Source organism: Cibotium barometz, chromosome 57 (assembly GCF_041138505.1).
Source record: "Cibotium barometz isolate CiBa-2024 chromosome 57, ASM4113850v1, whole genome shotgun sequence".
Classification (NCBI taxonomy): domain Eukaryota; kingdom Viridiplantae; phylum Streptophyta; class Polypodiopsida; order Cyatheales; family Cibotiaceae; genus Cibotium; species Cibotium barometz.
This window is the reverse complement of record NC_141102.1, coordinates 15,766,614-15,837,500: the sequence shown is the minus strand read 5'-3', so window position 1 is coordinate 15,837,500 and position 70,887 is coordinate 15,766,614. Positions and strand designations below refer to the sequence as shown.

The 70,887-nt window shown below is 42.4% G+C and overlaps 3 long non-coding RNA genes across 3 annotated transcripts in view; all 3 read left to right on the top strand.

Moving 5' to 3' along the window:
* Positions 1-8,990, top strand: part of LOC147606484 (uncharacterized) — a 19,138-nt gene extending 10,148 nt beyond the window's left edge. Inside the window, exon 3 of the long non-coding RNA XR_015264982.1 lies at positions 8,560-8,990. This is a non-coding gene — a long non-coding RNA (uncharacterized LOC147606484). The remainder of the gene's footprint in view (positions 1-8,559) is intronic.
* Positions 8,991-12,038: 3,048 nt separating this feature from the next.
* On the top strand, positions 12,039-34,095 carry LOC147606483 (uncharacterized). The gene is made up of 3 exons (XR_015264993.1): positions 12,039-12,160; positions 12,268-12,519; positions 33,204-34,095. It is a non-coding gene; the product is annotated as an uncharacterized LOC147606483 (long non-coding RNA).
* A 183-nt stretch (positions 34,096-34,278) lies between these two features.
* On the top strand, positions 34,279-38,837 carry LOC147606482 (uncharacterized). Its single transcript, XR_015264983.1, has 3 exons — positions 34,279-34,825; positions 38,067-38,270; positions 38,709-38,837. It is a non-coding gene; the product is annotated as an uncharacterized LOC147606482 (long non-coding RNA).
* Positions 38,838-70,887: the final 32,050 nt, after the last annotated feature.

Sequence of the window (70,887 nt, the reverse complement as noted above, 5' to 3'; positions counted from 1 at the left end):
ATTAGTACATACTTACATATTTGAGGAGTGCCACATTGTATTTTGCAAAATTATACAATATTTAGGCCCCCTCTTATAACCATCAAAAACATCTAACTACATAGGAAAATTTCCTTTGTAGATGATTCGTGTAGCTCTACATTATCAAAAAGTATACTTATATGCTTTCAAAACATGGTGTCATCATAACTTTGTAGATGATTCGTCTAGCTCTACATTATCAAAAAGTATATTTATAAGCTTTCAAAACGCGGTGTCATCATAACTTCCAAATTTGATGTCTGACCTTACTTTTTCTTTGAGAATTTCCCATCAAAATAGAGCACACCATATGCTTGGTAGTACGTAGCTCATATTACATTATATTTAATTCACACCATTAGCCATGATGGATACTGCCTCCAAAAAGAAAATGTATGCAAGTGCATTATTCCAATGCACGTATACGCTGTTGGTTGGCACGTAAGACCCTAAGCTGCCTATCTTAATTTTAGCCTTCCTGGAGGAGGTCTCACCTTATAATGTTGAGTGGATATTTTGATCCCAATCAGTCATGTTTTGGGTTACTATTTTCTTCAAGCTATACTACAGCACTTAGTTTGTGGATTCTGCTTAGACTTGGTCTAATAAATTGGTGATAGCTAATACTACACATGCTAGTTGAGGACCTCTATGTGTGTGCCTTGCTAGTGATAATGCTGAACTGTTGAGGAAGCCCGTCTACTAAACCATGGTCATTACCTCATTTAATCTATGAAACCTATGAAGCCTAATGGACGTCAACGTCCATCCACTTGGAAGAATTAGTGTCAATGACGTCAATAATTAGTGTCAACAACCCACAGTAGGTTTGATGGGGTGGCATCCATCTTGTCTCAGGTTGCCCATGCTAGTGCAAGCAATATCAAGGAAACCCTCCATGGTGTTTCTTTGCTAAACTTTAATGCTTTACGTAGCCCAATATAACCCGCTCAGTATGCATCCACCAGCATATAGTAGACCATCTACACCTCTTTAGACACAATAATCTCATGCACAAAGTGGTACTAAATCTCAATGTTCTTGGTGTGAGCATGGAACACTATATTCTTTACAAAAGCCATGTAACTCTACCTATCATAATGTAATACTATTGGTGGTTGTTTTTGCACTACTCCTATGTGCTTGGAGTGAGCATGGAACACTAGATTCCTTGTAATAGCCATGTAAGTTTGGGTATCGCAATGCAACACTATTGGTGGTTGCTTTTGCACTACTCCCATGTCCTTGAGCCATAGTGCCTCACAAGAGGATACGTCTATAGCCTTGTACTCAACCGAAGAGAGGGCCATAATAGGCTACTTCTTGCTTATCCAAGAAATACATCATAAATCAAGCATGAAGTAATATCATGTCATTGAGCATCTCACTAATCTGCATCACTAGACTAGTTAGAGTCACAAAACCCACAAAGTTCCTATAGTGTAGGTGATGTCATAAGCTAGTTGTGCACTCAATCAAGCACTGTCGTTTGCCTTGACCCATGGCATTGAGTTGCGGAAGCCCATTGTTATTATTATGAGGAGGTGAAGACAGCCTAAGAGGGTGTCAATCCCTTAGTTGTAGCTAGTCTCAATATCAACTCACTCATGGATCTCCTCTATCACCAAGAATCACGGAGAAGCTAGAGAGTTTCACTTCCTTCTCCTTAGTCCACTCTCACTCACACTCTCTTGCCACCAATCACTCTAACATGCCCAAGCTCACATCATGCCCAAGCACATCAAGCTCCCTTCTCCTTAGTCCATTCTCACACTCACAGTCTCTTGCCACCAATCACTCTAACATGCCCAAGCTCACATCAAGCACACAAGCATGCAAGCAAAAACGTAGAAGCCAACATACAAGCATTGAGAAAAAAAACAAGAAGAAGGAAAGTGAAACTTGGAAATGACAATGGTGGATCGTTTTCATATTCTCCAAAATGACTTATATACATATGGGCTTTGCCTGGTGGTGTAAGGCCGCAAGTCCTTAATTGCAATAATACCGCAAGTCGTAATAATACCGCACTAGGATATCGCATTGCGGTATGAGATCCGAACAGTCGTATCTATCAGGAATAATCGGGTCGGAAGGGTTGCAAGTCGATTGCCGAAGCGGCATTCTTGTATCTATTTGTATTTCATGTATCTCTGAAATTTGTAATCTGAATTGTATCTAAAATCCGAGTTCAATCTTGTAGCGATGCTCTGTCTATTCTCTTTTCTATTCTGTATACATAATTGTGTATCTGCGATGATGTTAAATATTATTAATAGTGAAGTGCTAAGTAGGTAATCAGTCCGTATGCGCAAGTAAATATGTGTTACTTGTTGTTAAGCATACACTTTGGCGACCCCACGATTTCTAGCAGTGGTTATGCAGGCGTAATGCATGCGCACGTGTTCTCAAGGACCTCCAGAGGTGATCGTACCTTCTACGGGTAGATCTCGATGGCAGCAAACATGGAGGGTAGCTCCACCTGCGGGCGGAGGGCGATGTTTGTACGCCGGAGATTCAAGGAGATGGTTTACGAGTCCAGTATCCGGGAGTATGCCACTGCTGCAGCTCCTCTTTGGCGTACACACTCCGTTTCACCGATCCGGCAAGTTTCGTCCTCCAGGCGGGTGTTGATTGCACCTTCGTCTCACCAAGTGTGGGCAGAATCCCCGGTCTTGTTTGGCAATTGTTTCCATTTGTTGCGGGGATGGCAGCCGCACAAGTTAAGTATGCCAAGTTTAGTGGTAGGTCCAAGGATGATCCAGATGCCCATGTTAGGTAGTTTGACAATATTTATGGCCTTAATGTTCCGGGTGTGATCAATCCTGTACGTAAGGAAGCTATTTTTGAGTCAACATTGGATGGCAAAGCAGCTAGGTGGCTGGCGGAGTATGCGACGGACCATTTTTCGGATTATGATTCGATCCGGGTGGCATTTTTGCGATAGTTTTGTCAGGAGAAAACCATCCTGCAGATCCTTGAGGGATTGCGGCTATTGAAACAAGGCAGGCAAGATGTGGAAGACTATGCGGCCAGTTTCAGGGTTCTGCTCCAACGAGTTCCAGGGAACCAGCAACCTGTTGTCGAGGTGCTTAATAATTATTTTATTGCAAGCCTGTCTCGAGATCTGAGGACAGCGTTGGCGACCATCGACCGAGTGGGCACTGCGCTTGGCGTTGTGATGGAGCAGGCCATCCGAGCAAGGGAAGCTTTATAGCACAATTCTGGGCATAAGCATAAGTCATAAGCATAAGCATAAGTCATCCAAGCATAAGTCCAAGAAGAATGCGTCAAAGAGCGCATCTATGAGTAAGCGGCATAGCAGCACTAATGTCGATTCTGATGAAGATAGCTCCAATGCTGAGTCCGCCAGTGGAAGTAGTGAAGAGTCTGGAGAGGAGGATGAGAAGACGACCAAGAAATCCCATAAGAGTGGGAAGGTGAACTCATTCGGCCTTGGAGAGACGTCTACTGCTCCGCTATACGGAAGGACATTTGGTGTTCGACTTGCTGGATTCCGGGACATCTTGCAGCCGAATGTGCAATGAATGAAAAGTGGTGTGCGATTTGTAATACGACGACACATAACACCCTCCAGTGTCATTACAATGGGCACGGCACAAGAGCAAGGGGACCGCCTATTTGGCCATCTCCAGAGAAACAAGATCCTTCAGCATCTTATATGCAGTCCTAAGAGAAAGCGGAATCGCACAGGGATAAGATTTTTTCCATGGTGGTGGCTATGGTTGAAGTCGTGGACGTGGTGGCCGAGGAGCTGGCCGACCCCAGACTTGTCATTTCTATTTACAGGAGGGCCATTGGCGATCAGAATGTCCTGATGTGCAGGAGTTTGACAAATAGAAGGTCAAGGCATATGGGAAAGCACCTAGTGTTTCCATGGTGCAGATTGCGGAAGATGATGGCAATAGTTTCCTTCCTGATGTGAAAGTGGCCACGCGATCCAGAAAGCAGGTTTGTTCGACCCCACTCCAACCAATGACCACTATTGAATGGCGAGAGTAGGAGCAGGTCCGGAAGCAGGTGAAGACATGGGCCGAGATCGCATCTTCTTCAAAGGCGGTACCCATTCTAAGCCCTGGAGCAGTTTCGTATCGAGCCATGAGTTCTCGATAGGCCAAAGAACATGTTCCAGTCCCAGAGCTCAAGATCGCACCTTGCAGTGCACGATCTCCCGAAAAGGCATCAGATCCAATCGACATCGTGGGTGAGGCTAAGTCAGCTGTAGTAGGGGAGGATGATGCGTGGTCTTGGGACGCATTCTTGGAGGCACCCATTCAAATTCCCTTGGGAAAAGTGCTGCAGTTGGTTCCAGCATTTCATCAGAAGTTGGTGACTGGAGTATCTTCAGATCAGGTCTTGCCACCGGCAATGGGAGCGGTTCAGCCAACGGGGGAACCTGTTGCCGCGGTACCATTGGCGGATACCCGAGTTCCAGTCATTAAGCTCACTATAAAGGATTAGTTATTGATCATGTGCTGATTGATGGAGGCTCGGGGGTGAATATTACGATGCTTCAGATGTGCCGAACTCTTGGATGGCTTGACTGGGAACCCGCACCATTTCTAATTTGCATGGCTGATCAGTGGAGCATGCGACCTCTGGGAATTTTGAAGGCAGTGATCATTGAAGTTGCGGGAATTTCTTTTGTGGTGTCTTTTGTGGTGATGAATACTGAAGACCATAATGCAGATTTTAATCTGTTACTGGGAAGACCATGGTTGCGACAAGCCAAAGTCAAAGTCAAACAGAACTGGGAGTGCAATCGGCTCACATTGTGCAGAGGCTGAAAGAAGGTGTCCTTTCAGATGGGTGGTTTTTGTCACCTACAGCATGGAGTGCGGCCAGTGATTTAATGAGACTGTGAATATGGTGGAAGGCTTGGATGATGACAAGGAAGAGGAATTCCTTAAGGCCAATGCTGATTTGCTACCTCTTTGCTCGGTGGATATGGAACCTCTGTACCAACAGTATGCGATGCAATCTTATTCGGCTACGGTTAAGGAACTGTCCCTTGATGAAGGCATTCCAAATGATTTTCCACCTGCAGTTGATGAGGACGTGGACATGATGGCATTATTAGCGCAAGAGCGGGATTTTGAGGAGCAGATGAATCAGATTACCTGAGTACGGGAGGATGTTTTGGACACTGTGTTCTTGGATTCTGCTCAATCGGCAAAACCAGTAAAGATCAGTGCACTTCTGGAGAGTGATTTCCGGACAGAATTGATACAGTTATTAATAGAGTTCCGAGATGTGTTTGCTTGGGATTATTCGGAGATAAAAGGTCTCAACCCTAAATTTTATCAGCATTGGATCAATCTGAAGAAGGATGCTGTACCTTCGAAGATGCATCGGTACCGCATGAATCCACATATGGCTAAGCAGGTAAAGGAAGAGCTCGATCGCTTATTGCATGTCGGATTTATAGTTCCAATAGAGAATCCGGAGTGGATCTCTCCAATTGTCATTGTGCCCAAGAAAAATAAGAAGCTCCGCATTTGCGTGTATTACCGCAAGCTCAATGTAGCAACTATTCCGGACCCGTTTCCATTGCCTTACATGGATTCCATTCTGTATGATGTGGCCAGACATGAGATGTATTCTTTCCTTGATGGGTTTAGTGGCTGCAATCAGATCCGCATGGCGATTGAAGATGAGGCGAAGACCACGTTCATTACTACCTGGGGTGTATTTGTCTGTACAGTAATGTGGTTTGGCGCAATGCACCCTCGACATTTCAACGCACTGTCTAGGAGATTTTTAGTCCTTATCTAACAGAGTTCATGCGGATATTTCTGGATGAGCTAAGTGTTTTTGGAAGGATGATCCAGCATTTGGAGCAGTTGCGGCTCTGTTTTCAACGATGCAAGGATGTTTCCTTCAGTTTAAACCTAATGAAATGCGCTTTTACGGTCAGGAGCGGCAGATTACTTGGTCATGTTATTTCCCAGGAGGGCATTGTGGTGGATCCGGATAAAGTGGCCGCAGTCATGCAGGCACTCGTACCAGCCAATCCAAAAGCCTGCATGAGATTCCTTAGCCAGATTAGATGGCATAGCAGGCATTTGCGATTTTTAGCTCACTTAGCAATTCCATTGAATGCAGTTGCCCATGCCGATTCCAAAGCAGAAAGGGAGGCGGCCCGAGCCTCACATGAGTTGTATGTGCAGGCGACTACAGAGGAGCTTCTTCGTCGCCAAACATCAGACTCTTTGTCCACTTACCTACAGGCTTTTCTTGGTGCGGTGACAATAGACTTAAATCAGCTTGAAGATCTAGTGGGAGCCTTGCAACAGGAAGTGCGTCAAGAGTGGGAGGCTCAAATGCAACAATGGCGTGGCGTTGTCACTCCAACCTGCCGCCCTATTTTGCGACCGGCCAGCCGAGATGAGCCAAACCCTGATGCGGGCAATCCTCATACTGTGCTGAGTTTCCTGCAGAGCCCTCTTGTGCCTGTGGCAAGTGTGGGTCTTCCGTCATAAGTTTCTATGGTGCGACCTTCTACTTGGGATAAGGGAAAGACTGTGGTTTCTAAAGACACAGTAGTTTTGCAGGAAGCAAAGGTTTCTCAATTGAAAGTAGAGTGTTCTCATCTGCAAACTGAGCTGAAGGATACTCTTCATATTAAAAAGGCTGTACTTCAAGGTGCCAAAGTTACTAAGGCTAGGATGCAAAAATTATGCTTTTGGTTTGAATTATGTGCGCATTTCTATGCCTTGCACCTTCTGCCTTGACCTCCATGGTGGGCGAGAGGCAGATACTTTTATGCAGCGTCATTATCCTTTTCACACTCCTTTTGCTCCTATGCCAGATCCCCCTGCTCTTTTTCCACAAACTGTCTTAATGGATCCAGATGAACAACAGGTGCAGCAGGGAGCCAATCCTAACCAGCAGATTCCACAGCAGTTGTTGCCGTGAGAGCCATGGCCAAACCCTGAACCGGTGGATCCGCAGCAGCCTCGTCCTTTGCAATGGTTAATTGAGTAGGAGGCTGATCGAGAGGCTCGTGCTTAGCATCGTGCGCGGATTCATGACACTTTACATATTAGCAGTGATTCTGACACTAGTGCATAATAAGTTTAGAATTATTTTTTGGGATTTTATAGATACACTTTGTGCGGTGGTTGCTTGAATCTTGGTACTGCACCAAGCTCTTCATTCAATTTATTGCCTTAGTCTCGGCTTGCTGTGGTGCATCATGTTGAGGGTCTATCGAATTCCATGAATCTGTACCTACTTCCAACATGTTTTAGGTCGCAAAGTATCTAGTTACCACACACACAGACACTTGAAAGAAGTAATGTGACTCTAGGATTTTTTTTCTCACTCTTTTTATAAATTAAAACATTAGAGGTTACAAATTTTATCTTCATTACTACATCTAAAGACCATCTTCATTACTACATCTAAAAGGAGACCTTACAAATTTTATCTTCATTACTACATCTAAAAGGAGACCTTACAAATTTTACCTTCATTACTACAAAGACCTTCATTACTACATCTAAAGACCATCATGTTTTTTAGAGGTAATAGTCTTTACCTTTATTACTACATCTAAAAACCATCACGTTTTTTTTAGAGGTAATAGGTTTTACCTTCATTACTACATCTAAAAGGAGACCTTGATTCAAAGGTGTGCACTTAAGTGTTATTGGAAACACATATGCTACGTGATGGTAATAATGATGATGAAAAAAAATACATCAACCTTCCAAACTTGTTGGGTTTAGATTGAGTAATGCATTACCTTGACTTTGTTATCCTTTAACTCCCCTTACAAGTTAGCACCTGAAGATGTCGATCCCCACATAAATACAACTCAAGATCAACTCTCAAATTCTATGTTGAACCCCACACAAGATTAACTCTCAAATTCAGTTGATGCTTGTTATTGTAGGGATGTTCTATATTTAATGATATGTTTTGAAGGGTGATGCTATAAAAGGAAAATTTAAACATCCCAATTCTAATTATGTGTATATAGGTTACCTAGAAAATGAAGATCCTAAGGGTGAGTAATAAATTGTACTATTAGTGCAGCTTGAAAATTGTCCATTTGTAGCTTTTAATGGCATATATAGGGGACAAGCAAGCTTTCCCATCAATTAAGAAGCACGATTTTCAAGTTTTATAGTCAAGTTGTACTAGCAGCACAACTTGAAAATTGTCCATTTGTAGCTTTTATTGGCATATATAGAGGACAAGCAATCTTTCCTACCAATTAAGAAGGACAATTTTTAAGTTTTATGATCAATTTATCATGCACTTTGGTAAGTTTGATGCACTAGTATATTCATATTCTTTGTGCTTGCTCTCCCCTTACCCTTATCCTTGAATAAGACCTCTTAAAAACACACAAGATTGTATAGCTTTGGGCGTTAGCACTTTTATGAAGGATATCATCACTCTAGTACTTTAAAATGACTACGTGAAAGTGTAGTTGGGCGAGAAGTTCTCATTGGACAATGATCTTACCAATGACCCCCTTAGTTGGGTCCTCCTTGTATTGCACAGGCGTATTGTGGCCTTCTGATGTTAATAGAGGTGCCTTTGCCCAAGGAAGACATTGCAGTGAATGCATCTCGACACCGGCGGAGACTACAACAGAGGATCAGGACCATACTAGCACGGCATGGGAGACGTCCAGTCAGAGTACTCACCATGGAGGACATTGAGGATATCCGCCATCGACCGATGAGAGACATCTTTGGATAGTGATGTGTATGATGCTTACCTTTGTTGTTGGAGTTTTCCTCCCAGATGTTATCCATTAGGAGCTCCTGTTACTGTACTTTTCCTCATAGTTGTTTCAGTTTCAGTTAGTTGTTTAGTTGTTTTTAGCTTTCCTTACACAGACATTGTATCAGATCCACCAATTGTTGTAAACTTTTTGGTCTCATAGGTCATTTTGGCCTTTTGAAGACGTTAATATATCATTTCATTTCATTTCATTTCTCTCTCTCTCTCTCTCTCTCTCTCTCTATATATATATATATATATATATACACATATATATATATATGTATATATATACATATATATGTATATATATACATATATATACACATATATGTATATGTATATATATACATATATATGTATATATATGTATATATATATATATATATATATATATACATATATATGTATATATATACATATACATATATGTGTATATATATACATATACATATATGTGTATATATATACACATATATGTATATATATGTATGTTCCACACATATATCATATATATATATATATGTATATATATACATGTATATATATATGTGTGGAACATACATATATATGTATATATATACATGTATATGTATATGTGTGGAACATACATATATATGTATATATATATACATGTATATGTATATGTGTGGAACATACATATATATGTATATATATACATATATATATATAAAATTATATCAAACTCATTCAAAAATGTATATCAAAATACATTGTACATCAAAATATGATTGTAGTCGTTGAATTCAATATTGTAAATCAAAATATGATTCTCATTGTTGAATTCCAAATGTTACATCAAAATATCATTGCTAGTTATCTAAATTCTCCTGAGTTATAATAGGGTTCTCTTAAGTACCTATAGGCTCTTCTACATCAGCTGTACCACTAGGACCAGTAATGTCATTAGACAAAAAAGCTTCTAAATTTTCTAAGTCAAATTATTCCATTACTTGTTGTCGCTTAAGGTTCTGGACCTCTGCTTTGAGCTAATCTTTGTCAGCTTCAAGCTCTGTAATTGTTGCTCGAAGACTCACAATCTCTTCCAGCATGTCTTCTGTAGTTCTGCCCAACATTCAATAACATTGCACCTTGTGCTACTAATTGAACCATTGTTTGATGTGCTTCATTTGTTAATGTAATGGGTATGGTACGTTCTCAACAAATCTGTTCTCTCTTCTTGCTTATGCACAAATAGTTGGTCTACCTCTTTTTGTACCTGCATTACTTGGTTTATCATTCCAATTATCAACTTTACGTCCAACAATATCATGGACATAAGGTAGTTTGATACTTGCTTATTATTTGTAACTATCTTCTCTACTTTGATAAATCTCTTTAAAAGCACGTGAGCAAGGCCGACATGTTGGCAATGAAGAACTTCAGTGGTGCTTTGTCTTTTGCATTTTTGGTCTTGCAAAAGAGTGTTTCACAAACAAACTTCTTTGTGCATAGTTCATGAACCTGTCTTAAAGACATATGAGGTTCATCTCTACACATAGAATCATTTGGGCCATCAAATAACTCAAAGTTTATCTGATGACCCAACTCTAAAAAGTTCTCTTCCATGATGTGCTTTGCTTTTGGTTGATTAACATTTGGATATACTTATTAACATTGGCATGTTCTTGTTTAGCTATAATTTTGCAAATCAATTTAATGTCTCAGTAATTTGATCTTTCAAAATATAAATTTGTAAAAAGATCTAAAAATATACCATATATTAAAGACATCATAGACATTAGATACTTTCAATTTCAGAGACATAAAAGGTACGAGATATTTTTTCAAATTCAAAGACATAAAAGCTATTATATATTTAAAGACATCAATTAAAGACATTTTATAAATTTAATTTTACTCATGAAAATTTAAAAGACATTAAATATTAAAGAGACTTCTAAAGAAAGAGAGAACGAGGCCACTTCATGATTGGGTGATAGCATGAATAGGGGGTACAAAAATTAGTGTCTTTGACACTACTTTAATAACACTCTAGAAACACTCTAGGGCACCTTTTTTGCGAGCCGAATGCAAAATTACCTATCATGCTATATGTCACTAGATAGATCTGGAGAAGGACTAGAATTTAAAAATGAAAAGTCCAATTTTTTTTGAGTTTACTTACAAAAATTTTACCAGATGCCCATTTTGTAATGCTAGTACTTTAAAAGTGAAAAGGTTATACCACCTATTCATGCCACCTATTCATGCTATCACCCGATTGCATTCACTCAATTGCATTACAAAAAGATTTTACAAAGTTGAGTTTCAATTTACTCATGATTTGGGCCCGTATCATCATAAATGTTAATATCATACTTCTAAGCTTGTGAAAAAAATTGAATAAAGTTTGCAGGATTACATATCTTGTATGGGCCTTTATCCATAGCTTTGATGGCACATTTTTCTAACTTATCAGCAAAATATCGATGCCTCAGATTCTCGGATGTCATCATTTGCCATAGCATACACTTCACTTGATAACCGATGGAGTAAAATTCATGTGCAACATGCCAAGGAGGGGGATTTGTGCCAAAGCACTCAGGAGTAACACTCATAGTTGATGATAGTTTGCCTAGAGTAGTGTTTCCATAGCTTGTTGCTATCACTCATAGTGTAGCTTTTCTCAATATATACTCTATTCCCTATGTAAATGTGATGGATTTCAATGGAATTATAGTATTATGAATTATAGTGTAGCTTTTCTCTTTATATACTCTATTCCCTATGTAAATGTGATGGATTTCAATGGAATTATAGTATTATGAAGATATTTCTTGTGATATGTTGTCTTATAATTCCATTGAAATGTGATGGATTTCAATGGAATCATAGTATTATGAAGATATTTCTTGTGATATGTTGTCTTATGAGTCCTAATTAGCTCTTGATGTGATTATTGTATATGGTATGAGTAGAATCCTCTCTCTTTCTCTTTAATGTCTCTCTCATGAATCCCTTCTAGCATGCAATTAATTAAGTACTTTCCCTCCCTTCTCCTTGCACTTCAATATTTGTGCACCCAACAAGGTCACAATTGAGAAACCCTAGCAATTAGAATGTTCATGTGGTGCATTTTTGGTTCCGTTGCTGGGACCTTACTTTTCATGGAGGAGGAGGGCAAAAAGTCTCAAAAATACGACTTTTTGGGCATTTAATTGGGCACCATCAAAGGCGCATCTTCTCCAATTGAAGAATTATAAGTTATGATTGGGTAATTGAATGACCATAATTGAGGTGAGGGCTTTCCCAAGTTGTTGTTTTGAGCACAGTAACCTGTCCTGAAGATTGGCTCCGAGGTCCAGTTGGTGTTCTATTGAAGTCCTCAGGGCTGGAATTGTAAACTCAAAAGGTACAATTGCTTCCTGCCCAAAAGCCAATCTGAATGGTGTTTGCTTGGTGGTTACTTTGAAGGCCGTCTTGTACGCCCAGAGCGCTGATTGCAGTTGCATGTTCCAGGACCCTTTAGCAGTCTGAGCGATTTTGGTCAGTATCCTCTTCAAAGTTTTGTTCGTGCTTTCTGCCTGACCGTTGCACCTGGGGTAATATGTGGTGGCTTTTCGATGCTTGGTCTGAAACACCTCAGTGAGAGCTTCCATGGTTTCATTCAGGAAATGAGTGCCTTGATCACTGACCAATTCCAGAGGACAGCCGTACCTGGTGATAATGTGTTCATAGAGAAACTCAGCGGTCTTCTTCGCAGTGTTATCTGTGAGTGCTTTTGCTTCCACCCATTTTGTCACATAATCTGTTTTGCTGCCACAATGTACTTGTGCTTTCCAGTCGTCCTCCTGAAGGGTCCCATGAAGTCAATTCCCCATTTCATGAACGGTGCCAGAGGCTGAACACTATGTAGTGGCCCCATGTGGCTTGCCAATGGTTTGCCTGTTCTTTGACACACATCACACCCCTTCACCCATTCCTGGGAGTCTTTGAACATAGTCTCCCACCAGTATCCGGCCTGCAACATTTTCCTGGCTGTTATTTCTCCGGCCATGTGACCTCCTGCTTCTCCTTCATGTGCTTCCTTTATCAGCTCCTCCCTTTCCTTCAGAGGGACACATCTTCTCAAGACCCCATCCCTTCCCATCCTGTAAAGCGCGTTTGCTGCCCAGGTGTAATTCCTGGCCCTGAGAATCAACGCTTTCTTCCTTTTCATATCCCAGCCCATTGGTAGCTCACCCGTGTGCGCGCAAGTACTGGGCAATTTCTGATCCATCTGTATCTAGTTCTATTCTGAACAGCATAGCATCCGGTAAATCAGCCTGAAGGCTGGTTGTTTGTTCCTCTGGTGATGCTCTTTGGACAGGAAATCTGCCCCAAAATGGCATTTTCCTGGCTTGTGGATTACCTTGAAGTCAAATTCTTGGAGCAATAGCATCCATCTAGCCAGTCTCCCTTGAATAACCACCTTGTTAATTAAGTAAAGCAAGGCCTGGTGATCTACATAAAACACGAAGAAATTACCCATCAAATAATGGCGAAATTTCTGAACTGAGAATACCATGCCCAATGCTTCCCGCTCAGTTTTGGTGTATGCTTGTTCAGCCTCTGAGAACCTTCTGCTAGCAAAATACACTGGGAAGTCAACATCCCCCTCTGGCTGGGCCAGAATTGCTCCTAGTGCTTTTCCTGATGCATCGACATGCACATGGAACACCAGGTCCGAGTTGGGCTGCCTTAGAATGGGTTTGCTTGACACCAGCTGTTTTATAGCCTGGAACCCCTTCTGGCATTCTTCATCCCAGCTGAATGTTACCTCCTTCTTGGTCAGCGCATACATCGGAGTGGCCAGTTCCGCCAGCTTGTCCACAAATCTTCTGTAAAAATTCACGTAGCCCAAGAAGCTTGCTACCTCACTGGCATTTTTGGGTGGTACTGCTTCTAAGATGGCCTTTACCTTGTCTTCTGTCATTTCAATTCCTTTGCTGGACACCACATGTCCCAGCACCGTCCCTTTGTATGCTCCCAACAGGAACTTGAAAGGGTTTAAACAAACCCTTTTCTCCCGGCACCTAGTGAGCATCTTCCTTAGGCATTCCAGGTGTGCAGCCTTGCTGGAATACACCGTGAAGTCATCTACAAAGATAGCCATGAATTTCTGCAGATATTCAGAGAAGATCATCATTATGGCCCTCTGGAATGTGGCTGGAGCATTGCACAATCCGAATGGCATCACTAGGAACATAAACGCCCCCCATTCAGTACGAAAGACGTTTTCTCTCTATCCTCCGGTGCCAAACTGACCTGGTTGTACCCACTGTATCCGTCAGCAAAGCTATACATTTCATAGCCAGCAATCTGGTCCAACATGGTGTCCGTGAATGGCAACAGGAATGGATCTTTGATTGTCTGATCATTCAATTTTCTGAAATCTACACACACCCTTATCTTGCCATTCTTCTTGGGGACCACCACAATTGGAAACAACCAATCGCTGCTTTCCACCTCAGTGATGAACCCAGCTTTCAGCAGAGCATTCAACTCCTCCCTGACTTTCTTTGCATAATTTGGGTTCATTCTGTATCTTTGTAACCTCACTGGCCTGGCATCAGCTTTTAGAGGGATCTGGTGTTGGCACACCCGAGGGTCGATCCCTTTCAGTTCAGTGTGATCCCAGGCAAACACATCTTCAAATTCTTCAAACAGTTCCAAGAGCTCCCTTTTGAATTCATCTGGCAGTTGCTTATTCACTCTAACTGTTCTATCCACATTTCCTCTCATCCTTAGTCCCTCCACCTCATCTCCAGCTACTTCCTGGTTGGCCTGAATGTTCACTTGTCTGAGTCCCTCCTCCTGACCCTGGAAGTATGCTGGGAATCTATCCTGCTGAGCTGCCAGCTTCAGTTTAGCAGTCACCAGTTTAAATCAAGTGTTGCCACTGGAACAATGTCACTGGCCTTTAGCTTCTCCCAGAGGTCATTTGTTTCTGCGAGATAAAGACCTCTTCTGGTCTATCAGCTTTGGGGACCCGTGTTTTTGAAGTGGTGATGGTTACCTTTTTACTGCCATCTTTTATGGTCAGTTCATCGGTTCCCCAATCATGTACCGCCTCCGCTGCTCTCAGCCATGGTCTCCCTAGCAGCATATCATAGGAATCTCCCACTTCCAGGATTAGAAATGAGGTTTCGAACTTGATTCCCCCAATCCTGATTGGGACTGCCTCTACCATTCCCAAGGGGTCTGTCACTCACAATCTGGTTTGCCATTCTTAACTTGAATGGTGCTGGTCTGATTTTCAATTCGAGCCGTGCTCTCACCTGTTCTGACATTATGTTTACTCCAGCCCCTCCATCCAAGGTGGCCTTTTCCACCGGCTTCCAGTGTTTTCTGATTTTACATTCCACTCCAATCACTGGCTCGGTCATCCCTCAAGCCTGTTCGACTGACCTCATAGGCTGCCCTGAATCCTTCTTTCTCTAGCATGTTATCCAGCACTGGCATGACCTGTATTAGTTTGGACAGCTCTAAGGATAGCCTCGTTATCCTTTCTGACATTTCCTTCCGTAGTCCATACTGGGGCTCTTCATGCTTTTTTCCTTTTTCTGAATTTTTAGGTTGCACTGTCTTCACTGAGGTTTCAGGATGCACTGCATTGTCTCCCTGGTGTAAGTCTGACTTCTTGACCCACACCTGGGTTGCCGCTAGTGGTTCCTTGAGCTCCAGGATTGGCTTTCCTTTCTTCAAATTTTTGGTGACCAGTGCTGCCTCCTGCTTCAGCTTCTGCCATTTTTCTTCTGTTCCTGCTGTTTCTGCTCTTGGTGAGCTGGGTAGCTCTCTGATTTGTGCTCTGGTGACCACCGCCACCTCTGCACATTTGGATGTGGCTGATGAGTCAGCCGCTCAGGGCAGTCTTTGGCAAGATGGCCCTCTTTCAGGCTGTCCCAGCAGCAAATTAGTGTTCTGGGTGGGGGTCTGGTATACTGTCCGTACTGCGGCCGCTGATTCCTTATCGGTGGCCCCTGCATTGCCTCAACAGCAGACCCTAGTGACCCTGGATTGACTGCTGCTGCCAATCTGACCTCTGGTACCGACAATCTGACTGGGCACTCTCAGGTTTCTGACCTTCTCAGTCTCTTCTTCCTCTGAACTGCTATCTGATCCTGAACTCGATGAACTGGAGCTTTCCGTTTGGTTTTTGTGCTTTTTACTCCCCTTGCGTTCCATCTTGACTGCTCTTTCCACCAGCTCTTCAAACGTCTTGGTCGGATTGGTGATTTCCGATTTAGCCAGACCTTTTAATGCTGTACCATTCAAAAACCAAGCTCTCAGACTTTTCTTGCTTGGTGGCGACGATAGTTGCCTGGCCAAATCCTTAATTTCTTCGACGAGCTGTCTGACACTGGATTTCTTTTGCTTTATTTTTCCCAATTGTCCCAGCAGTTCTTCGTCCGATTTTTCATCTTTGAACCTTTCAACCAAGGCTTTGGACATTTTCTTGTAAGTGGGCAGGTTCTCTGGTGGGTAGTTGAAATACCATTTCTGAGTAGAGTTTGAGGGAAACACACCCTCCATTCTCCTCTGGGCAGTCCCCTGCCTTCCGCCCAATTCTCAAAGGCCTGGACATGAACTTGGGGGTCCCTGCCTTTCTTCCCTTCGAATTCTGGCAGATCGCTGCTTCTTCTTTTCCGCGGTTGATCTTGGTGTCCCTGATCTTGCGGCTGGTAGTCGTCAGTATCTCCATTGGACTCTGACTTTTCTGAACTTGCTGTCTGCTGATTCTGCTCCTCAGCTGGTTCTCTGAAAAGGCGCTGGTTGCTGATTCTGCTCCTCAGCTGGTCTGACCTCTTTGATATTGTCGACAGCTCTTTTTCTAGTAGTCCTGGTGTATCGTTTTAGTACCGTGGTGCTGGTTCCCGCGTGATTGTCTGCATGGTCCTCCATAGTTGAAGCTTCCAGCCAGCAGGATCGCCATTGTTACACTGAGCACCTTACTCGAGACTTCCAGGTAAGACAACTGTGATGACAGTCCTGGACTGTACCACGGGGACCAATTAGACAATTGCACCAGGGACGACCCGCACCAAAGAGAGAGGAAGGGAGAGAGACTTAATGCAAGGGACAATTGATGTATTCCAGACCAATTGCTTGATTACAAGAGGAGTGAGCCACAACTGGCTAATCCAGTCTTTAAGCTAGAAATATTGCCAGTGAAATGATGCTCCATGCTGGTTACAAGGCTAAGGGCCTGGTCGCATTATGTTCTTGTCCGCACTCATTAACATGAGTGCGGACAAGAACATGATGTCCCATGAAACTTAGTCCTTAGTCGAACATGGATGGCAAAGCGAAACTGTACGATAGGGTGGACGCATCGTCATGTGTCATTTGTTAATGTAGATCAAGAAGTGGTGGTTGTAAAACTAGTCCAAGGTGTACGGGCAATGTCACATGAGATTTTGGAGTGCATAAAATATCTACCAAAAAAGCCTACAACCATTACTAGCGCATGCATGGATAAAGGGAAATCCAAGGTGGAATCGACCTCACCACCATTAGCAAGCTCACCAACAATCTCTATAGATATCCACAACTGTCTCACTAATCAACTCACAAAGGAGCAAAAAGCATCATCATCAACAATAAGAAATTCAAATGGGACACAATAGAAAAGCCACCAACGCAGTAAAGTCTATCAACCCAAATATCCATCACCAAGAGCACGCACACAACAACCATGATAAGTGTTGGTTCGAAAACCAACGGTGGAAGCACGCTGACTATGTGATGGGGACAGACACAGTTGGGTGGAACGTCAAGAAACGAACAAAATCAAGTCAAGTGGATGGCTTTCTACTCACAAGTCATTGGAAGCACAAGGATACAAGGAAATAGAGAGCCATGGCTACCAAAACCAGCGTGATAACAGTTCCAACAAAAGGACATCAACGAAAATGAACAACCACTCAAAAGATAAAGCGGAAGCACACGCAACCAAAGATGACAACAGCCAAATAATGCTTTGATTATTGGCCAGGCCAAGACGAATGGCACTTCTATGAAAGCATGGATCCCTAAGGAAAGACTAGCTCAAATGTCAGCCAAAGAAAGCAACAACTTAGTTTGGATCCAAGCAAGCAACACAACCTCTACGGCCTACAAGGAGTGGATTGTTGCACAAGCTCTCATCAGTACACATGGTTATTAAGAAGGCAAGTCACAAATTTGGCTACCGCAAGCTCTAAGGCAAAGTCAAGAAAGTAAGAAATACTCAACAAAAGAAAAGCCTCAACAATCCAGTAACATCAATCAATTGAGGCCAAATAAAGATGCTACAAACAACCTCCCAAGCTTTAAGGCCACTACATCACAAATCTTGCCTAGCGGACAACAATGGGTACCCAAGAGCTCAAAGCCTACACATTCACATCAAGTTTTTGCAATTAAGCTAGAACAAAGGTGGGTACCAAAGCATCATTCTGTTACTGCAGAAAAGGTAAACTTTGTTAAGAAGAAGTATATCTTAAAAGAACCATCCACAGTAGTAAATTCTCAAGCATCTTCTTCTCAATCTCAGCACACTCAAACAAGCAGCTCTTTTAAAAACCAACTCAAAGATGCAGTCTTGCATAGGAATACTTCTTGCTTGAGGTTTGAGCAATTGAACATCTAGGAGAAAGCTCATCATCTTCAGAAGTTACTATTTGGCAAGCAATCCCTGGTATGTTAATAGCTTCTCACAATTACTAAGCTATTTCTATCATATGTTATGATATATTTACTTAAAGCTAATTGCTAAGTCAAATCACCACCAACCAAAAATATTTGGTAGGCATAAGAGTCACGAGTTGGGTAGCCAAGCCAATAAATGAGCGAGGCGTCAGCCTCAGAGCTTCAAGTCTATATTAACTCTATGAATATGTATATATATATATATATGTATATGTATATGTATATGTATATGTATATGTATATGTAGATGTAGATATAGATGTATATGTATGTGTGTGTGTGTGTGTGCATGTGTGTGTGTGTGTGTGTGTATGTATGTATGTATGTGACACTCCTCGACCAAATTCCTGATAGTTTGAGATATACATGCCCTCCAAAAAGGCCAATTTTCCCACACTTTAAAAAAAAAGAAAAAAAGAAAACTCTCACTTTCTCAATCTTATCGTGCTAACAACTTTTGGTACCTTGTCACCTATTTTTGCAGGACGCCTGCTTTTCGGGGAGTCCTTTTCTCCAAATTTACTTTTCAACTGGTGTTCACTAGAAAAGGAATGGCAGCGCATGCACTTAATGGCATCTAGTTGTATGGCATGCACCTAACGAATTAACGCACCCGAATTCTTTAAATTGGGAGACCTGATTTGGGATGTGATTGGGAGTGTGAGTTCGATTGAGAGTGCGAGTGTGAGTGAAATACATGTATCTGAGAAGCTCGGGGGTGGTTGATATGATCTCATTATCTATGATCTCATTATCTATTGTGACTCTGTGAATAAATAAAGAATTTTCAGCCTTTTATCCTTCCACTTGTGCACTCTGTTCTTCTCTTCTCTCTCTGAAAGTCTTTTTGTTGATTTGTGTGACATTTCCAAATTTTGAGCCACGACCCAAAATTGCCATAGGAAAGCCATCCACATCGCATCATATGTAAGAAAATGGTCAACCGAGCCAACCACGGCGAAGCTTTTCCCAAGGTTGATGGATTCTTTGTGCAAAGCATCCAATACACCCGGTCGATTGACGACATATGCCTTGTCAAATTGCTGCACATGTGCATCAGGGTCTTCATGTGATTTGCCGTGAAACTTTGAATATATAACACTAGAATGTTATCCTACTTGGATGGACCTCCTTCCTTGTATGCACTCTGATCATGCTGTTGTGCCATCGGAGGGCGCAACCCCAGGGAACAACCGCCGCGAGACGACACAACTGGTGAATGAGTCAAACTCACCACCCGCCTCTCTGCCTTGTGAGCATTGGGAGGAGGGCAAGAACTGCTATGCAGCCGTAATTCAGCATCACCGATTGGGGTACATCCATACTCAGTGGTCGAGGCGGAAGGTTGGTCTTCTGCCAAAACTTCGCCATCCTCCCCCGAACGACATCTCCGCCGCTGCCAACCAGTTGAAAGAACCACACCGAATCAGGCGGGCCCTGAAAACACATGCACATTTATCAGATGTTAAACACTTCACAAATTGTACTCGCCAAAACAGACTGCTTGATCATTTGATTCATCAAAATTCACACACAGTTACATCCCCAGACTTTTACTTAAATATAGCTAGCATATTCGCAGACTTCTGCTTAAATATAGGTAGCATATGCACAGATATGAACGGTTACAACTTTACATTACGCCCATTGTGATAATACATTGTGGTATATAACTAATTGGGATGTGCCGTTAGAGTTGTAACAGAGGTAAGGATATCATCTCCAATGTGCGTCATTGCAGGATCAAAACCTCGTTTTTGCATTTTGGAACGTGGGTGAAAATATTCTAAGTCCAAATTAGGGGACCCTAGAATCTAGGAAACATGGGAAGAGTAGCTAGGGGATGGGAAAGTAGGGGGGACTGGAGCGGCCCTAGTTTACTTGACCGGCCATCCGATCAAGTAAGTGGCGGCCCTAGTTTACAAGTAAGTGGCGGCCCTAGTTTACTGTGGCCCGAGTTTACTTGATCGGCGTGGATCTTTTTTTTTATAAAAAGTTTGGCATTAGAGAAGAGACGGGCTTAGTATCCATGGGACCCCCCTTATCCCACAAATCAGGGGCAAGGCACATCAATCGGGGTAGCCAGCAGGGTTCGAACCCATATAACCTGGGTTTTGACAACGAAACACCTTACCAACTGAGCTACTTTGGGGGTGGCTTTAAGGCACCGGGCCTGTAGAGACAAGGGTGACCGATATCTCTCTCGCTCTCTAAAGTACAAGATCTAGAGTTGGGAAAGCTGGGATTGTAAAAGCCTCTCTCTCTCTCTCTCTCTCTCTCTAATTTTCAAAAGCCATTACTTTCTTCTTCGTTGTCTGTCAAGAAAATTCGCTTTCGCCATATCTGCGATCTTTGCTCCTCTCTCTCTCTCTCTCTCTCTCTCTCGATCGTTGCCCTCAACCCTCCATACCTCTTACATGGTGCAAGAAGGCGGTGGCAACATGGTGCAAGAAGGCGGTCGCAATGAGGTTTTCCTGCGCAAGACACCGGTCTAACCATAGTCATCAAGGGGGCTAGCGTTTGCTGCAAATCTGGGGATTTCCTTTGCCACCACAGCCCTGGTGAGTCTCTCTCTCTCTCTTAGGGTTTCTGATTTTGGCATTCTCCTGTTCAATTACCATTGCTTGGGCATTCTTTATTCGAAAAGGTTCTGCGTGCATGCGTGCGTCTTTCTGCAAAATTCACTTTCGCCATAACTCTTCTTGATACGGCCATACTTGTTCATGCATGCATCTTTCTGCAGAATTCACTTTGGCCATAGCTTCGATCTTCACTCTTCCTGATACGGCTTGCCCTTGCTGGCCATACTTGTTATCAGCGCTGGAGGTCGGCTTAAGTTCACATGCTGGTGTGCCTCGTTTGGGTTTTCAATTCGATCTTAGTCCAGAAAGGAAAGAACATTGGAAAATCAGACAAGAGGGTTTGTTGAAAACGGAGACACACGAGGTGTGTGCCATGGACGATAAGCCTCTCACTGCTCACCAGTTGAAATATGAAGTTACCCCGCCAAAGAAGCGCCTGATGATAATCCCGAAGAAAGGTCAGGGCTCAAAGATGGCCTTGTATGCTAACTATGGAACAGGTCCTTTGTTGGTGACGGTAGACCTTTTGGATACACTCCTTCAGAGGCTCACACATAGGGTACATGTGTTGCTGTGGCAGCATTGTCAATTGTTTGGGAGAGATGGAGGATATGTCCTTGAAGATCTGGTCATCAAAATAAAGAGCTTATCTGTTAGAGCCAGCGCTACACAAGGGGAAATATTCAGCATGTTACTTATGAGGGTCTAGTTCGTGTCCTTGTAGGTGAAGACAAAGGGGAAGAAGATGAAGTCGGATCAGATTTTTCTGAAGATGAGGAGGTTGATCATTTCTGTGATGAGGAGTTTAAGGGGGGCTTGCAAGAAGATGGGGAAGACTTGGATCTGAAGACCTTGTTGAAGCAGTATAGAGCAGCCAAACAGGAAGTCGAGAATGGTACTACTTTGGAAAAGATAACCATCACTTGGCTTGACTCTTTACTGCAGCTTTCAGAATGTGGGCTTCTTATAAGAAGTTTACAGTCACCATCTGATTATGTCGTAATGTCAACCGCAAGCTTGCGGTCTGCATTGATGGCGTTTGTGAAGTCCAAAACCAAGACAGAACGAATTGAAGCAGCCCACTTGTTTGGATCGTTGCTTTCAAGAGACTTCCTTTCTGAGACATTACATGCAACTCGAGTGGAAGAGGATGTTGATCTCAACAGCAACAAAGTGGATGAAACTCCAAACTTCTTTCTCCCTCAGCGACCTTCAGGCACTCTTACCATGGAGCAACCACTTTATGCCCCCAAAGCTTTTAGTTGCAACTGGAGCAGGTTGGAAGATCGAGAGGCTATACTTGATGATATATGGGAGGATCGAGAGAGATCCCTGCGGTCTTTGCAAGAGGATGTGAGTAAAGCACCAGAATTGCTCACTATCGCAGTGACATTTTGGCGAAAGCAAGTCATGGATTTGAAGCAGAAAAGGAAGAGGAAAAATGAGAAAGCCAAAGCAAGAAAAAAGCCTCGACTACAGCAGTGATAAAGAAAGTTATGTTGCTTGCATAACAATAATGGTCTCGACTCTCTTACATCGAATATTGTAAGGATTTTGTATAACCAAAGATAGTGAAGGGTCCGCGATCAAGGAAGTTATGTTTCTTGCATAACAATAATGAAGGGTTCAATATTGATAGCATTTTGTAAAGTAGTAACCACAGAACTTAGGTAACAAAGCATCTCTTACCTTGAAGACAGTTAGGTTTATGCATTTACTGTTTATAAGCTTCAACAGATGTGCAAATTATGAGGGAGAGTGCATCATATTTTGGTACAGCAAAGCACAAGCTTAGTACGATCTTTTCTCTCATCTTTTGCTTTTCTTCCTGTCAACATCCACTGCTAGCATCTGCCCTTGCCAAGATCGTGGAAGAGAATGGGAACAGGTCAACTATCGGTAGAGATGAAAGTGCAGTACGCCAGCTTTTAAGTAATTCTACCTTGTATGCAGTGTTTCTTTAGTGACTTTTTGATTCAGTGAATCTTCATTGAAATAAAGTTTGTGGGCTCATCTGTACAAGGCTAGAATAGATGTAAAAAAGTGAGACATGAGCTGTCACATGATGTCTTATGACTGGTGCTGTTTGATGCTGCTTTCTGGTTTTTCAATTCCATGCCACATTTGCAAGAGTGTCTACACACTCGGCTCGGATTCATCCTTTAAGTTGCCAATCTTCCCTGGATCTTGCCTGATTGCAAATTCTTCAACCCCTCTCCTTGATCTCTACTTGTGCTGGAATCGACATAAGACAAGTGGAGCTTGTGTTGATTTCAGAGTCTTTGTTTGCAGATACTGCCCTTCATTTACATGTTGACCAGTTTACTCTTATATATTGCAAAGATAGTTTGAGAGACTTGTGTTTATCTGATATCCTTCTCACTAGTGCTGAGTCTTGTACATCAAGTCCTTTTAGCTTTCATATGGTGTCGGCTGTTATGCTAACACTTGCTATAGATGGAATAAAACAGCTGAGTGTTTCTATGGTTATGTGCAGACCTCTAGGGTCATTACTTAGGCTATATGGTCATTTCATTTTCTCAGGAATATGGTTTATATTATTGAGTACGCAAGTGAGCTCTTCTGGAGACTTGGTTACATGTGTGTGTGTGTGTGTGTGTGAGAGAGAGAGAGAGAGAGAGAGAGAGAGAGAGAGAGGGGTTGCTCTACGTTAGTGGACATGTGCTTGCAATCTTTCTGGAAACCTCCAATTCGGGGTTGTTTGGTACCTTTAAAAATGGCATTATCGGGCTTTTAGAAAAAGGCAACAACCTTACAAACGAATGAAAACCATGAAACCTTTAAGCATAAATGAAGGGAAGTAAGAAAACAAACTTAAAAGTTTTTAAAGAACTATACATAAGGAAACATACAAATTTTATGAACGCCTTGAAACATAAAATTTGAGGCCTTAATACAACCTTGATTGAGGTGCATTATCACTACACTCAAGAGGCAACTCTCTACAAGCTCTAAAGACAATGCCCTTGCATGAGCCAGCACTCTCTTCACATTTTCCCCTATGCCATTAATAGATCCCATGTTTATTAGAAAAAACTTGGTTCTCAACATGAAATGATGCAGCTATCTTAGAATTCCAATTGCACATATTGCACAAGATAGAAGTCTCTACTTATGGTTGAGATAAAGTCCCTTGAAAATAATTAGGAGATAGAAATTGAGAGCTTAGGTGTAAAAATATTTCAGAATCCATCATTGTATTTCTTTGGCAAAGATGAGAATTTGGTTAGTGCACTAAGGAGCTAGGTCCTCGATAAGATTATTCTAATATCCCTACAAAAGCCTCGCTCCCCTGAACTTTGTGTAGTGAATGCCTCCTAAAAACAGAGAAGAGGGCACCTTGAGGGAACCCTCTTAAACTTCTTAAACCTGATCCTTACTGGTATTACCAAAGAATTTACATCTCTCAAGACCATTAGAGTGGTTTGAATCTGTAACCACAATTCTTCCCTTCTCTATATTTGATAAAACTGATGTGGAAGCATAGCAATCAGCACAAATATGTACCGGCTCATTGAGATGAGAGGAGGGAATAGCCGGCTTCTTGCAATGCCCACAAAGCATTTCCTCTTTTTCACCATCAAAATGTGAAGCCCACTGCAAACTTGAGGAACATCCTTCCTGTGTCATGTTTTCATCTAGCTTCGCATAGCTTTTGCATCCTTAACCATGAATATATTAATATTTTCATTCACATCACTCCACACACTACTCCCTGGCTCCTTCCATGCATTATTTCTTACTCTCATGGCTTCAATATTCTGGGCATCCTCATGCATGCCAGCAGCTGCGTAAATATTAGCCATACAGACATAAGCTGCGACATCACATTTATCGACTCGTACTGCATGCTCAAAGGCCCATCTTCCTATATTCACTTCTCCCCATTTCCTATACAAGCACCCATGAGAGCAGACCAAACTGCGAGATGATCAAAAGATGGCATTCTATGATGACCACTACTGCTTTGTCGAAATGCCCAAAACGCCCAAAAAGATCACCATGCGAGTCCAAACTATGAGATGATCAAAAGATGGCATTCTATGAATGACCGCTACTGCTTTGTCGAAATGCCTAGCATGCCCAAAAAGATCAACCATGCAGCCACCACACAGGCTTTCAGCACACTACTAAAGGTCACTGCATTTGGTGCGAGGCCCTCTCGTTGCATTTGTTCAAAACAGTAAAGAGCATCATGACCCTATCCCTCGAGCATATCCAGCAATAAGCGCAGACCAAGCAACAACATTACAAGCAGGAAGCTCCTCAAGCACACGATGTGCTATGGCAAGAGCACCACATTTTGCATACATGCTAACCAAAGTGTTTGCAACATAAGATACCTTTTCAAGCAATCCTGTTTTTATAATATCAGCATGTACTGTATTTCCTCTATGCAGGTATTTCCTTGAGGCACAAGCCTTGAATAAAGCCACAAGAGCAATATCCTCTACTTTCATGTCCTGTTTTTTTAACAAGCTTTCATCTCCTGCTTTCTAATGAGGAGAGGACTCACACACCCGCGCTCTCACCGGGGAGCATCTCTTTTTCTAAATAGGGGCCTCATGGCACACATCTGTGATCTTTGGATAGCGTTCATGACACGTGCAAACTTGCCACAAAGGTGGAAGGCCACAGGTTGAGGCCTGATCCTACAAAGGCAAGAGCCACACACACCGTGAACAACAACATGGGAACATAGCTGTCCCTTCCTCTTCTAAGCTGTCAACCAACCGCAGATGACATGTTCCCAATATGGGATTATTCTGGGATTATTCTGCATACATCTTCCATACTGAATTCACCATTCTACTTAAGGACTGATTCACCATTCTGCAAGATGGCACTTTTTGCATGCAGGCTTCACATCTCATGTGCAACTGCCTTCAGAGCGCATCCTGAGCTGCCACGGATGTTCTTCAATTTCTTACATAAGCGGCCTGTTACAAATCCTCTCTCTCTCGCTCTCTCTTCCGGGAAAACAGGGCTATAAATTCATATTGAAATCCACCATGCCCGCAAAAGCCGAAGCATGGTAGAAGAGCTCACTTGCGTACTCAATAATATAAACCATATTCCTGAGAAAATGAAATGACCATATAGCCTAAGTAATGACCCTAGAGGTCTGCACATAACCATAGAAACACTCAGCTGTTTTATTCCATCTATAGCAAGTGTTAGCATAACAGCCGACACCATATGAAAGCTAAAAGGACTTGATGTACAAGACTCAGCACTAGTGAGAAGGATATCAGATAAACACAAGTCTCTCAAACTATCTTTGCAATATATAAGAGTAAACTGGTCAACATGTAAATGAAGGGCAGTATCTGCAAACAAAGACTCTGAAATCAACACAAGCTCCTCTTGTCTTATGTCGATTCCAGCACAAGTAGAGATCAAGGAGAGGGGTTGAAGAATTTGCAATCAGGCAAGATCCAGGGAAGATTGGCAACTTAAAGGATGAATCCGAGCCGAGTGTGTAGACACTCTTGCAAATGTGGCATGGAATTGAAAAACCAGAAAGCAGCATCAAACAGCACCAGTCATAAGACATCATGTGACAGCTCATGTCTCACTTTTTTACATCTATTCTAGCCTTGTACAGATGAGCCCACAAACTTTATTTCAATGAAGATTCACTGAATCAAAAAGTCACTAAAGAAACACTGCATACAAGGTAGAATTACTTAAAAGCTGGCGTACTGCACTTTCATCTCTACCGATAGTTGACCTGTTCCCATTCTCTTCCACGATCTTGGCAAGGGCAGATGCTAGCAGTGGATGTTGACAGGAAGAAAAGCAAAAGATGAGAGAAAAGATCATACTAAGCTTGTGCTTTGCTGTACCAAAATATGATGCACTCTCCCTCGCAATTTGCACATCTGTTGAAGCTTATAAACAGTAAATGCATAAACCTAACTGTCTTCAAGGTAAGAGATGCTTTGTTACCTAAGTTCTGTGGTTACTACTTTACAAAATCCTATCAATATTGAACCCTTCATTATTGTTATGCAAGAAACATAACTTCCTTGATCGCGGACCCTTCACTATCTTTGGTTATACAAAATCCTTACAATATTCGATGTAAGAGAGTCGAGACCATTATTGTTATGCAAGCAACATAACTTTCTTTATCACTGCTGTAGTCGAGGCTTTTTTCTTGCTTTGGCTTTCTCATTTTTCCTCTTCCTTTTCTGCTTCAAATCCATGACTTGCTTTCGCCAAAATGTCACTGCGATAGTGAGCAATTCTGGTGCTTTACTCACATCCTCTTGAAAGACCGCAGGGATCTCTCTCGATCCTCCCATATATCATCAAGTATAGCCTCTCAATCTTCCAACCTGCTCCAGTTGCAACTAAAAGCTTTGGGGGCATAAAGTGGTTGCTCCATGGTAAGAGTGCCTGAAGGTCGCTGAGGGAGAAAGAAGTTTGGAGTTTCATCCACTTTGTTGCTGTTGAGATCAACATCCTCTTCCACTCGAGTTGCATGTAATGTCTCAGAAAGGAAGTCTCTTGAAAGCAACGATCCAAACAAGTGGGTTGCTTCAATTCGTTCTGTCTTGGTTTTGGACTTCACAAACGCCATCAATGCAGACCGCAAGCTTGCGGTTGACATTACGACATAATCAGATGGTGACTGTAAACTTCTTATAAGAAGCCCACATTCTGAAAGCTGTAGTAAAGAGTCAAGCCAAGTGATGGTTATCTTTTCCAAAGTAGTACCATTCTCGACTTCCTGTTTGGCTGCTCTATACTGCTTCAACAAGGTCTTCAGATCCAAGTCTTCCCCATCTTCTTGCAAGCCCCCCTTAAACTCCTCATCACAGAAATGATCAACCTCCTCATCTTCAGAAAAATCTGATTCGACTTCATCTTCTTCCCCTTTGTCTTCACCTACAAGGACACGAACTAGACCCTGAGAAGTAACATGCTGAATATTTCCATCTTGTGTAGCGCTGGCTCTAACAGATAAGCTCTTTATTTTGATGACCAGATCTTCAAGGGCATATCCTCCATCTCTCCCAAACAATTGACAATGCTGCCACAGCAACACGTCCTGTGTGTGAGCCTCTGAAGGAGTGTATCCAAAAGGTCTACTGTCACCAACAAAGGACCTGTTCCATAGTTAGCATACAAGGCCATCTTTGAGCCCTGACCTTTCTTCGGGATTATCATCAGGCGCTTCTTTGGCGGGGTAACTTCATATTTCAACTGGTGAGCAGTGAGAGGCTTATCGTCCATGGCACACACCTCGTGTGTCTCCATTTTCAACAAACCCTCTTGTCTGATTTTCCAATGTTCTTTCCTTTCTGGACTAAGATCGAATTGAAAACCCAAACGAGGCACACCAGCATGTGAACTTAAGCCGACCTCCAGCGCCATGGCCTGAACCTGCAAAAAAACTTGTCCTGATAACAAGTATGGCCAGCAAGGGCAAGCCGTATCAGGAAGAGTGAAGATCGAAGCTATGGCCAAAGTGAATTCTGCAGAAAGATGTATGCATGAACAAGTATGGCCGTATCAAGAAGAGTTATGGCGAAAGTGAATTTTGCAGAAAGACGCACGCATGCACGCAGAACCTTTTCGAATAAAGAATGCCCAAGCAATGGTAATTGAACAGGAGAATGCCAAAATCAAAAACCCTAAGAGAGAGAGAGGGGGAGAGAGAGAGAGACTCACCAGGGCTGTGGCAAAGGAAATCCCCAGATTTGCAGCAAACGCTAGCCCCCTTGATGACTATGGTTAGACCGGTGTCTTGCGCAAGAAAACCTCATTGCGACCGCCTTCTTGCACCATGTAAGAGGTATGGAGGGTTGAGGGCAACGATAGAGAGAGAGAGAGAGAGAGAGAGAGAGAGAGAGAGAGAGAGAGAGGAGCAAAGATCGCAGATATGGCGAAAGCGAATTTTCTTGACAGACAACGAAGAAGAAAGTAATGGCTTTTGAAAATTAGAGAGAGAGAGAGAGAGACAGAGGCTTTTACAATCCCAGCTTTCCCAACTCTAGATCTTGTACTTTAGAGAGCGAGAGAGATATCGGTCACCCTCCCGGTGCCTTAAAGGCACCCCCAAGCTGTAGTTTCAGATCCACGCCGATCAAGTAAACTCGGGCCACAGTAAACTAGGGCCGCCAGTTACTTGATCGGATGGCCGGTCAAGTAAACTAGGGCCGCAATAAACTAGGAATCCTAGTTTAATTTCAACTCGGTACCCAAAGTAAACTAAGAAACTAGGGATACTAGTGTTTTATGCTCCCTAGTTTACTCCAGTCCCCCCTACTTTCCCATCCCCTAGCTACTCTTCCCATGTTTCCTAGATTCTAGGGTCCCCTAATTTGGACTTAGAATATTTTCACCCACGTTCCAAAATGCAAAAACGAGGTTTTGATCCTGCAATGACGCACATTGGAGATGATATCCTTACCTTTGTTACAACTCTAACCGCACATCCCAATTAGTTATATACCACAATGTATTATCACAATGGGCGTAATGTAAAGTTGTAACCGTTCATATCTGCGCATATGCTACCTATATTTAAGCAGAAGTCTGCGAATATGCTAGCTATATTTAAGTAAAAGTCTAGGGATGTAACTGTGTGTGAATTTTGATGAATCAAATGATCAAGCAGTCTGTTTTGGCGAGTACAATTTGTGAAGTGTTTAACATCTGATAAATGTGCACGTGTTTTCAGGGCCCGCCTGATTCGGTGTGGTTCTTTCAACTGGTTGGCAGCGGCGGCGGCGGAGATGTCGTTCGGGGGAGGATGGCGAAGTTTTGGCAGAAGACCAACCTTCCACCTCGACCACTGAGTATGGACGTACCCCAACCGGTGATGCTGAATTACGGCTGCATAGCAGTTCTTGCCCTCCTCCCAATGCTCACAAGGTAGAGAGACGGGTGGTGAGTTTGACTCATTCACTAGTTGTGTCGTCTCACGGCGGTTGTTCCTTGGGGTTGCGTCGACTCCTACAGGTGTGGACCGTTGGTTCCTCCGATGGTACAACAGCATGATCAGAGTGCATACAAGGAAGGAGGTCCATCCAAGTAGAATAACATTCTAGTGTTATATATTCAAAGTTTCAAGGCAAATCACATGAAGACCCTGATGCACATGTGCAACAATTTGACAAGGCATATGTCGTCAATCGACCGGGTGTATTGGATGCTTTGCACAAAGAAATCCATCAACCTTGGGAAAAGCTTCGCCGTGGTTGGCAAAGTACTCGGTTGACCATTTTCTTACATATGATGCGATGTGGATGGCTTTCCTATGGCAATTTTGGGTCGTGGCTCAAAATTTGGAAATGTCACACAAATCAACAAAAAGACTTTCAGAGAGAGAAGAGAAGAACAGAGTGCACAAGTGGAAGGATAAAAGGCTAAAAATTCTTTATTTATTCACAGAGTCACAATAGATAATGAGATCATAGATAATGAGATCATATCAACCACCCCCGAGCTTCTTAGATACATGTATCTCACTCACACTCGCACTCTCAATCGAACTCACACTCACGATCACACTCCCAATCACATCCCAAATCAGGTCTCCCAATTTAAAGAATTCGGGTGCGTTAATTCGTTAGGTGCATGCCATACAGCTAGATGCCATTAGGTGCATGCGCTGCCATTCCTTTTCTAGTGAACACCAGTTGAAAAGTAAATTTGGAGAAAAGGACTCCCCGAAAAGCAGGCGTCCTGCAAAAATAGGTGACAAGGTACCAAAAGTTGTTAGCACGATAAGATTGAGAAAGTGAGAGTTTTCTTTTTTTCTTTTTTTTAAAAGTGTGGGAAAATTGCCCTTTTTGGAGAACCTGTATATCTCAAACTATCAGGAATTTGGTCGAGGAGTGTCACATACATACATACACACACACACACACACACACACATATGCACACACACACACACACATACATATACATCTATATCTACATCTACATCTACATATACATATACATATACATATACATATACATATTCATAGAGTTAATATAGACTTGAAGCTCTGAGGCTGACGCCTCGCTCATTTATTGGCTTGGCTACCCAACTCGTGACTCTTATGCCTACCAAATATTTTTGGTTGGTGGTGATTTGACTTAGCAATTAGCTTTAAGTAAATATATCATAACATATGATAGAAATAGCTTAGTAATTGTGAGAAGCTATTAACATACCAGGGATTGCTTGCCAAATAGTAACTTCTGAAGATGATGAGCTTTCTCCTAGATGTTCAATTGCTCAAACCTCAAGCAAGAAGTATTCCTATGCAAGACTGCATCTTTGAGTTGGTTTTTAAAAGAGCTGCTTGCTTGAGTGTGCTGAGATTCAGAAGAAGATGCTTGAGAATTTACTATTGTGGATGGTTCTTTTAAGATATACTTCTTCTTAACAAAGTTTACCTTTTCTGCAGTAACAGAATGATGCTTTGGTACCCACCTTTGTTCTAGCTTAATTGCAAAAACTTGATGTGAATGTGTAGGCTTTGAGCTCTTGGGTACCCATTGTTGTCCGCTAGGCAAGATTTGTGATGTAGTGGCCTTGAAGCTTGGGAGGTTGTTTGTAGCATCTTTATTTGGCCTCAATTGATTGATGTTACTGGATTGTTGAGGCTTTTCTTTTGTTGAGTGTTTCTTACTTTCTTGACTTTGCCTTAGAGCTTGCGGTAGCCAAATTTGTGACTTGCCTTCTTAATAACCATGTGTACTGATGAGAGCTTGTGCAACAATCCACTCCTTGTAGGCCGTAGAGGTTGTGTTGCTTGCTTGGATCCAAACTAAGTTGTTGCTTTCTTTGGCTGACATTTGAGCTAGTCTTTCCTTAGGGATCCATGCTTTCATAGAAGTGCCATTCGTCTTGGCCTGGCCAATAATCAAAGCATTATTTGGCTGTTGTCATCTTTGGTTGCGTGTGCTTCCGCTTTATCTTTTGAGTGGTTGTTCATTTTCGTTGATGTCCTTTTGTTGGAACTGTTATCACGCTGGTTTTGGTAGCCATGGCTCTCTATTTCCTTGTATCCTTGTGCTTCCAATGACTTGTGAGTAGAAAGCCATCCACTTGACTTGATTTTGTTCGTTTCTTGACGTTCCACCCAACTGTGTCTGTCCCCATCACATAGTCAGCGTGCTTCCACCGTTGGTTTTCGAACCAACACTTATCATGGTTGTTGTGTGCGTGCTCTTGGTGATGGATATTTGGGTTGATAGACTTTACTGCGTTGGTGGCTTTTCTATTGTGTCCCATTTGAATTTCTTATTGTTGATGATGATGCTTTTTGCTCCTTTGTGAGTTGATTAGTGAGACAGTTGTGGATATCTATAGAGATTGTTGGTGAGCTTGCTAATGGTGGTGAGGTCGATTCCACCTTGGATTTCCCTTTATCCATGCATGCGCTAGTAGTGGTTGTAGGCTTTTTTGGTAGATATTTTATGCACTCCAAAATCTCATGTGACATTGCCCGTACACCTTGGACTAGTTTTACAACCACCACTTCTTGATCTACATTAACAAATGACACATGACGATGTGTCCACCCTATCGTACAGTTTCGCTTTGCCATCCATGTTCGACTAAGGACTATCTCTTTGTGTAGGTTTCCTGGAGCCATGATAAAACACTTCCCTTTCTCAAAGTGATCTTCAATCTCCATGAAAATTTCAATGACTCCTAAGCATTCACCAAACACATTTACAGATTTTTGAACAAGCTTGGTTGTCGTTGGCTTACCTAACAGGCACCAAGTTTGATGGGACATCATGTTCTTGTCCGCACTCATGTTAATGAGAGCTAACCTTGGAAGTTGAGATCCATCTTTATGTTGTAGGCGCATGACAATTCTTGCTGGTGGGACATATGTGTCTTCTTGGTCACTTGCAGCTTGTGCTTCTTTTAACAGTTTTGTATGTGTTAGCTCCCCTGGAATTTGTGGCTTTATACTTGTTGAGCTTGCACCTGCCTCTTTCTCTAGGTTTATTTTCAAATTTAATAATTGTTGCACAGGTTTGTGATGTGTTGGTAGTGCTTGCTTTTGACACATTGGTGATTCGATACATGCTGATGAGCTAGCACTCGAGTCCTTTTGTAGATTAATCTCTAATGGTGGACCTTGGTATGCAGGGTTTGGAGATCCTTCTTCACCTACTTTATGTTCTTCATGTTGGTGGGCATTGCCTATTGTACCGGCTTCATCCATCAAAGAAGGTTTTTCAGTACTTCTGGTAGGTATAGACAATGAGGTTGAATCTTCCTCGTTATGGTATACACTTGAGTTATGGCCTGGGTGTGGCTTGGTCTCCATTGCTAGAGGTCTTTGATAGTTGACCCTCTTAGTGTGGTCCATTTCTGCATTTTGTTCCTTAGACTCTATTATTTGGGATCGAATGAGATCCGTAGTCATTTGGGGTAAGATTTGCCATTTGGGCGGTGATCTAGGTGTTAACCTTGCTTTTGGCAATGGTTTTGAGCTCTTGTCTTCATAGATGGTAGCCTCTTGCACGTTTGCTTGAGATTTCAACAAATTGTCTTGGGAGGGACAATTTGTAATGAGATGGTCAATTCCACATCAGGCACATATTCTAGCTAAGAGGATTGCCCTTTCCTGAATAGTATCTATAGTTGTCAATGTAGATGGGTGTGAGGTTGTGTTTCAATTGAAAAAGCTTGAGAAGGCAGAGGTGGGATTTGCTTGGGACTAAAGCCAAGTGGAGTTCCCCCCTTCCTAGACTCTTCTGTATCGCGCCAAGGAGGCACTGGCAACATTTTATATACATTGCCTAGATCATCACTGTAGGTTTTTAGCCCAGTCATAGGATCAATTTGGCATTCAACACTAGGTTTTGCAGGAGGCTCTACAAATTTGTCAGCCCTCTTAATCAAATTGAAGACTCTATTTTGATCATTCTCATACTTATAGTAGTTAGGTGGGCAGCTCATGGTAAGCTTTAATACTTGTTGATTACTGCTATGATGGTGAATGATTGAGTGATTTTATGCATGAATTGTGTGCTGATTTGTGTCTTCAAGTTTGTATTTTTGCTAATTTTTGGGCATACTTGGGCTCAAAGTTGGGTATGGTTGTCATGTGTGTATAATTTGGGCATGCTTACCCACCACTTTTGCAGGCAGAGTGCAAAAGCCTCCATTTTTTAAGTTGCCAAGTACCCAAAACCACAAAAATTATGATTATTGGAGGGCTGCCATGTGTATGAGAGCTAGTGAGAGAAGATAGAGAGGTGCGCTGGATGAGAGAGGGTATTGTTTGTGAAAAAATCACGCTTTGAAATCACAAATTGCAATTTTTACATGCACAGCCAGTTGTACCAAAGTGAGAGGGTGACCGGGACAGCTCTGGACTCTATAGAGATGCACAATGGGTAGTAGATAGGGCCTATATGACAAAGAGAGAGAGAGACTTGTAGCACTAGTAGACGAGCTCCAATTTCTTTATAACCTAGATAGGCAAGGCACGGGCTCGTTAATCCAGAAAAATTAATCTCGAACTTAAAAATTAATCTCGGGATCCCGAGATTAATTTTTAAGATCAATGGCCCCGATAAGGCGTTGGGTCCGCCTTTTCATGGGAGCCATTGATTCCATGCCTTGCACCCCGTGGGAGATATAGACGAGGCATTCCCACCATTCACATCTCGCCATTTGCAACAAGTAGCCAAAAGGGCATGCCACGCCACACCATAATCATACAAAAGCATCTTCTTGGTCATCCCTACGGCCCTATCAAGGCACCCCGCATGCCCAAATAGATCAATCATGCATGTGTAGTGCTTATTTTGCACTCATATTTGCAAAATACATTTGACCCTCCGCTCTATGAGACTTGAATAACTACACGTATTAAGAATGCAAGAAAGTGTGAATGCATTTGGAGAGATTTCTTGGCGTTGCATTTGTTTGAAACAATCTAAGGCATCTTGACTTCGCCCTTGGTGGACATATCCGGCAATGAGTGTAGTCCAAGAGATAATATCCTGAGTGGGAAGCTTCTCGAGCACTTTTCTTGCCTTTGCAAGTGCACCACATTTGATATACATGTCCACCAAGGCAATGCCAACCACACTATTCTTTCCTAGTAACCCCCTTGTTGCAATCTCACCATGTATTTCCGTGCCCTTTGTATTCATCAAGGTCAAGCACATGCATAACATTGAAATATCTTCCATTTCTGTGTCTACTACTCCACCAAAAAGTATAGCTCGTTTCTTATGAGTACACATGGAGAACCCATCTCGTGCACATTTAAGCATGCCTAACTTTTCACCTTACTCTACTCCCAGAACGAGGATCAAGCATCCACAAGTAAGCAAGCAAAGCTGCGAATCAACTGCACATATTAAGCACACAAGCACATGCTACTGCATCCATAGGGTACATCTTTGTGCTGGAGTTCCTTCAAAACCTAGAAATCGCATTCCAGTGGTGGCTGCCAAGCACGGCATATGTATGCATCCCAAGTGAACATTCCTAGCCTTCGGACATCATAACACTACATAATCTTGGGAAGTAAAAAACTGACACCATCATTGCCCACCCACTACATTGAGCATTCATGCTCAATTTGGTTTTATTCTGTACATTGTTTGCATTCATTAAACAACACGCATATGTACATTATATACAATATGTACAAATTCTTGCCCTTTAAGTCACTCCAGGAGGTCACTCCGTGCCCTCCTGGAGCACCAGCATATTCACATCCGGAATCAGGGCTCTTTGAAAATATTTCTTCAGACGGAACCCATTGACCCTATACCTGAGCGGGCGTCTATAGAGACTTTCAAAAGCCGATAAGTACCATTTGGGAAAGCCTTTACTACCTTGAAAGGACCTTTCCACTTATCTCGTAGTTTGGTTTGAAAGGTAAAGTCCCTGCTAGACTCATAACGCATAACCAAATCTCCTTCAGCAATGCCTTTCTCTAGCAAATTTGCATTTACTTTTTCCACTCTTTTTATTGCATTTTGCACATAGAAATCAGTTGCTTTCTCTCTATCAATTTGCAGTAGCTCCAACTGGGTGATATGATTCTGATACATCTCTTGGTCACTCTTCTAAAATTTGTGTAGAATTTTGAAGGCATCAACTTGCACCTATATAGGCAAGATCACCTCCTTCCCATAGACAAGCTCAAACGGAGTGTAGTGGGTGGAAACTTTGTACGCGGTTCTATATGCCCACAAGCATTTGTTCAGATTTTCATCCCAGTCTTCAGGGTTCTTGCTCACATATTTTGAAAGCATTTTCATAACCTGGGCATTGGTGTTTTCCACAAGACCATTACACTGGGGGTAATAAGGAGAAGAGAACCTATGCTGGACTTTTAGTTTATCCAACAAGAACTGAACCATCTCACTTCTAAAACCTGGCCCTCTATCAGAAATTATTACCAAGGGTACACCAAATCTACAGTAGATTTGATCAAACAGAAAAGTAGCAACTCTTTTGGCGGTTATATCCTTGACAGCTTTGGCCTCTATCCACGTGGTAAGATAGTCAACAGCCACTATTATGTACTTCTTTCCATTGTTGGACCTAGGTAGTGGTCCCACAGCATCTACTGCCCACTTTGTGAATGCATCAAAAGATAGGATGGCCTTCTGAGGTTCGGATGTCAACCTTTTATTACGAAAGACTTGGCATTCATGACATGTGGCACACCAGTAATGAACATCCCTTACCATGGAAGGCCAACAGTAGCAAGCTCTTAAAATTCGAAACACTACCTGTTCTTTACCTTGATGGCCAGATTCTTCATGGCATTGTTTGAGGATGAGGCCTATTTCCTCCTTGTAGGGAACTCTCCTGAGGATGTAGTCCTTGCCTAGGACCATGAGGTCTTCCCCCACTAACTGGTAATTACAAGCTTTCATCACAAGTCCTTTCTTTTGCATACTTGTTTTATTCGCAGGGCACTGACCTGTCTCCAAAAAATCAACCACCTCTTGGAGAGACTCTTTCCCGCCGTAGAGGGCTTCTTTGACTTGAAGCGGAGCCACAGTTGCCTCTAATTGATTCTTAGCGAGTTCATCTGCTTCTTGATTTAATCCCCTTGCAACATGTTTGAATTGAATAGCATCAAACCTCTTCAAGAGCTTCTTAATACTATAAAACCACTTTTTCAAGCTGTCCTTTTTGACTTGCCATAGACCCAGCAACTGCTTTATAACAAGAAGAGCATCACCTTTGACTACCAGCCTGGTAATCCCAAATTCCAAACATTGCTTGAGGCCTAGTAGAAGGGTGAGATACTCAGATTCGTTATTGCTTGGTTGCCACTTCTTCCAAGGCTATGGATCTTGAAAAGACAGCTACTCCCTCTGGATCTTGAAAAGACAACTCAAACAAACCCCCATAAGCATGTAAGTGTATATGGCACACACCTCACTCCTATGAAAGGCCTGCATGCTGAGATTTTTTTCCTTCTCAAACTACTGCCCAAGCGTGTTCGAACTTTCTCTTGCTCTCCAAACTCACAACACGAACACACACACTGCTCTCAAGCCTCACACAGGTCTCCCCCAAAAAATGCAAAAAAATGACTCCTCCCCCCTCTTCGCTTTCTGCCTCTCCCTTTGAAAAATTGCAATTTCTTATTTTATACCAGCTTCTCTCGTATACGCTGACATTGCTGGCCTTCTTGTGCACTCCACACACCCTTAACCCTGTTGGCTCCTCTTCATCGTGCGCTCCACATGCCACCTTGCTCGGCTAGCACTCTTTAGTGTGCACTCCACGCGTTCCTTAATTCTCAGGCACCCCGCGTACATGCAATGAACACCCACACACTTCTTATCCTTGGCCACCTGTCCACCCGACTAGTGCTCGTTCACATGGGCGCTTTGCCCACTCTTCAAACTTGTTCCTGGGCCACATTCCCACCATTCACATCTCGCCATTTGCAACAAGTAGCCAAAAAGGGCACGCCACGCCACGCCATAATCATACAATAGCATCTTCTTTATCAAGGCACCCCGCATGCCCAAATAGATCAATCATGCATGTGTAGTGCTTTAAACCTGGCTTGATGCCATATTTTGCATTCATATTTGCAAAATACATTTGACCCTCCGCTCTATGAGACTTGAATGACTACACGTATTAAGAATGCAAGAAAGTGTGAATGCATTTGGAGAGATTCCTTGGCGTTGCATTTGTTCGAAACAATCTAAGGCCCAGTTCACAGTGAAGCGGCGGAAAACACACTCAAAAATGAGCAATTCCAGGTGGAAAAGTTAAAAAATGCACACTTCCGCCACCCGAGTGTTCACACAGAGGGCGGAAGGAAGACTGCACTAATTTTCTTCCGCCGCCCAGTGTGAACCTTTCGGGCGGCGGAAGAAAAAATAAAACAAAAACATGGAAAGTAGAGCCAAGAGTTGATTGGTGCCAACATGGCACTTTTTGCCAAGTTGGAGGGTGGAAGAAGTTTGTTCCAAGGGGGGGGGGGGGGGGGGTTGGAACAAAACTCCCTTTTTTCTTCCACGATGTGGCACCTCTCAACCTTCTCTTCCGCCGCTCTATGTGAACACTAATGTCCATATGGCAACTTTTTGTTGGCTTCTACACTTTTTAAATTTCTTCCGCCGCCTTATGTGAACTGGGCCTAAGGCATCTTGACTTCGCCCCTTGGTGGACATATCCAGCAATGAGTGTAGTCCAAGAGATAATATGCTGAGTGGGAAGCTTCTCAAGCACTTTTCTTGCCTTTGCAACAAGTGCACCACATTTGATATACATGTCCACCAAGGCAATGCCAACCACACTATTCTTTCCTAGTAACCCCCTTCTTGCAATCTCACCATGTATTTCCGTGCCCTTTGTATTCATCAAGGTCAAGCACATGCATAACATTGAAATATCTTCCATTTCTGTGTCTACTACTCCACCAAAAAGTATAGCTCGTTTCTTACGAGTACACATGGAGAACCCATCTCGCGCACATTTAAGCATGCCTAACTTTTCACCTTACTCCACTCCCAGAACGAGGATCAAGCATCCACAAGTAAGCAAGCAAAGCTGCGAATCAACTGCACATATTAAGCACACAAGCACATGCTACTGCATCCATAGGGTACATCTTTGTGCTGGAGTTCCTTCAAAACCTACAAATTACATTCCAGTGGCTGCCAAGCACGGCATATGTATGCATCCCAAGTGAACATTCCTAGTTCGGACATCATAACACTACATAATCCTGGGAAGTAAAAAATTGGCACCAACGCCCTGACCACAGGAAGTTCCTTATCAGCCCCCGTTGAACTTGGCTGATACAGGAACTGGAGAAAATCTTGCATGAAGTCACATACCACTCACTAGAGAAGCACACCACAAACCTCCCTGCCAAGGACAGCCGTGCAGAGCTCCAATATAAAAGTTTCTTCCACATGTTCAATAGAAGAGGTGCCACCTACTGCTCTGGGGATAGGTCCATCCCAACCTGACATCCCAAATAATGCACCGTTGTGCCTGGCGGAATCCATCTAAATCTAGGTCATGGCATCCAAGCCGGGGTAGGGGACTCACTAATACAAAAGCCAATAGTCTTGCGCCAATTGATTAGCGCCCCTGATGCCTCATAGAAACTCTGCAAGGCCCTCTCAGCTCTATGCAAATTGGCCTCATGGCCCTATAAAAATAAGCCTGTATCATCTGTGAACTCCACATCCAACAACTCCTCCCCCCTCACTAGGATCTACATTCCTCTCAGCCCAACCTCCTCTGCCAACAAATAGAAGAATACTCATGGCCTCAACAAAGAAGAGGAACATGAAAGGAGCTAGTGGTGGACAGCCCTGTTGTACGGATCGAGTCAAAGGAAAATTGGGACCTCGTCCTTTAGCCAACAATACCTGACTATGCACAGTGCAATACAAAGTAGCAATCCCTCATATCTAGTCCGTCGCCTCAAAGCCCATCTAAAGCATCGTGCCCTCGAGAAAGCCCCAATCAACTCGATCATAGGCTTTCTCAAAGTCAAGGAGTACAATCACTAAGTCCTCACCCCTAAGACGGCAGGCTAGTGCCATCGGGCTAGTGCCATGGCCTCCCAAAAAGTAAAAATATTATTAAGGATACTGCGTTGCTTGACACAACCTGTCTGTGTAGCATTAATCAAGTCCCCAAGGAAGGGCTAGATCCTCAAACTCAAAGCCTTAGCCAAGACTTTGTAGACAGTATTGAGGATCGTAATAGGTCGCCATTGCCGAATACCATCAGACACACCCTCCCCCTTGGGCATAAGAAAAATCAGGCCCTCTGAGAACTGTCGTGGCATAACCCCGGTGTCCAGCACGTGCTGGAATCCTCTACGGAGGCCTGGGCCAAGAAAATTCTAATGCTACAAAAAGGATTCCCACACTATGTGTCTGCAAGCATCACGAGCCTCGGAGGGAGCCTCAGCAGATAAAAGCTCTCTAGAAAAATTAGTAGCAATCAAGCGCATCTCCTTAGGCTTACCTGTAACAGATTCATCAGCCCTCTGAAGCTGGTGCACTCCCACATGCATATGATGTGGCGGCCTGGTGATATCAAAAAACTCCCTTGTCACTCTGTCTCCAGTCTACCTCCACTAAGAAGCATGTCTATGAAAAAAGAACTCATAACACTGCTCCTTAATCTCACGAATCTCCTGACGTGCCAGGCCCATCTGAGACTCAATCCAGTCACGAACTCATAACACTGCTCCTCAATCTCACGAATCTCCTGACGTGCCAGGCCCATCTGAGACTCAATCCAGCCACTATCGGTCTGCTGCTCCTGTAAACGCTGCAGCGATGCCAGATCCCGCCGCAACCTGCACTCTCTCTCTCTCGGATCTCTTGTAAACAAAAGAGTGTCATCTCGTGAAGCAAGGCACTGATCTCAGAGATCCCGTGAGCACACTGTTCAGCTATATCATTCTCTCCAATCATGGCAGCATGCCATATCTGATCCACTGCCTCACCCACACTGGCATCCAGAAGTACACTCTCTGGGATCTTGAGTTGCTGTCCCGACTCCCTACGCTGCTCCTCAAGCACTTACAGAATAGGAGCATGGTCTGAGAAAGTGGACCCGATAATAATGCCAGTCGATCCTCCGTGCTGCCTGCCAAGCATATCTCCTACATAAAAGCGATCAATCCTCGATAAGTTAGTTCCACCCTATCGACGATCGATCGGGAGAAACTCAAACTGCTAGGTACACGGGTGAAAGCCATGTATCATCATCTAGCTGCCACCCGCCCCTATCTGCGAGATCCTCAAGCATGTTAAAATCCCCTCCAACACACCAATGGCAAACATCAGGTAAAGCATCAACAATCTGAGTCCACAGCTCAGCTCTCGCATTAGCCTGATAAGGTGCATATACATTTAACATCCCTACATGCTTCCCATGCAACCGCAAAATAGCATACTGAGCTCTACATGGCACAATCACTACATGTGTAACAATAGCCTGTTTCCAGGCCTCCTCCTTGCCCTCCCATGGTGCCAAAACCAGTAGACCAAAGTCTCACATACCTACATGAAATCAGGTGCCCAATACAACGAATCCTACTCTCACTCAAGTGGTGCCCCAACTTGTAGCATGAACAAATCAATGTGTCCAACCAAATGTCTCTACAACTTCCTGGTGGAAACGCCCTTTGTATGGGAGGAAATGAGGCCCCCCCAAGCCCTTTACATTCCATGAGATGATCCTCATGGAATGTACAAAAGGGGAAGCAACCTCTGCCATTCGAGACGAGCCTTCGCAAGGGGCTTGGACGGGGAGTAATCCTTGTCCGAGTGACTGTGAGTTGGCCCACCTCTCCCACATTACCACACGCGCTCCTGATAAGCATCCAGTGGGGTTGTGCCATCTCCATGGCCAAGCTCTCAGCGGAGAATCCTCATGAATGCGTACATAGCTAGCTGGAGCAGATAGATTCACCACAATGCAAACGACAAGGTAACGAATCCCCATGGAGTCTGCGCAGTCTGTGTGACAAAAAAATGAGCAAGGTCCCAGAACCATGCCAAGATATTAGTGACCCCAAGATCCCCCAAGTGATGGAAGAACTCAACTGCCTGTGCCCGTAGGCACTCCAAGGCGAGATCCATAGTCCACAAGAACATACAAAGGGCCATGGCAAGAACATCTAGAGGGCTCATGGCAAGAATCTATGTAGCACTCTCTGCCGTCTCAAACTCAACCTGATAGAATCCGTGGCCCAAATACTGAATATCCTAAATCTTGCCAGATCTCTAATCTAACTGTGTGGCTGGGGTGGGTGCCAGATCTCTAATCTGACCGCGGCTGCCAACATTCCTATAGATTGTGGACACATGCTATAAGCGTGCCACCTCTGAATCTTGCCCACATCCGCAAGAAGTCGGCGGGCCTGGAGTAGATCTCTAATCTGATCGTGGCTAGGACGGGTGCCAACAATCCTGCAGATTGTGGACACATGCTATATGCGTGCCACCTCCGCTATGAGACTCGCTTCCTCTTCTGTGGTGAAAGACAAAGTCGAATGGGTGGGACCTCGGCGGGGGTGGGCAAGGGGGTTGCATAAGAGTCCCTCTGCGGCGAAGCGGGAGCGTCCTCCATCCGTGTCTATAGCAAGAGTCAAAATGGTGCCAAAAATGAGCCCTTTACACCTGCACACTGCGAAAGAACGGGAAAGGGGGGATAAGGCGGGAACGAAGGAGGGAAAAAAACCTGGCTGAGGGCTGAAGTACACAGGGTTGATTGTTTCAGCCCAGGGGCGGGGGGAGGGAAAAACCGTAGGGGAGGAGCAGGGCGGAGAAAGGGAAGAACGCGGGGGGAGGGAAGAACGCAGTAGGGGAGGAGCAGGGCAGGGGACGCGAAGAACGCAAGGGGGAGGAGTAGGGTAGGGAGGAAAGCAGGAAAGGGGGGCGTGGGCGAACAAGGGCGGGGGGGTGTGGCAAAGCAGGGCAGGTGTGCAGGAAACAAGCACAATAGCAGGAAGGGGGAGGCGAGCGATGGCACATAGCTACAACGAGTCAAGCATTTTGGTAGTATTTCTAGCACTTCTATGCACGACTATGGAATATAATTAGACTTTTTTCCTGAAGGGAGAGGGGGGGAAGGAATCAAGGATCAACCTACTACTTCAACCAAAAAACTTGAGGGGTTGCACTTTGCTTATTATACAAATTGCATACCTTTTCCCACACTTCATAACTAGTGGCCTTGTCCTTCACATTGAAGTACACACTTTTTGACAATGTCAGCATGATAGTAGACTTGGCAAGCTCATCTAACTCCTGCCACTCAATATTGGTTATCCCCTCCGGCTTTACACCCTTGAGCTTAATGGGCTTGATATGCTTCTTTTGCACCAATACATTGAAAATCTATTCTTTCCAAAACCCAAAGTTAGTGCCATCTAACTTCTTGATATTCCACATCGCATTATCTCACGAAGATGCCATGATGGGGATCAAAAACAAATTAACAACCATAGCGTGCAAATGTGACAGATCACCTAGTGAAGCTTCGGTAGAGTATTTGTAAGTAAAACTACAATCTGACCACCACTTAAATAACTCATGTGCAAAATTTTGTGTAGATGCAAATTCTGCATAGCCAGATTCTGTTGACAGAGTTTCAGGTATATTTGGATATTACAACCAAAGAAAACTCTAGTATGGATTGTATAATCATTGAGAACACTACTCACCTCATGCATAAATTAATTGAGAATACCACTCAACAAATGTATATATAGCAAAGTGATCCTACAATCCAACTCACAGAACAAGTACGAGGAATCTATGAGAAAAAACTACATGCAGTTATTCATGCTCTAGATTCTTGAAAGCATTGCTTGTTGGGTACACCCTTCATAATACATACAGATCACCAAAGCATTAAATGCTTTGGTGATCTGTATGTATTATGAAGGGTGTACCCAACAAGAACTACTTGCAGTTACTCATGCTCTAGATTCTTGAAAGCATTGCTTGTTGGGTACACCCTTCATAATACATACAGATCACCAAAGCATTAAATGCTTTCTTAAGATTCCTCTTGCATGGTATGTGAAACCAAGGAACTTCGTGTGAGAAGGTAATGTACGAATCTCATGCTCCACCATATGCAGGGCATTGTGGCATTCAACCCACTACTCAAGCAATAGAAACTTATTTCTATTGGCCCTCTATGCAAAAGGACATTTATGATTATGTAGAATAATGCATGGTATGCGAAAAGGTCAATTATGATAGAGGAAAAGCCCCTGGATTGTTGTAACAATTATTGATTCCCGAAGCTCCATAGGAGAGTATTTCAATGTACTTTATATTTGGATTGCCGAAGTCCATACATGGAAATACGGGTATATGGACAGTGGTAGACCGATTTAGTAAATAGGCTCATTTCATACCTATTAAGAAGACTATTAAGTCGCACCACATGGCTACCATATTCATATCCCAAATTTTCAAGTAGCATGGGATGCCAAGTTCAATAGACTTTGATAAAGACCCAAGAATTAAAAGTCTCTTTTAGAGGGGGGGCCTATTTGAAAATTTGGGTGCTAAACTCAATTTCTCATCGACCTATCACCCTCAAATGGATGGGCAAATAGAGATTGTGGATTTTGTCATCCTTGATCTTCTCAAAAGATATGTTGGGGAGAAAGATCAAAGTAAACAATGAGAGAAATACTTACCTTTGGTAGAGTTTGCATATAATAACACGGTGCATTCCTCTATAGGGAAGTCTCCATTTGAGATTGTTGAAGGCCGTCCAAAGGCTCCACCCATCTTAAGGATGCATTCAAATATATTCACAGTCGATGAGTATGTGCATGACATCCAATTAGCTTTTCAAAAGATAGAAGAAGCAATTGAAGTGTCACAACAAAAATGGAAATGAACTAGTGATAGGTATCAAAGACCTGTAGAGCTAAAAGAGTATGAATGGGTCCTGCTCAAATTTCCAGAGGAAGGTATTTGAGAGATGCAGATTGTATCGCATCACCTTGAATCCATTAAAATGTCAGTTTTGGGTAAAACATGGAGTCATTCTAGGGCACATTGTGTCCAGGAATGGCTGACAAAGGAAAGGTCAAGTTAGTACTTGAGCTGCCCCGCCGATCGAGTCGGATTCTTTGTTGTGATGGATGTCTGATAGCTATGCACATAAGATGCCTGGGTTCAAACTCGAGTGTTCTCATTCAAGAAGAGTGAGACATGGTGTCAGAAAGCCTTGGGAAATGGTGAATGGATCTTTTCTACTTAGGCTCCTCTTGAACCACTGTGATTTCCTTTGAATTGTTGAATTACACCTTGTGAGCTTTTGTAAGCTCACATACCAAAATAGTAAGCTCCAGCTTTACTATTTTGGTATGTGTGGTGGAGTCGAATGAAGAGGGTTTCGGATCCAAGGATCTTGCCGTCGGTCAGATTGATACCTGGTGGGCCTGGCAGCTAACCTGCTGCTACTCCTTTTGGCCAGTGGGCCTTGCTCCATCATCGAGTTCTCTGTTATTGGCCAGGGGTAAGAAAGGATTGGTGGGTGGCTGTTACATTCCAGCATTACATTCTAGCATTACCTGCTATCATTAAAAGATATTTTCATCCTTACACTAAGGTTTAGACATCTTAATCACATAAGGGGTTGTTCCTCTACTTCTAGTCTCGGATACCTGGCATGGGGAGGGTATGTGGCCATTGTGGTGATGATGGGCATTGTTCAAAAGAATGCCCATATTGCTTCTATTATGGGAGTATGGGCACAAATCCAAATATTGCCCAAATCCTCTATGCTCTCGATGTGGGTGGACTGGTCACACCGCAAAAAGAATTGCCCTTTCTTTCATTGTGATATGTGTGATAAGGTGGGTCACATGGCATCATATTGTCCTCTTACTTTTGAGGATGAATTGCTTGCTTTGCCAGATGTTATTCATGTTTCTACCTATGCTTGGGCAATGGGTGTGTTAGAGAGATATGAGAAAAAACTTTGCAATGCATGTACATGGAATGAAGCAAATGGACAACATTGTAAGGAACATAAGAAATGTGATTTTGTCAAAGGTAAACATGGTGATTGGGTGTGTGTCATGCATAGATTTCATGAGATGAAGAAAAAGCTCAAAGATTTGCATTTGTGTTTAGAGGAGAGAGAGAAGCTAACATATGTGGTTATGGAGGAGGAACCTCTTGTGGTGGGTTCTAGCATTGATGGGATAGACATAGTGGAAGAGCATCCATGTGTAGATGATGTTTATGATGAGAGTGATAGTGACCTTGCATGCCATGATGATGGGATAGATGTGATGGAGGTTGAGGGCACAAGGGAGAACCAAGAAGGTTGGAAGAGCCAAGAGGAGTTCTCGGATGGCCCTATCTTCGCATCGGATGGGTCCCAGGGTTTGGTAGATGGTCATGATTCTCATGATGATGTGAGTTCAAAGGATGTGTCTCATGATGATGAGGCAACACCATATGATGCTGTTAACCACATTTGGTTAACACTTGGACTTCACCGACAATCCCACACTTTAATTCAACAAGCGACTTTAGTTTTAATGTAATTCACGTCATTTGACATTGTAAGCGCTTGTATGATGCTCCTAGGTCATGTACGTCACGGTTACATCATGAGGAGCTGGGCTAGAAATGCCATTCCTTTGTAATTGCCAAGTTATAGGCCATGGGCGCCCAAGTCACTTACTCCCGGGCGGCCTAGTGGAAAAAGGCTTGGAAGTATAAAAGCCAATTTCTCATGTTTGTAACACACAATCCCCATTTGTGCAATAGAAGTTTGGCGTTCTCTCCTCTCTCTCTCTTGCAACTCTAATCTAGCATGTGTGTATGTGTTTAGGGTTAGGGTTTGGGGTGTGCTTTGCCATGATGCTCGTTCTCTCTTGCTTCCCCTCTTCTCTTCTCTTCCTCCTCCCTCTCTTGAGTGTTTAGGCATTGCACCGGCGATCGGTTCTTGCCAAGCTGCTTTACACACGAAGCTTGGTTGAGAACGGTTGCACCACCCATCGGAGATCGCAACCGCATACGGTGTGACAACGGATGCGGGAGAAGAACGGACACGAGCGGCTATCCACACGCGACGGTGAAGCTTTTGAGCTTGGCTCGAGCTTGGCGGTTTGGCAACTTCCTCGTAGACACTTGATTTAGTGAACATCTTTGGCGCCGCTGCCCGGGAGTGCCTACCGCTTCTCGTGGAAGCTCTTCTCATTTTGACCCCTCCGGTGGAGTATACCATTGCCCGACATTGCTCAATGGAGTGCCATTCGTGATGCTTGGATTTGGGTAAGTGATTTGATGTTTAATTTTGTTGTTTTTGTTTGATTTTGGTTGCATTTTTGTTGAAGCTTTCCATTAGAGCTTGTATGCATAAATAGGCTTGCATTAGGCTTAAATCATTGCATTAGGCATCAAAAAATGAAGGAACATGTTAGCTTTTGTGTATACATTAGCCTAGAAGCATTAGAAATTGCATTAGGTAAGCATTTGTGTGATTTGTGCATCAATTAGTGTAAAAAGTTGGTGAAAAATTGAGAAAAAAACACCAAAAATACATGCTTGGTTGATGCCCCAAATGTGGACATTTGGCATCATTAGAGAGCTCCATGTGTAGCTCTAAGCAAGGACATCCACCCCATCAAAAAACAGTAGAAAAATCCGCCCCCTAGAGCCTTCAAAAAATTTGAAATTTGGAGCAAGGTAGCCTCTTGAAATTCTGGTTTTTTGATTAGGGAGAAAATTGGATTAATTTTGGTTAATCTTGCTTAGCAATAATTAAACCAAAATTAATAGAGGGTGGGTCTATGACAAAATTGAAGGGCATTGATGAGGTAGAATAAAAAATTGCCAAAAACTGACAGAAAAAACAGTGGGAAATTAAATTCTGACATTGTCAGTCAACACGTAATTCCTCAGGAATTACGCGTTAATCCTCAACAATTACGCGTAATTCTTCAAAAAAAAACCAAGAAATACGACCGTAATTCCTCAGGAATTACGCGTTCATCCTCAAGAATTACGCATTAATCCTTAGGAATTACGCGTAATTCCTCAAAAAAAACCAAGAAATACGACCGTAATTCCTCAGGAATTACGCGTTCATCCTCAAGAATTACGCGTTAATCCTCAGGAATTACGCATAATTCCTCCAAAAAAAAACGACCGTAATTCCTCAGGAATTACGCATTCATCCTCAAGAATTACGCGTTAATCCTCAGGAATTACACGTTATTCCTCAAAAACACACACACACACACACACACACAAGAAATACGACCGTAATTCCTCAAGAATTACGCGTTCATCCTCAAGAATTACGCGTAATTCCTCCAAAAAAAAAACAAGAAATACGACCGTAATTCCTCAGGAATTACGCGTTCATCCTCAATTACGCGTTAATCCTCAAGAATTACGTGTAATTCCTCCAAAAAAAACCAAGAAATACGACCGTAATTCCTCAGGAATTACGCGTTATTCCTCAGGAATTACGCGTTATTCCTCAATAATCAAGACCGTAATTCGTCAAGAATTACGCGTTATTCCTCCAAAAAAAAAAAACACACACACACACACACACACACACCGTAATTCCTCAGGAATTACGCGTTATTCCTCAATAATCACGACCGTAATTCCTCAGGAATTACGCGTTATTCCTCCCAAAAAAAATCCCTCAAGAGAAAAATGATCGTTCCTCCTCAACGATGAACACATTCATCCTTCAAAAAACTTACTTATAAAAAATTTTTTGACCCAAAAAAAAATGTGTGAGAAAACTTTTTTTTAGATAACGTTACTGTTATAGACCACTGCTATCGCAAGTGCACCACACCAAAAAAAAAAGGATTTGAGGAAACTTTTTTTTTAATAATGTTACTGTTATAGGCCACCGCTACCGCAACTGCCCCATGCCTTTTTTCCGTCGATCCCGAGGACGCAATCGCCTATCGAAAGGGGAGAAGTGTGTTCACACGCCAAGTGGACTAGAACCAAACGGTGCCCGAAACAAACCAAACAAGCGAACCGACTTCACAGTCGTGTTCATACACATCAAGAGACCTTATCAGACCCCCGCCAAGGGTGCCCACTCTTTATTAGAGTGTGTTCACGCGCAGACCAATCCAAGCACATTTGTGCACATTTGGGCGCATAGGCACCAAAGTAGGCCGAACCACTTCACGCTACACACCATGGACACTCTCCAAGCATGGTGGACTGTCCTCGAGACGCCTACTTCACTCCAAAGCACACCGGCCAACGTACATACACATTTGGCCGCACAATCGAGCACGACTCATGTCGTTGCTCCATCCATACATGTTATGCCCACACGTGCGATGTATAGGACAATTTCCTTGACTCCGCCCACATCTAATGCATACATGCCCCGACCAGATGAATCGTTCCTTGGCCGCATGGGTGAGACCATCCACGTCGAACCCTCCACTAGTGGTGCTTCACCCGATACGCACATGCGAGAGGATGCACATTTTGATCATGCACGCACACGTAGCCCTCTCTCACGTGAACCGTCCGCGTTCGCACCACACACATCACCTCCTCTTCACCCCCCACCTTCAATTTTTCACCTGGCTGAAGCTATAGGAAGGGGAGCAGCCCACGGGATACGCCCTATAGCACCAAAGCCATACACAAAGCCCGTTCCCATTCAAATCTCTAAGCTAATGACCAAATTCAGCGGATCTGAAGACCCCTTCCATCACCTTGAGCTATTTGAGAAAATTTGTGAAGCTTTTGGAGATTTGAATGATGACATATGTATCCAGGCCTTCGGATTGACCCTCCAAGGCACAGCAAGCCAATGGTTTCACACCATCCCTGTGGAACATAGAGCAACATACACAAGCCTCAAACAGGCTTTTACTATTGGCTACCCCAAGGTTCCAAATGGAGTCATGCCCTCCAACTCTACCACATTCAACAGTACCCCAATGAGTCAGTGCGCGATTACATTGTCCGCACCAAGTGCTTAGACTCACGCTGCAAAGCGAATGAGAAGTTGAGTGATCAGCAACTCCTAGGATGATTCCTAGAAGGACTCCATAGCACGAGGCTTCATGATTATCTATTGGTCAAAGACCCTGCCTCGTTTGACCAGTGTTGCAAATGGGCTATCAGCATTCAATAATTACGAACGTAATTCCTCAAGAATTACACGTAATTCCTCAATACACACGAACGTAATTCCTCAGGAATTATGCGCTATTCTTCAATATGTACGACTTACGTTGTACGACTAACATTGTACGACTAATGTTGTACGACTAACATTGTACGACTAATGTGTACGACCAAGGTGCCCGTAATTCCTCAGGAATTACGCGTTAACATTCAATAATTACGAACGTAATTCCTCAAGAATTATGCGTAATTCCTCAATATGCACGACCGTAATTCCTCAAGAATTACGCGTTAGTCTTCAAGAATCACGAACGTAATTCCTCAAGAATTACGCGTTAGCATTCAATAATTACGAACGTAATTCCTCAAGAATTACGCGTAATTCCTCAGCAGTTATAAAAACCCCAACCCTCTTCACCCTTATCCTTCACCCTTGCACCTCCTGGCACCACATTACCCACCACCACCCCAATTGTGCACAAAGAGGTACCGCACATTGTGGACATCCCACCCCTCTCCCTTGCACAGCCTCACCCTCACCCTCCCCCTCCCCCTGCACCACGAACCCCCATTCCCCCCTCGCCTACAGCTGCAACCACACCACTCGAAGAAGGCAAATTCCAAGCTACACAATCTCCAAAGGGTTTTCCTCTTCATCCAAATGAGGCCGAAATTTTGCCGCCACCGACCACCGCTCAGTGGGAGGACCCATTGAACATTTGCACGTTCAATGACGTCCTCGATACCCTCGCAAGACCATATCCGTTCTCGAAAAGGAAAAGAGAAAGTAGATGAGCTCCTTGTCCTGCCAGACATTTTTACAAGTCATTCTATTGTGGATGGAGATTCGAGTGGCTCAAAAATGAGCCTTAATGATGTGATGAGCTCGGGATTCCAACACAATAGGACACCTGGTGTGAGGAAGGCTACTAGGATTGTAAGATTCCTCCCCAGGCTCTCAAGATGTCCAGCATCTTCCCCTGTAATCAAATCCCTCTTCAAAAATATAAAAGATTTTGTTTCTACCAGTTTTGGCCTAGAGAGAGAAAATATTCTAGAGAGATAATATTCAGATATTAAATATTATTGGAGAAAAAATTCTCATCTTATTAAAATAAGTTCCCTTGAAACAGAAGTTCAAAAAGATTTTCAGAAGGTGCATTAGAAATTAAGTATAATCTATTCAAGAGGCCTTATCCTGGGGGTGAAGATTTTTTTAAAATTTTAAATTAAGGTTCCTATGGACCAGTAAGATTCATCCAAATGTAGGGAGGAGATAAATAGAAGAATAAAATAAAGTCTCCCAAAAATGAGTAAATACTCACATAAGATGAAGAGTTGACTAAGGACATGGTTAATAGTTAAAAAAGAGAGATATTTAGGTGAAATGATGCATTTTTGACACCTCTTCATGGGAGAATTCCCCTCATGAAGGAGGCACCTATTTCACATGCTTGAAGGAGTTTTAAACTCCCAAATAATGAGATATTTTTATCTCTCCTCTCTCCTATTTCAGTTAGATCCAAAAAGTGACCAAAACTGACCCAAAAATGGTCAAAAATTGACCAAACTGATCTGGAAAATTCTAGAATCAGTTGGCTTGGTTAGAAGCTCACTTTTTCTTATAAATAGAAGCCCTCCCCTTTGTTGAAACACAATAGTGTTATGCACTGTTACCCTGCCTCTCCCAAGTGCCAAAAACAGTGAATTTTACTCATAATTAATTAGTTTTTGACCTTCCCTCTTTCAAAAGATTGATGGCCACTCTTGTCTTAAACAAGAGTTGAACCCTCAAACCATCAAGCCAAAGGAAAGCTCTCAAATTTCAATTGTAAGTGGAGATTCTTCTTTTTTTCATTCAATTCATGGTTTTTATGATTTTGTTTATGATTTTTGTCTTCCCTATCTTGCAAATGATGTGATGCCTCATTATGAAAGGCATTCCCCTCTCTTCTCTAGTAAATCCAACCATTCTTTATCATAGATGAATGATTAATGAATAAAATCAAGTTTTTCATAATGTTTCTCTTAAATAAGTAGAAAAATGTTACTTTAGAATGATTTAAATACTCTTGGTGCTTTTCTAATTAAATTAGAGACTTAAAAATTGAGAAATGGTCAGCCATACAAAGGAGGTTATGGTAAAATTTTTGGAAATAAGAATTATCTTTTTTTAGATTACTTCAATTCAATTAGAGTTAATTTTTATGACAAAATCAAGTAGGAAATTTTAAAAAATGGTCAGCCGTACAAAGGAGGTTATGGTGAAATTTTTAGAAATAAGTATTATCTTTTATTATTCTAAAAGAGTAATCCTTATGGTTTCTATATTCTAAAGTACGTAGGGCCATAAGGTGCCAACATAGCCCATAGAGCATAGGTGGCACCTTGTGGCCCTAGGGCCATAGGGTTTCAACATAGAGTAGAGGGTACCTTGTGGCCCTAGGGCCATAGGGTGCCAGCATAGAGCATAGATGGTACCTTCTGGCACTAGGGCCATAGGGTGCCAATCTTCCTCGGCTTGTATGCAACACTAAGATGGTATGGAACATTTTCCATGCGTTGTTGCAGCGAGAGCTCCTCGGCAAATGGTGTTTCAAAGGAGGGAATATGGTTTCATACTACAAGATGCCGCAGCAAAAACTCCATTACATGGTGATCCGCAAGAATGGCGGGCCGGTGAACACACTTTTTAAGTTCAGACATGATTCACAATTTACAAAGGGAGCCAGCTTCCAATTGAGAGGCCGTAAAGCAATAAATTCTCTTTCTTAATCTTTGTGATATTGTTATATGGTCTAATTGCTTATAATAAATTAGAGCAAGTACTTCAATTTTCTTTTTATTATTTATTTTGGATGATTACTTGCATATATTAGCATAGAGCAATTAATTTAGGAAGTTATGAATCAACCATCTAATAATCCCATTCATCGAAATCAACCTTATCAATATATTCCTGTGTCCTCAATCCATACTGTAATAAGTAATAAGATGCATTTTCAACAACGCCTTGCTCTTCTTTTTGGTGCCGAAAGATTGGCGGAAATAAATGCATCTCCACTCCCTTTTATTTTTCCCACTCTTGATTATTATGTAACATTTGATGTCTATATGTTCATTCTATTGTAATAAGTTAATGATTATGTATACATTGTGTAAAGATTTCACCGTCTTGAGTTGTTACATTGAGAGATAGTGTATTTTTTTTTTTGTTATTGTTCATCTTTTTCCACTAATCTACTCCCTAAACATAACCCTTGTGAGGTGTGCACATAATACTTCCATTTAGAATTTCTTTTCCCCTCACATAATTTGGCGATCCTGCTGGGGAGGGTCTAGTTTATTGGGATTATTTTCATCATTTGTGGGTTCATAATGGCAGAATTTCCAATTTTCAAAGGGTTGGAACAAGAAGACATTAAGGAATTCCTTTTGAAGTTTAGGCGGGCCTACTTTATAGCAAATCAAAGACAACCAGCTGAGATGTTAGAGGCTTTGCCTATGTTCTAAAAGGGGAGGGTACAAGTATTTTTTAATGGCTTGAATCTTGAGATCCAAAGAGATTGGGTGAGGGTTACCCAAGCTTTAGAAACCGAGTTTGTAAAAGAAGAGTCCCCAGATGCTATGTGGAAAGAACTTCAAGACTTGCAAAAGAGAGAGGGTGAGACAATAGGTATGAGTCTAGGTTTAGTGGAGTCTGGCAAAGGTGGGAGGGAGCGGTCACATTGTCCCAAGAAAGCAAGGGCAAGAGGGATGGGAGTAGCCCCTATAGCGGCTCCTTTGCCAGAGAAGGACTTCATCAAAATGGATAGATTCATTGGGTCTCTAGATCCCTACTTAAGGGTCAAAGTTCAAGGTCGGGTAGTACTGAGGAATTTTCAAGAAGCAATGAGAGTAGCAATGGAGAAGGAGAGGAAAGTCTTTTTAGCCGCAACTACAACAACGGAAGCCCTAACCTCCAGGAGTACTTCAAGAGGGGAAGACCGAGTGAGTAGTGTGGAGAGAAGTATGGAGAAACTCATTAGTGAGTTTTTAGAATTGAGGGTCCAATTGCTTCAAGCTCAAAGGCAAAGGCCCCCCTTGCTTCCAAGGTCGGGAGGAGAAATTATATGTTATAATTGCAATGAGCATGGGCATTTGAGGACCAATTATCCACATCCAAGAAGGATGACACCAAGGGTAGAAGGTATGGCACTACCACCACCTATTAATGAAGGGGGGAGGGACTCATCTATACATGTGATTGGAGTTGGGGGAGTCAGTGATGAAGAAGTTGAGGTGTTTGTGGGAAAGCAAACAAGGTCTAACAATACCCAAGAAGAAGGAGAATCTAGTTAAAAGAAAGAGAAGAAAAAGAAGAGCTCAAGGAGGAAGATTGGGCTAGGATATTTTCAGCTTGGTGAAGGAGTGGCCGACTATGATCTAGTAAGGGATGTTAGGACTTTCAAACCTAACATCACCTTACCACAATTGATTGCAATGTGTCCTTCTTTACGTAGGCAATGGTCTAAGTCTGTGAGTACCAGATCATCTCGACACAAGAAGAAGAAGGCTTCGGAAGAGGCCCACAAGGTGGACATTGAATTTGTGAATGATGTATCGATCATGGATGCAAGGGCATCACGATTTGACGCGTTTACATGGATGGTGGGGTTGCAATCAACATCATGAGCCAATCACTCATGGAGGATCTTGGCTTGAGGTGCACTGAACCATCATCATTGAAGATCAAGATTGCTGATAGCTCAAGGGTAAAAGCTATTGGATCAATTCTTTCTTTGCCAATTGATGTTCTTGGGAGGATAGAAGTCCAAGCTTGTTTTCATGTGATACCTACTAAAGCAGAAAAGTTGACGTACCCAATCATACTTGGTCGCCCATGGTTGCGGGAGGTCAAAGATACACAAATATGGGAAACTGGGGAGATCATCTTCGAGAAGGGTAAGAAAAAAGTGAGGTATGACCTAAGGACGGGTCATAGCAAAACCCTTCACCATAATGAATCATCTAGTGAATCATCCCTTGATTTGGAGGAGTCTTCTGTATCAACATCTTCATCAGAAAGCTCTTTTGAGTCTGGGACAGATGAAGAGCCTACTATTGCTTCAATGGAATTATTTGGTGTCACACTTGATGCATCACCTAGTCATGGGAATTGTGATGATGTAATTAAGAATCATGAACTTAATGTAAAGATGTTGTCTTCTTCTCTCACTATGGAGGAAAAGGAGGCATGTTAGATGAGTTTCTTGGCTTGTTTGCAAACTCTTACAAAGAGCTAAAGGGTATTGAGGTGGTGCAGCATCACATTGAGTTAAAGCCTGGTTCAAAAGCTACAAAGGCTTGGAGAGATCCAACAAAAAGCTTTGAAGAAGAAAATCTCTCATCTTTTGGCTGCAGGTTTTATTTTTCCTGTTGATAATTCTGAGTGGGTTTCACCAGTGGTGGTGGTGAAACCCACTCAGGTTTTATTTTGGCTGCAAGTTTTATTTTTCCTGTTGATAATTCTGAGTGGGTTTCACCAGTGGTGGTAACTCCCAAGAAAGGTAAAAAGTGGCGCATATGTGTGGACATGCGACCACTTAACAAGTGCACAAAGAGAGATCATCATCCATTACCATTTTAGGATGAGATCTTTAATGAAGTAGCAGGGCATAAATTGTACACAGTGTGTGATGGGTATTCTAGATATTTTCAAATAAGGATCGCAGAAGAGGATCAAAAGAAGACTACTTTTAATACACCCTGATAAAAGTGCCAAGGTATGGCTCAAAAACAAGATTCATAAACCTTTGAAAGGTTGTAGGTGCATTAGTAAGACCAAAAGGCATGACACAATAAGCAAAAGGGGAAGGGGGCTAGCGAGAGGAAAGGAGGGTTGTTTTGGGTGGGCTAGCAAAGGGAAGGGGGCCGGGTTGAGTGGGCTAGCGATGCGACGAGGGAAAGGTTGAAGGGGGGTCGGGTTGGATCCATAGTTACCGCGGAACGGGAACGTTCCGGGAACGTCGGATGCTAGAACGGGAGCGGGAACGGATCGGGAACGTCGCGGAATGCCACATCATATGACATGTCAGCACATGACACAAAAAAATGTAACTTTTTGTATACGGATAGCCAAATATGCTTCATAATATTTGCTCCCCCAAGACATGAACATACATTTCTGCAAGCAAAACACATACAACCCTTTTTTTTTTTTTTTTTGCGGAACGTTCAGACGTTCCGGGAACGTGCCTTCGCCCGGAACGGCGTTCCGGCGTTCCAGGAAGGCGGAACGACGTTCCGTGGTAACTATGGTTGGATCGTCGGGTGAAAAGGGGGAAAGGGGGGTATCAAGCTTTTGCTGTTGCTAGCCATAAAGGCAAAGGCAAATTTAAGCCAAGATCTGTGATAGGTGTAGATGGTGCAAAGAATCATGATAAGGGTGAGCAGAAGAAAGAGAAGAAGGTCAGATGTAATTACTGCAAGGAGCTTCGTCATGTGATTAAGGAATGGAGCTTGGTCATGTGATTAAGGAATGTCCTAAGGTGGCTACGAAGAAGGAGGCAAAGAAGAAAGAGGCTTGTATGGCTGTTGCAGATGTCTCCACCTCCCTGGATTCCAATTTGAAGTAGAAGGGAGGTTTTGCAATTCTTGAAGAAAATTTTTCTTGTCTTCTTGGGTTAATGGTGCTTCAGCCTTCCCTTTCTCTTTGTAGTATCCTTTGGGTATTTGTACTGGTCTTGTTTATGGGATCGGTTCCTGTCTTCTTGGTTTATGGACATCTTGCTGAGTTGTCCAGTTCTTGAATGTCTTAGGGAACCATATGTGTTTCCTTCCCTAGTAATAGTCATGCATTTCCAGGGACCTCTATGTCACTAGCCATCCCCCTGCCTCGATTTGGCTTTGGAGGCCTTCCTTGCTATGCCTTGTTTATGGATCCACACCCATTTATCTCCTTTGATGAGCTAGATAGGTGGGATTTGGCTTTGCGGATCCATACTTGCTTTGGTAGATTCCTTTGCTTCCCTAGTCTTTTAATCTCCTTTCTTGGTGATGAGTCCTTATTTACCCTTACTTGTTTTGGTTTGGCCCCCTTTACCTAGATGGGCTTTGGCATTGTCATCTTCTTCACCCATTGTAGAGTTGTTGTTTTTTGCCTTGCTCTTCTCTACCCTATGGGGTGGTCAACACCTTGAGGCACTTTGTTTGCGGCATTCCTTCTTGCTTTATTTTCTTGGTGGTAGGTTCTTTTGGATTTGGAACTTCCTTTTCCGTGCTTCTTCGTTGCTCAATTGGGGTTCGTCATCTGAAATCCTGTAACTGTCGGACTATCTTGCTTGCTAGGGCAATGGGTCTCGTCTCAAGTAACCGACGATGACAGTGATTCCTATATCTTGGAAGCGATCTGTATTGGCTCTTTTTTGGTCAGTAGTGCTATTATGGTTTCTTGAAGCAGCTTGATGATTACGGCTCTTGTGGTCCAACTGATGAAGCGTTCATGTCCTTCTGCTCCTCCACTTCCTAGAAGTACTTCATCTGGCATGATTCCCGTAGTCATTAAAAAGTAAGTGAAATTTGATAATTAACTCTCTTTAATTTTTACTATCGTGTGATGAGCCAAATCGTGTGGTGATCCATCCTTTTACGATCAAAAAATCATGCAATCCCTGGGTTAGATTGGCTCGTGCAATTGAGGTTGATGATCCCAAACTAATTTGGTCAGATAGGATCACGAGACTTTAGTCAACGATCCCTGCTAGAATCAAACGATCCGTGGTTGGGAGTTTGGATGGATCGACCAGCGAGATCGGTCACAATGTCAGAACTTCGATCGGATCGGGATATCCTATTTGAACTAGTCGGATCGTTAATGATCTGGAACCTAGTCTAGGCAATTCGTCCAGAATGAGGCGATATGAATGGTCACGATCTGAGATGAAGATCAGCGACAATTGGATCCTCCTATGATCCATCAAACGATTTGAGCAATCGGATGCTAGGCGATCCGAGAATCACACCAGTGATCCAATGTCTGAGCGATATGACGATCCCTAGTTCGAATCGTGCAGTGAGTGGCGATTGGGTCTTGAGCGATCTAAACGATATGCAATGGGAACTCTGAGCAATCCTAGGCTTAGATCGGGTACTTGAGATCGGATCGTGCAATACGGTTTGATGATCTCTGAGAGAGATCGGGTGAGTTACTTTTGGTATGATCCTTCGCGATGCTTTAGCTCTTGTCCTCAAACAACGATCTCTGGCACAATTTCCCAAGTGAATGGTCAGATTGGCAATCTGACGTCGGCACTGACAACAATGAGGCAGCTGTCAATTGTAAATGTACGTAGGTCTTAGGACAAAGTACCTGTCATAATATTCCCATGAATTCAATGATTGCAGGTTGTTACCTACCTTTTTTATTTTCTACACGCACCAGCCAAAACTGGCAGACCTTCCAATTATAGCAATTTATGGCACTGTCCAGCGATTCATCTTAACAGGTTGGTAATTTAAGGATCGGATTGGCGATCCGAGGCCTTTGACGTGCAACAATTTGGGAATTCCAGAGAGCAATTTTTGCCTATTTTTTGATGATTTTCAGAGTGAATAAGGGTGTCTGGAGGTGTTTATGCTGCTCTAACCCTTCATCAAGCTCTTCACCCCCATGAATCCTATATCGATTCTCAAAGAATGAACGTCTTTGGCATGATATGGGGTGATTAATGGCTTGATTAAGCCATCCTTCTTGTCCAAAAAATAAAGAATATGCAAAAATTAAAAGTTCTAATTAATCCTACTCCTACTCCTAAGATTTACCAAGATCAAAGCTTTTACCAAATGCAAGAGTTACCTCTATTGCACCTGGGAGAGATCAACTCAACCGCTCCACTCCTTGCAAACCTGTGATTAGTCAAAAAAATATATAATGTTAACACGTTCAACACCACAAAAATTAGTCTCAACACCACCTATTCTTCACACATCACTTCGTTCCTCTCTACTCACACACTCTCCTACTCATCCAAGGATTTACATCACTTGGGCAATAGTTCTAAAAACATGAATGAATTAAACTTTGAGACAGCTTTTACTAGTCTCCCTTCCTCAATGTGGATAAGCTCCCTTATAGGCGACGCCAATTTTATGTGTCTTTTGAGCACTCATCGTTTGCCTGGCCAATGCATTGAGTCATGGAAGCTCATCGTTTATCACATGAGAAGGTTGAGACAGCCCAAGAGGGTGTCAAGCTCTTGGTTGCAGAGCTATATCTTGCTCAACTCACTCATGGACCTTCCTACCTCACCAAGAATCTAAGAGAAGCCAGAGAGCTTGACTCATTTCTTCCGCCTTGCCTTCCCTCACTCCGTGGCACACCAAACATACACCACACTCACTCAAACACACTCACCCTCTTCCACAAGCAAGCATGCAAGCAAGACATGGCAACACTCAATGTATAAACACATGAGCATGAGAAAGAAGGAGAAGAAGAAGAGAAAACTTGTTGAGATAATGGAGTGTGCTTTTATATTCCCAAAAGTAGTATATATACATGTGGGCTTTGCCCGGCCGCCCATGGGCTCTTGGGGCCACTTTCTCTCCTATATACACTTACAAGCCTCTTGAGGCATTGGCCCACGGCCTATCCTTTGAGAATACATAATTGTTGTAAAAAAGTAAAAAGGACTACAAAAATGGAGGATTTGCAAAATGAGGTAACACATAGAGAGAGAGAGAGAGAGAGAGAGAGAGAGAGAGAGAGAGAGAGAGAGAGAGAGAGAGAGAGAGAGGTGGAGTGCACAAGTGGGGGGGAGAGAGAAAAAGATGGAGAGAGAGAGAGAGAGAGAGAGAGAGAGAGAGAGAGAGAGAGAGAGAGAGAGAGAGATGAAGATGGAGAGAGAGAGAGATAGAGATAGAGATAGAGATGGAGAGAGAGAGAGATGGAGAGAGAGAGAGAGAGAGATGGAGTGCACAAGTGGGGGAGAGAGAGAGACATCAATATGGAGAGAGAGAGAGAGAGAGAGAGAGAGAGAGAGAGAGAGAGAGAGAGAGAGGGAAGGGGATGGGCAAAGAGATATCGAGAGATAGAAGAGAGAGAGAGAGAATGGAGAGACATCAGAGAGAGGTGGAGTGCACAAGTGGGGGAGAGAGCGAGAAAGAGAGAGTGAGAAAGAGAGAGTGAGAATGGAGAGACATTAGAGAGAGGTGGAGTGCACAAGTGGGGGAGAAAGCGAGAAAGCGAGAGTGAGTTTTTGGAGAGAGTAAGAAAGAGAGAGTGAGTTGGTGGAGAGAGAGAGAGAGAGAGAGAGAGAGAGAGAGAGAGAGAGAGAGAGAGAGAGAGAGAGAGAGAGAGAGAATTAGATAGATAGATAGATAGAGAGAGAATGGAGAGACAGTGGAGAGAGGTGGGGGAGAGAGAGACAATGGAGTGCGCAAGTGGGGGAGAGAGAGAGAAAGAGAGAGTGAGTTGGAGAGAGAGAGAGAGAGAGAGAGAGAGAGGAGATAGAGGGAAGAGAGAGAGATGGAGAGAATGAGATGGGGGGAGAGAGAGAGAGTGTGTGTGTGGCTAATGAAAAAAGCCCGCTCGATGCCCACCCTCCTTGATGCAACTTTATTTCAAATTAACCTAGTGCCCAGTTGGAGCTATGATATTGCTGAATTTTTAAGCAATGGGCTCCCATTAGATAAATCCATACCCTCGACAAGGAAAGGGTAGCTGGTGGTGAAGGCTACGGCCCCTTGCCAACTAATGATTGCAGGACAACTATACAAGAAAGGTAGAGATGACATACTGCAAGACTTTGTGTGTGTGAAGATGAATATGTAGATGTTTTGGAACAAGCACATGCATCACTGGAGGTCATTTCAGTGGAGAACTAACTGCAAGGAAGATTTGTGGTGGCCAAACACTTTTTGGTGATGCCATGGAATACGTGAAGAGATGTGATGAATGTCAACGCTTCACCATACCACAACAAAAGGATAGAATGCCACTGCAACCAATCATGTCCATAAGACCATTTGCAAAATGGGGAATAGACTTTGTAGGCCCCATAAGCCCTGCCCTCTTGTAAAGAGTACACAAGTGCGGTATATTATCGTGGTGGCTATGTCACAAAATGAGTTAAAGCAAAGTCAACTATTAAAGCATGCTAGGACCACAACAAAATTCATGTATGAGCATCTACTAATCACTAGATTTGGCTGCCCCTTAGGGCCCTTCAATGACCGTGGAGTGCATTTCTTGAATGAAGTTGTCGAGTTTCTCCTAGAGGAATTCATGGTCATTTATAGAAAATCTTCTCCCTATTATCCTCTCAGACCAATGGGCAAGACCGTGGAGTGCATTTCTTGAATGAAGTTGTCAAGTTTCTCTTCGAGGAATTCATGGGCAAGACTGTGGAGTGCATTTCTTGAATGAAGTCAAGTTTCTCTTCGAGGAATTCATGGTCATTTATAGGAAATCTTCTAGCAAGAGAGAAGTCTAAGATGTTGAGATGTCAAGCTCAACATGAGTTGGCATCCATGATGTGCCTGGGTGATCATTACGCATTTACATCACTGGCGCGGTTGGTAGCTGCTGACACTAGGATCTATGCCAGTGATTCTACAGCTAGACTACACTGACTAGTCCACACCCACTAGTCTACAGCTAGACTACACTGACTAGTCCACACCCACTACTTTATGTTAGTGTGTTCACATTATGGACCACTTGTACATACTCTAGTATTTTGTATGTTGGTCATTCTTATCTTTTGTAGACCTCTTTTGTGAAGAAGAAGAAGAACAGATTTTCAGCCTTTCATCTTGTGTGTTCTCTTCTAGGGTTTGTGTGTGTGTGTGCTTGCAAGAGCTGAAGCTCTCTTCTCCCCTACATCTTTTCAGGGTATCAGAGCTTGGTTCAAGCAAAAGAGCTGAGCGGCAAGCACGAGAAGAAGAGGAAGCGATACGAGGGTAAGAGCTTCACAATCTCTTCCCCCTTTGTCTTTGGTACTACACCCTTGTCGAGAGCTCTTCGGGAGGCACCGGCAACGATCTCCGATTGAGGAGTTGTCTTCACTGGCCAGGAGCGGTCGAGGAGTTACATAGTCTTTTGGACTCCAGTTTTGTGGCCAGAATCGCGTTTCGGATGCGTTTCGATCTCCGTTTCTGAGTAACAAGGCATTCCCAGGCACTGCGGGTAAGTGTCATTACTCTGCAGAACTCTGTTTTTCAAGTTGCAGGAAGGTAATTTGGTGGTGCAGACATTATATGTACTGCACAAAAGTGTGACAGGTGTTTTTGGGTGTATGTACACACATTGAGGTCACTTGTGTGACAGGTGTTTTTGGGTGTATGTACACACATTGAGGTCACTTGTGTGACAGTTTGGGTGCATTTTGGTACCGCTGCAGAAAATACAGCAGTTTGTGCAAGTCAAATAGAAGTGCTATTTTTTATTAATCCGTGTTGTATACAAGATGTTGAATGATGGTATAAGCCAGATTGTTGCAGGAGAAGCTGGACAAGAATAACTTCCATGCTTGGAGGTTTAGATTAACAAATTTCCTAATGGGAAAAGGCTACTGGGAGTACATTAATGGGGAAAATGAGGAGGCACCAGAGTTGCCTGAGGAAAATCCAACTGCTGTAGAAGTGAAAGCATTCAAAGATTGGAATCAGGGTGCAAGGAAAGTTATGTATTGGCTTTCTATCAGTATACAGGACACCATGATTGGGCACATACAGGATACTAAGTCTCCCAAGGAGGCTTGGGAAACCTTGGTGAAGTTATATGAAACCAACACCAAGGCTCGAAAGATTCAGTAAAAGAACGAGTTTCATATTGTGGAGAAGAAAAGCATGTCTATGAATGATTATGCTTTGAAGATTAAGGGTATTGTTGAATCCCTTGCATTTATCAATGTTCATGTGGATGGTGATGCTAAGGTGAAAGTGTGCTTGTGTGGTCTTGGGCCACAATACAAGGCTTTTAAGCCATCTATTCAGACTCGGGAGAACATTCCCAATTTTGTAGATTTGGTGTCCATGTTAATCATTAAAGAAAATAACTTGGGTGAAGATCAACCTTCATAAAACAAGAACAGTTCTGAGCAGCAACAACAGGTTTTCTACTCAAATGCAGGTAGGGGCCGAGGTAGAGGTCGAGGCCGTGGTCAAAGTGGTGGCCGAACAGGTAACCAATATTATGGCCAACAATAGCAGCAGCAGTTTCATGACTCGCAGCAACAACACAGAGGTGGAAGAGGCCAATTCAGAGGCAGGGGGAGTCAAAAAGGTCATGGAAATTGGCAAAGGCAGCAACAAACAGATACAAGAGGCTGTTTTTACTGTGGTAAGCCTGGGCATGTGCAGGCAGATTGCTTTAAGAAGCAAAATGATATGAAGAGTGGGAAAGTTCAGCGAAACAACTATGTGTCCTCTAGCAGAAATAATGAGGACAATGAAAGGTTGTTTGTTATGCAGCATGTGCTGAATTCTGTCTGCTCTGATGATGTATCCACATGCAAAGATGATGTATGGTATATGGATTCAAGTGCTTCGAACCACATGACAAGTCATGGGGTGAGTGGTTCAAGAAGATGAAAAACCCTAAAAAACTAGGTTTTGTCGAAACAGGGGATGATACAGCTCATCCAATTTCCCACATTGGAAATGTGCTATTGTCCATGCAAGATGGCAAGGTGGAGAACCTTGCAGATGTACTTCATGTTCCAAAAATTACAAAGAATCTGGTTTCTGTTGGCTAGATGATTGAGCAGGGTTTGCAAGTGCATTTTAACCCTGATGTGTGTTATGTTGAAGACTTCAAAGATAAGTACAGACTGGTTGCAAAAGGCAAGAGAGTGGGCAGAATGTTTACATTGGATGTAAACATACCTGAAGTGAAAGCTGCAATGTTTGCACATGGTGCAGGAGTTGTTGCAAATACAGACATTTGGCATAAAAGAACTCGACATGTGAATGTGCAGAGAATGAAGTCTATGCAGACTAAAGATTGTAACAGGGCTGCCTAAGTTTAAGGTTGATGGCATGCAGAAGATATGTGAAGCATGTCAGTTTGGAAAACAAACAAAGAGTGTATTTTCGCATGATAGGAATGTGAGCAGGAATGTACTTGATGTTGTGCATTCAGATGTATGGGGTCCTGCAAAGACTATGTCTATGGGTGGCTGCAGGTATTATGTAACATTTATTCTTGACCACACGAGGAAAGTGTGGGTGTATGTCATGAAGGAGAAGAGTGAAGTTTTCACTCATTTTCAGAAATTCAAAATGATGGCTGAAAAGCAAACAGGAAAGCATGTGAAGTGCCTAAGGTCAGATGGAGGGGGAGAGTATTTCTCCAATGAGTTCTCTGAATATTTGCAAAAGAATGGCATTCAGAGATACTTTACATGTAGGCATGCATGCACGCAGAACCTTTTCGAATAAAGAATGCCCAAGCAATGGTAATTGAACAGGAGAATGCCAAAATCAGAAACCCTAAGAGAGAGAGAGGGGGAGAGAGAGAGAGACTCACCAGGGCTGTGGCAAAGGAAATCCCCAGATTTGCAGCAAACGCTAGCCCCCTTGATGACTATGGTTAGACTGGTGTCTTGCGCAGGAAAACCTCATTGCGACCACCTTCTTGCACCATGTTGCCACCGCCTTCTTGCACCATGTAAGAGGTATGGAGGGTTGAGGGCAACGATCGAGAGAGAGAGAGAGAGAGAGAGAGAGAGAGAGAGAGAGAGAGAGAGAGAGAGAGAGAGAGAGAGGAGCAAAGGTCGCAGATATGGCGAAAGCGAATTTTCTTGACAGACAACGAAGAAGAAAGTAATGGCTTTTGAAAATTAGAGAGAGAGAGAGAGAGAGAGGCTTTTACAATCCCAGCTTTCCCAACTCTAGATCTTGTACTTTAGAGAGCGAGAGAGATATCGGTCACCCTCCCGGTGCCTTAAAGGCACCCCCAAGCTGTAGTTTCAGATCCACGCCGATCAAGTAAACTCAGGCCACAGTAAACTAGGGCCGCCAGTTACTTGATCGGATGGCCGGTCAAGTAAACTAGGGCCGCAATAAACTAGGAATCCTAGTTTAATTTCAACTCGGTACCCAAAGTAAACTAAGAAACTAGGGATACTAGTGTTTTATGCTCCCTAGTTTACTCCAGTCCCCCCTACTTTCCCATCCCCTAGCTACTCTTCCCATGTTTCCTAGATTCTAGGGTCCCCTAATTTGGACTTATTAGAATATTTTCACCCACGTTCCAAAATGCAAAAACGAGGTTTTGATCCTGCAATGATGCACATTGGAGATGATATCCTTACCTCTGTTACAACTCTAACCGCACATCCCAATTAGTTATATACCACAATGTATTATCACAATGGGCGTAATGTAAAGTTGTAACCATTCATATCTGCGCATATGCTACCTATATTTAAGCAGAAGTCTGCGAATATGCTAGCTATATTTAAGTAAAAGTCTGGGGATGTAACTGTGTGTGAATTTTGATGAATCAAATGATCAAGCAGTCTGTTTTGGCGAGTACAATTTGTGAAGTGTTTAACATCTGATAAATGTGCACGTGTTTCCTGATTCGGTGTGGTTCTTTCAACTGGTTGGCAGCGGCGGAGATGTCGTTCGGGGGAGGATGGCGAAGTTTTGGCAGAAGACCAACCTTCCACCTCGACCATTGAGTATGGACGTACCCCAACCGGTGATGCTGAATTACGGCTGCATAGCAGTTCTTGCCCTCCTCCCAATGCTCACAAGGCAGAGAGGCGGGTGGTGAGTTTGACTCATTCACCAGTTGTGTCGTCTCGCGGGCGGTTGTTCCCTGGGGTTGTGCCGACTCCTACACGTGTGGACCGTTGGTTCGTCCAATGGCACAACAGCATGATCAGAGTGCATACAAGGAAGGAGGTCCATCCAAGTAGAATAACATTCTAGTGTTATATATTCAAAGTTTCAAGGCAAATCACATGAAGACCCTGATGCACATGTGCAGCAATTTGACAAGGCATATGTCGTCAATCGACCGGGTGTATTGGATGCTTTGCACAAAGAATCCATCAACCTTGGGAAAAGCTTCGCCGTGGTTGGCCAAGTACTCGGTTGACTGTTTTCTTACATATGATGCGATGTGGATGGCTTTCCTATGGCAATTTTGGGTCGTGGCTCAAAATTTGGAAATGTCACACAAATCAACAAAAAGACTTTCAGAGAGAGAAGAGAAGAACAGAGTGCACAAGTGGAAGGATAAAAGACTGAAAATTCTTTATTTATTCACAGAGTCACAATAGATAATGAGATCATAGATAATGAGATCATATCAACCACCCCCGAGCTTCTCAGATACATGTATCTCACTCACACTCGCACTCTCAATCGAACTCACACTCACGATCACACTCCCAATCACATCTCAAATCAGGTCTCCCAATTTAAAGAATTCGGGTGCGTTAATTCGTTAGGTGCATGCCATACAGCTAGATGCCATTAGGTGCATGCGCTGCCATTCCTTTTCTAGTGAACACTAGTTGAAAAGTAAATTTGGAGAAAAGGACTCCCCGAAAAGCAAACGTCCTGCAAAAACAGGTGACAAGGTACCAAAAGTTGTTAGCACGATAAGATTGAGAAAGTGAGAGTTTTCTTTTTTTCTTTTTTTTTAAAAAGTCTAGGAAAATTGGCCTTTTTGGAGGGCCTGTATATCTCAAACTATCAGGAATTTGGTCGAGGACTGTCACATACATACATACACACACACACACACATGCACACACACACACACACATACATATACATCTATATCTACATCTACATCTACATCTACATCTACATATACATATACATATACATATACATATTCATATTCATAGAGTTAATATAGACTTGAAGCTCTGAGGCTGACGTCTCGCTCATTTATTGGCTTGGCTACCCAACTCGTGACTCTTATGCCTACCAAATATTTTTGGTTGGTGGTGATTTGACTTAGCAATTAGCTTTAAGTAAATATATCATAACATATGATAGAAATAGCTTAGTAATTGTGAGAAGCTATTAACATACCAGGGATTGCTTGCCAAATAGTAACTTCTGAAGATGATGAGCTTTCTCCTAGATGTTCAATTGCTCAAACCTCAAGCAAGAAGTATTCCTATGCAAGACTGCATCTTTGAGTTGGTTTTTAAAAGAGCTGCTTGCTTAAGTGTGCTGAGATTGAGAAGAAGATGCTTGAGAATTTACTATTGTGGATGGTTCTTTTAAGATATACTTCTTCTTAACAAAGTTTACCTTTTCTGGAGTAACAGAATGATGCTTTGGTACCCACCTTTGTTCTAGCTTAATTGCAAAAACTTGATGTGAATGTGTAGGCTTTGAGCTCTTGGGTACCCATTGTTGTCCGCTAGGCAGCAAGATTTGTGATGTAGTGGCCTTGAAGCTTGGGAGGTTGTTTGTAGCATCTTTATTTGGCCTCAATTGATTGATGTTAGTGGATTGTTGAGGGTTTTCTTTTGTTGAGTATTTCTTACTTTCTTGACTTTGCCTTAGAGCTTGCGGTAGCCAAATTTGTGACTTGCCTTCTTAATAACCATGTGTACTGATGAGAGCTTGTGCAACAATCCACTCCTTGTAGGCCGTAGAGGTTGTGTTGCTTGCTTGGATCCAAACTAAGTTGTTGCTTTCTTTAGCTGACATTTGAGCTAGTCTTTCCTTAGAGAAAGGAGTACTAAAGAAACAGAAGTACCTTCAACTCCAAAGAAGGATGGTGTGAAACCAGAGAAGCAACCAAGAAGAAGTCCTAGAAAGAGCCCAGTAATGCAAGATAAGATACCCTCATCCCCAAAGAAGGGGGATGCCACACCAAAGAAGCAGCACCCATGTATCCCTAGGAAGACCCCTCAAGCTCGACATCTCCATCTCTAGTACTCCCAATCTGGTACGAAAGTACTCAAACTTGTCCTTACCAAGTGCTTTGGTAAAGACATCTGCAATCTGCTCATCTGTCTGTACATAGGTCAAGTCTACATGCCCATCTAGTACCTTCTCCCTGATAAAGTGATAGTGGACCTCAATGTGTTTGGTCTTGGCATGGTAGACTGGGTTACTAGCTAGCTGTATGCTGCTCATGTTGTCATAGTGAATGACAACACTCATATCACTCTGCTGACCTACATCACCAAGAAGTTTCTTCAACCACATAGCTTCATGATATAGACTGCCGTAGAGACAGCCTCGGCCCAATAGCTATGTGGCATATTCTTCTATGCCATCAATGCTCGTGCTATCTCTGTTTAGCGCCATCACACCCCAAAAAAGTCATGAGGGAACTAGAGCTTCTGCAAGCGTCCCACCAGCATGACTGAGACACTCAATCAAAGGCTTTACAGGAGTCGAGATGAGGGCATCTCACGTTTTTCAAGTGGGAGAGAATGTAAGATTCCTCCGAAGGCTCTCAAGATGTCCAGCATCTTTCCCTGTAATCAAATCCCTCTTCAGAAATATAAAAGATTGTGTTTCTACCAGTTTTGGCCTAGAGAGAGAAAATATTCTAGAGAGATAATATTCAGATATTAAATATTATTGGATAGAAAAAATTCTCATCTTATTAAAATAAGTTCCCCTAAAACAGAAGTTCAAAAATATTTTCAAAAGATGCATTAGAAATTAAGTATAATTTGTTCAAGAGGCATTATTCTGGGGGTGAAGATTTTTTGAAAATTTTAAATTAAGATTCCTATGGACCAATAAGATTCATCCAAATGTAGGGAGGAGATAAATAGAAGAATATAAGAAAAATCTCTCAAAAATGAGTAAATACTTACATAAGATGAAGAGTTGACTAAGGACAAGGTTAATAATTAAAAAAGAGAGATATTTAGGTGAAATGATGTATTTTTGACACCTTTGCATGGGGAAATTCCCCTCATGAAGGAGGCGCCTATTTCACATGCTTGAATGAGTTTTAAACTCCCAAATAATGGGATATTTCTATCTCTCCTCTCTCATGTTTCAGTTAGATCCAAAAAGTGACCAAAACTGACCCAAAAATGGTCAAAAATTGACCAAACTGATCTGGAAAATTCTAAAATCAGTTGGCTTGGTTAGAAGGTCACTTTTTCCTATAAATAGAAGCCCTCCCCTTTGTTGAAAGGAAATAGTATTATGCACTGTTACCCTGCCTCTCCCAAGTGCCAAAAACAGTGAATTTAATTCATAAGTCATTAGTTTTTGACTCTCCCTCTTCCAGAAGATTGGTGGCCACTCTTGTCTCAAACAAGAGTTGAACCCTCAAACCATCAAGCCAAAGGAAAGCTCTCAGATTCACCAGTAAGTGGAGATTCTTCTCTTTTTCATTCAATAAGTTTTTTTTATGATTTTTGTCTTCCCTATCTGCAAATGATGTGATGCCTCATTATAAAAGGCATTCCCCTCTCTTCTCCAGTAAATCCAACCATTCTTTATCATAGATGAATGATTAATGAATAAAATCAAGTTTTTCATAATGTTTCTCTTAAATAAGTAGAAAAATGTTACTTTAGAATGATTTAAATACTCTTGGTGCTTTTCTAATTAATTTAGAGACTTAAAAATTAAAAAATGGTCAGCCATACAAAGGAGGTTATGGCAAAATTTTTAAAAAATTTAGAAATAAGTATTATCTTTTATTATTCTAAAAGAGTAATCCTTATGATTTCTATATTCTAAAGTATCAATTTCATGCATAGAAGATGCATTTTGATTATTTGTATAAAAGAAATTTAGTTTTATTATAAAAGTATTACTTTCAATATTATTGATTTTTATGCATAGAAGTATACATAAAAGATTTTTTTTATATAAAAGCGTTACTTTTATCATATTTGATTTTTATGCATAAAAGTATGCATAAAAGATTATTTTTTATTATAAAAGTGTTACTTTTATCATGTTTGATTTTATGCATAAATTAGATACATAAAAGAAATTCTTTTATATTAAAAGAGTGATTCTCATCCTAAATGATTTTATGCATAAAAGAAATTATTTTATATTCAAAGAGTGATTTTCATCCTAAATAATTTATGCATAAAAGAAATTATTTTATATTAAAAGAGTGATTTTCATCCTAAATGATTTTATGCATAAATTAGATGCATAAAAGAAAATATTTTATATTAAAAGAGTGATTTTCATCATAAATGGATTTTATACATAAATTAGATGCATAAGAGAAACTCTTTTATTCTAAAAGTATAATTTCTACTAAACTGGATTTATGTATGGAAAGATGCATAAAGAAATTTATTTTAATCCAAAAATGTTATTCTCATCAATTTTGATTTTATGCATAGAAAGATGCATAAAGAAATCTATTTTTATTTTAAAAGAGTTATTTTCATCAATTTTAATTTTATGCATAGAAAGATGCATAAAGAAATCTATTTTTAGTTCAAAAGAGTTATTTTCGTCAATTTTGATTTTATGCATAGGAAGATGCATAAAAGATTGATTTTTTAATTCAAAAGTGTCATTCTCATTTAAAATGAATTTATGCATAGGAAGATGCATAAAAGATTGATTTTTATGGAATTTATGCATAAATAGATGCATAAAGAAATCCTATATCAAAAATAAGAATTCTCTTGTATTCTATAAATAGATATGAAGATGTGAAACGAATCAGATAGATGAAAATGAATGATGAATAG